This window comes from Pygocentrus nattereri, chromosome 10 (assembly GCF_015220715.1).
Source record: "Pygocentrus nattereri isolate fPygNat1 chromosome 10, fPygNat1.pri, whole genome shotgun sequence".
Lineage (NCBI taxonomy): Eukaryota > Metazoa > Chordata > Actinopteri > Characiformes > Serrasalmidae > Pygocentrus > Pygocentrus nattereri.
Genome location: NC_051220.1, coordinates 17,753,467 through 17,825,555, shown reverse-complemented (window position 1 = coordinate 17,825,555; position 72,089 = coordinate 17,753,467). Strand labels below are relative to the sequence as shown.

The 72,089-nt window shown below is 38.1% G+C and overlaps 1 protein-coding gene across 1 annotated transcript; it reads right to left on the bottom strand.

Annotated features, from left to right (window-relative positions):
* Positions 1-54,410: 54,410 nt before the first annotated feature.
* Positions 54,411-71,871, bottom strand: LOC108430657 (adhesion G-protein coupled receptor G5). The gene is made up of 17 exons (XM_017703272.1): positions 71,854-71,871; positions 71,535-71,629; positions 70,868-70,942; positions 70,684-70,752; positions 69,172-69,324; positions 68,656-68,724; positions 68,050-68,173; positions 67,721-67,868; positions 64,661-64,795; positions 64,393-64,497; positions 64,264-64,303; positions 64,036-64,148; positions 63,157-63,278; positions 61,210-61,475; positions 58,249-58,318; positions 57,872-58,149; positions 54,411-56,642 (listed from the first exon to the last, which is right to left on the bottom strand). The coding sequence occupies exons 2-17, from the start codon at positions 71,614-71,616 to the stop codon at positions 56,491-56,493; spliced, it is 2,001 nt and encodes a 666-aa protein (XP_017558761.1). The 5' UTR covers positions 71,617-71,629; positions 71,854-71,871; the 3' UTR covers positions 54,411-56,490.
* Between the last annotated feature and the right edge of the window lie 218 nt (positions 71,872-72,089).

Genomic DNA, 72,089 nt, shown 5'->3' with positions numbered 1-72,089 from the left:
TTTCTTACTTTCCATAGTTGCAGTGTTGTTTGGTGCTGATTTCCTCTCAGTGAATGAAGCTCCTGGGTACTTCATTCATGATGGGGAATGTGAATTTAAGGGGGACCTGAATCTGATACAACAATGCTATTGTATTGATTTGCCTTCTTATGGACATATTGCACATAAATATACATTTGAATTGCTCTAACCTGTATTTTTAGAAGGAATAATCAAATGTTGTTTCTGGCCAATTTTCACATTCCCAATGCTCACTGGATAATTAGTAACATTAACTGCAAAATAGGAATCCATCAGTATGGAATTCCTCAACTGTCATATTGACATATTGAGTTTTCAATAGTTTTCAAACATAGTCTGTTTACTATAACAGCATAAGAGAATTCCTGAAATTCAGTCAAGGCTTTTGGTTTTGGTGTCCTACCCCAAGATTTTCAGTGGCCCCATCAGGCCACCCCCTTCAGATGTTTGCAATATGCAGCCTCACCTCTAGATGCCACTAAATCTTACAAACTGCTCCTTTAAGCCTGGTTTACACTAGCTGTCATAATGCTATCACAGGCATGAATCACAGATTGTGAAAAAATTCTTTAATTGTGAGATAAAATCAGGGGGTCTTTGAACGTTTAATCCACACTGACTGATTTACTGCCTCTGCGACCACACACAGTCTGCAGTGAAGTTCTGGCAGTGTGCCAAAATCTTGCAGTATGACTGCTGTTACCAAACACTTCTAAAAACAATGAATAGCATTAAATGAAGTATATGGTGTGCAAGAGGGAGAGAGATCATAAATTAGCGTGAAGACTTTATTACTCATAAGTAAGAATATTCTCTTACATAATTCACCTTGCCCAGCTCACGATTTATATATAGAGTGATGTGTGATCTGCAGGGAAATAGTAGAGTTGGTTACCACTTATTGGAGAATGAACATTCCATATAGCCCTTTTCCTCCATCCAAGATGTTTTTTCAGACAAAGCATCGTCTGTCTGAATGATTTGATAGCATGGCTCTCTTTGCATAGAGAATATCAGAAAATCCTTATCATATAACTGACAAGCAACATAATAGTCTTGACATGACTAAGATTTTGCAATATGACATGCTGTAATTGCACAGCGATCTTTAGGAAGCACCGAATGCTACTTGGGCACTTGTGGAAGGTCTTTGGCCTGCTAATTACGAGGGAGTTGGTCGACTGTGAGGTGCTTTGCATCTAAAAATGAAATGTTTTAACAAAAAAAAAAAAAAAAAAGGTTTCTTTGTTCAATAGTGTGTGGTGCCGTAGTGTATGTGATGCAATGACTAATGTGCTGGTCCTAACACGAAGATAAATTACCACAGTTATGGGCAGTTTTATTTTATGCTGTTATGAATTTGGTTATGTGGTTTATTGCAAACAATAAGTTAAAGTGTTCTTTCCTGTTCATTACAGTTTTGCTTTCCCTCAATTTATTTAAGAGGCTTCACTTTGATTTTTTTTCTTTTATGTCTCGCCAAGTTTATTTTTCTTCATCAGTGCATTTTCAGCATCATGTTATTTTTGTCCCTGCAGTCTTTCTTACCACATAGGCTACGTCTACATCTTGATTACAGTTGCTGCTGTTTGGGGGCCAAAGTACCTGCAGTTACTTCACCACAACTGAAATACCACTGATCCTATTTTAATGCCCTCCCTTGTGACTGTCTGATGTGTTGTGTAACCTCCTGAACTAGCCACACACCAATCTGATAGGACTTAAAGGAAATTCCCCAGATTTTTCACATTTTCTACATAATTCGATTATTCAGATGTAAACAAGGTCATTTAGTGTTTTAGATGCAATTCAGAGAAAATGATCAGCTCTTATTTTATTACAATTGGTGACAGGAACCAGGGGCTACGATGTAAAAATAGACATTCCATTTATAGTAGCAATTAATCAGTGAACCTAAAAGTGTTTTCTGAGTTTTATATGTAATGCTGATAATGGCAAATCCATAAACATATATTTTATAACATAGTAACACACATTTCAGCTGTGAACACATTATAAACAGTATGTTTTAGACAAAAACTTGCTTTCAAAACTACTATAAGACTATGTGTCTTTGGAGCCTATCCTAGCGCTCATCGGGCAGAAGGCAGGATACACCCTGGACAGGTCGCCAGTCCATCGCAGGGCAGACAGACAGACACAGTCACTCACACACTCACAGTCACAGTCTGGGGCATCTTTTCTGAACTGGTATGCAATCATGAAATGAGTACATTAAATGTATCATATCTAAAACATTGTATCTGACGTGATAAGCAGTCTGCCACATCTTTGCAAGACTTGCAAGACCGGTAAATTTCAGGTTATAATTCCTCTGCGGTCACTTAGAAGAGAACCTCCGTTTTAGTCTTGGCTTCGCTCAGTGTACAAATGCAAATACACACAGACAAATTCTCTTCCCTGATAATCCACTGTTATAAGATAGTGTTTATAACCAGTGATTAATTGTTAGTGGACAAACCTCAAACCATGGAGATTATCCATGAAAACAAGCACAATTTGTATAGACTTTACTAAATGAAAAAAACAGCCTAACATAACAGATATGAATTAATGTAATTTACTTACTTACACCACATACCATTATGCAGAGATTGAACAACACTCAACACAAAGTTGGTAGTTCACAGCTTTTAAGCTTTGTTTTTGTCATCAGGCAAACTACATAGGCAAACTGCCAACAAAGCCATTTTTGGGGCTGTAGCTTAAGGCTACACTCAACAGACACAACATGTTTTAAAAGAATCAGTTGTAGCCCACCTTAGCACTGTGTCACAGGGCTTTGTCGTAGTTCTCTTAGCTGCATTTAGGATGATCTCTGATTTATCAATGTTTCTGGTGCTACTGGTTCAAGTTAAGAGGCGTTGAGAGTGAGAGTCACCTCCATAAAAGTGCAGTCGAGCATCATTAAGTATGCAATTAAAAACATGGTTCTTTAAGTGTTCTTTAGTAAAGAGAATGGTCCTACTTAGAACTATGACTTCTATATAGAACCATTTTATGTTTAACTTAACTTAAATGTTTCTTTGTGTGGTGAAATGGTTCTTCAGATTGATGTGATGTGATGGTTCTATATAGAACATTTTTTATATTGCAAAAGAAGGGTTCTTCTACTGCCATAAACTTGTCACCATTTTTGGTGCAATATAGGACCATTTTCAAAAAGGTTGTACATAGAACCATATATGCAACACATTCTGACATTTCAACATGCAACGAACCCTTTAACCATGAAATGGTTCTATATCTGTAATGCTGCACAAGCACAAGAAGACACTCACGGATCTTGAAAACAAAAGTCTGTTGAATGAAAGAGGTGTCAGAAAGAAACACAGTCTCAGGGCAAATCCAAAATCCAAATCCAAAACCAAGAAAGAGTCAAAACACAAGTAAAGGAATCAGAGAAAGAATGCTCAGTAGTCCAGTGAAATGGCAATACCTCGCAATGAGGAGATCAAACCAAAGACTATTTAAAGTCTGAGACAAACACACACAGGTACTGTGTGTCTGGCACTAAAGGAAGGGGATAAGGATAGGCTTTAGTAATATTGTTCAACCCTTTATAGTCAATACATGGACAAAGTCCTCCATCCTTCTTTTGCACGAAGAAAAATCCTGCAGCTGCCGGGGATGTGGAGGGACGAATGAACCCTTGGCACAGGGCCTCCTGCACATACTACTCCTCCATGGCTACTTCCTCAGCCTGAGTGAGAGGATAAACACAAGGCTTGGGGGCGGGGGGACATGGATTATCAAGGAGTTTGATAGAACAATCATAGTCTCTATGAGGTGGCAATTTTGTGGCATTTACTTTGTCAAAGTCTTCAGCAAGATCAGTATACTCAGTTAATCTGAGTATTCACAGCAGGACTCCCCACAGATGTGGAATTTGCACAAATGCCAAGGACTTGCAAACAGTTCTCAAAACAATAAAAGGACCAAGACAGGATTTCTCTGTGGGACCAGGAGATATTGGGATCATGCGTTTTTAGCCAGGAGATACCTAAAATCACAGCATAGTCAGTGGTTTCAAGCACAAAAAAACAAATGTCCTCAGCATGTAGAGAACTAATGTTCATTTTAACAGGTCGTCGTCTGTGAGTCACACTCTGTTGTCAGAGGTTCCATCTCAATCCACAACTGGTTCAGCAGACCAGCTTGGATGAAACTGCCTTGGGCCCCGAGTTGATTATGGCTGAAATGACAATAGAAGAATTTCAACAGAACAACGTAACAGGAATCAGAAAGGATTTGCTAATCATGGTAGGTTTATAACCACTCACCACATTTCCTGGGAGTGGTGCCTGAGGTCTGTTCGGACAGAGGCAACAATCACACAGAACATGACCTGCTTCTCTGCAGTATAAGCACAGACCCCCATTTAGCCTGCATAAGCACTCTTCCTTGGAAAGACCACCTGCATAGGCTCAGCGACAGCGACATCAGGTTTCACAGGTTTGTGTGATGGACCGGTCAGTTGTATGTGATGAAGTGTGGCGAGAAAATGCACGTTGGGTTTGAAACTCTGCTTTAACTGATCCAAACAAATAGCGAGAGCAATGAAATCGTCCAATGACAGTCCATCATCCTTACAGACAAGTTCGGTCAAAATCTCTGAATTAAGGCCATTTTGGAAAGTCATGCTAAATGCAGGCTCATTCCATCCACTCCTGGCTGCTAGTCCTAAATTCTAAAGAATAATCTGCTACAGATTGTGAACCCTGGCAAATGTGTGATAATAGTTCCCCCTGGGCATATCCCTTAGGAGGGTGATCAAAAACAACACTAAAGCTCTGTAAAAATCTGCATATATTCCATACTGGCCATACTGCTGTAGCCCAATCTAAAGCTTTAACAGTAAGTCTGGAAATGAGAAATGCAATACGCCTGCTGTCAGAACTAGCTGGAGAACTAAAAAAAAGACAAATGAGCACTGTAACAAAAATCCCTTGCCCTAACTGGTGCAGTTACTGTGTTGTTTCTTATGGTAGTTAAGGAAGGGTTTAGTAACCAACTTGGAGAACAGAGATTTAATGTCAGAGGCAATTTGCAGAAGTTGATTGTGTTGTTTTAACTGTTTATGAGTAAGCTTCCCCGCAGTCCCAGACAGCATCTCAAAAAGCTGATTATGGTGAGCTAGCAACTGACCTTGGTTGTTGACAGTACTGTGGAGCTCTCTCAGATCTTGGTTGCAGCGAGGTATTCTGTAACGCTGCACAAGCGCAAGAAGATGCTCGAGGATCTTAAAAACGAAAGTCTGTTTGATGAGAGAGGTGTCAGAAGGAAACACAGTCTCAGGGCAAATCCAAAATTGAAATCCAAAACCAAGCAAGAGTCAAAAACTGGAATAGACAAAAACATATAGGCAATCAGTGCAGAAAGGCAGTTGTGTGTGTTTGGAGGCATCATCAGGACTGGAATTATAGGAAATGGAGTCCTGTAGCATGCTAGGCAAGGGAGGAGAATCCGGAAGCGTGACAATATCGAACTCATGGTTGCTGGAACAATTTCGTGCTTGCGTTCCCAATTCAGAAACGGTTCTCAAGTTGAAAGAAAGTGTTTATAAGGAGTTATATTAATTTTTTAATCACAAGTATTGGTCAGACTTAAGTTAACAGTTAATTGATTAGTAATTAACATTCCTAGCTGAGCGTTTTTTGCCATTGTTGCACTTGGCGGTTGTAAAAATGACTTTACAAATAAATTTGAATTGAATTAAAATGCTAACAACCTTCACAATAACGGTGCCAAATAGTGTTCTTTCAAGTGATGCCAGAGAAGAACCACTCTGACTCCCTAATGAATTTTCAATAGAGGATTCTTTACATAACCATGTTTTTAAATGAGCTGTGTGAATGTAAAGAACCTCTACCTAATGTAAATGAAAGTTTTCCCTAGAAGTGCACGTCCAAGCCAAGAGCCACTTATTTTTAAAAGTGCGTACAGTCTAATTTTGGATTTACATCAATACACAAATATTTAGTCTGTGACCAAATATAGCCAAGCCCACCAACACAGCCACTCAAATACCCAGAAGCTCATTTCCCACCCTGTGAAACTATTCAAACTAGGCTAAAGTTTCTTTGGGGGGTAGTTTCATAATTTCTTGACATGCCCCCTCCTTCTACAAATCTGCGTGCCACTTTTGCTGAGGCGCCGCTATGCAGCGTCATGTATTATGCACAATTATTTGTTCCTTTTTCCTGTGAGTTTAGTGCGTGCTGGGATGAGCTCGCGTGCCATGTGGGCCTAGCGTGCGCACATCTCGGCCACTGGGCCCCGACCTCCCTGGGGGAGCAGGGGGTGGAGATTCTGCCAAGAGATTAAAATGAGACGGAGAGATGGTTGGGGGGGAGTGGAGTACCGCGAGAAATGGCTTCCAGATGAACCCGATTTCATTTGAGTTTAGCTCATCTGTAGCTGGCTGATGGACCGGCCAGGGCACGCATAATTAAGTGCTCAGCACCGTGGACCATGTTCCACATAACGTGACAGAATGACCTTCACCAGGACTGATCAAACATTGCAGCCTATGGTGTGATTGCACACTTCTTACACAGTGTAACCTAAACCTATACCTATACTCTTACAAAGAAAACTTTATTAATGATTCTTTCCTTAAATGTGCATTCTAGGAAAACTTTTAAAAATTTGTTATAACTTTAAAAAGTTTCTTTACACTCACATTTTAACATTTAAAGAATTATCCCCTGAAAAATCCTTCAGGGAACCAAAAGCGTTTTTTCTCTGGTATCACTACAAAAAGACCCTTTTTGGTGTCTTTATTTGTGTAGGCACTCCTTTTGGTGTATACACATCTGGAGTCATGTGTCATTTGTGTGTTGGTGATGTTATAATATTAAGAACTCTGGGTGTAAGTGTCTTTTCTCTATGGAGAAAAAATTCTAAAATGGCCAGCAGTAAACAAATAGCGTTCCAGAGCTAATACATATTCTATGTACATTTTCCTCCAAACTGACATCATATGACTGGTAACCTCTCCAAAATACATGCATACCAGCAAACATTGCCAAGTGTGGTAGTTAAGTTGCTTTCAGCCCACAGTTTAAGTACTTGGTGTTGGTGTATAATAGTGTTAAACTTTAATGGTAGACTTATTTTGTGGATTATTTCAATGGACAAGATAGTTAGCTTGTTTGTAACATGGGTGCAGCATCATTGGTATTTCAGCAGTTAAAAAATTTAATTCAGAGGGTACAATGACATATTGGGATTGGGACGTACACAGGGTATAATAATTAAGCTTTGGAACATTATCGTTTATCACAGGTAATTCTGATAGTTTTCAAAAATGTTGTTCATTTTTACCCACTGGGGAATCTGCTCAGACCCTGAGTTCCCAATCCACCCGTGAAGCAAACTACAGAACAACACACAACTTCAGAAGTCTATTATTTAAAAGTTTATTATTTAGAAGTTATTTTTTAGCCAGTTATTTGCATTTTGTGTGATGGTTGTGACAGTTTTGTGTTTTCCACATGTGAACTGAAATAGGTTCCTGCTGAAAAAGTCTTTATATTTCAAGAGGATCCCATATTTCCCACACTGGTTTACACATCCACTCACATATGTTAACTTGGATGTGGTCTCTTTGTCAACCAAACCAGTACACAGAATTCAGGTCTTGAAGAATACCATTTTCAATTTTTGAGAATGTTGATGATGTTTGTGTGTGGTCCACTGAAGTTCAGAAAACAAAGTAGTTCAATCAGAATAGTATGTATAGTCATGGTAAATTATAGCAGTCCACAAATTAAAGTCAGCATGCACACGCTTCCTGAGAAGGTTAACTCACTCGCAACTGCTGTAGAATTTTTATACAGTTCACATTGCCCACAATACACTCTGATTTTTGTAATTAGCTGCATTACATTCCAGGAAACTGGAAAACAAATGTGTTTTATGCCTTTGTAACATATTGTATCTGGTATGATTAAGGAGCTATTTGGCTGCAGCACAAGAGGAAGCAAAGTTCTGTAACATGGGAAAACCATCTTTTCCCTTTATGCCTCCCATATCCCTCCGTCTCATCCTTCATAATAGCAAACATATGGAAATGGTTATTATGACTGACATTCGTGCAAAACGACAGTTTGCACAGTATACAACATGAAGAAAGTACCAATATGACATTTTGGCTAATAAGAAACTGTTTTTATTTCTTAAACGAAGGTGTCAAACTTGTTTCCTTCTGTTCCACAGCTGTGATTTGGGGCAGTCGTGGGCTGGAGGTTAGGGAGCTGGCCCTGTGACTGGAAGGTCGCCGGTTTGATCCCTAGCACTGACAGTCCTTGAGCAAGACACCTAACCCCCAACTGCTCCCCAGGCGCTGTGGATAGGGCTGCCCACCGCTCCGGGCAAGTGTGCTCACTGCCCCCTAGTGTGTGTGTGTTCACTAGTGTGTATGTGGTGTTTCACTTCACGGATGGGTTAAATGCGGAGGTGGAATTTCCCCGGTTGTGGGATCAAAAAAGTATCACTTAAGACATTAGCATCTCCCTTCATGCTCTCAATTCAACTCACACAGGTACTCAAATACTTGGTTAATCTTTGCCAGGTGCAAGTGCTGAATACTGAAATTACTATTCAAGTACCCATTCCATTTCAGGAAAAGGGAGGAAATGTACTCACAATTCAATGAAATACCACTTTTATGTTGTAATACTGCTAATTCTCTGAGTGTGTATATTACACTGGGCCATTCCGAGACACAAAGGCCTTAACAGGAGTGTGCTGTTAAAGATTTGACTGAGAAGACAGTTGTAGTGCAGCTTTATTGCTAACTAGGCTAACTACTTTAGAAATATATTTCTCTGACAAACTAACATGTTGGAAGGTCATGAGTCCTCATCAGCATCCAGTGTTGTACCAGTTAGCTGCAGTTTTAGCCTCCACCACTCTATATTCCTGGGTCTCTCCATATTTACACTAAATAGCATGCCTCCCTGAGGACTTTTAGTTTGGCAGCCATGCCTTTCCCTTACAATGGATAGCAGGAAATATTTCAGTCTAATACTTCTACAGTCATAGTTTGCTGTTCAAAGTTAATGTGCTGCAATCTTATTTGTTTATCCCATCATATGCATCATTTGTAAGTGTTTAAGATATCATACAGGCTCTAGATGAATGTTTTATGTGTTTATGTTTAAGTATTTGTGGTTCATGTTCACTTTGGCACGTTGAGCTTAAGTGTGGAGCTAACCAAAACTGCGCCTTATCCACTATATAGTGCATTATTTTGGGGTTCTGTTATTTTGCAGTGGTATCTGAAAATGTAGTGCAGAAGATCCACGGCACTCAAACAATCCCACAGTGCACCATAAATAGTGTACAACCAATTTACCCTAGATTATAGGTGGGAGACTCATAATGCACTGTGCTGTTTGTAAGTAATGAGCAAACTACTTTATACAGTGAGTGTCCTGAATCATTTTCTACCATCATAAATTCTGCTGCATGTCATATTTTTCGAGGGTACAGTGATTCAGAGACCATTTCAGATCACTTGGTTGTGTCGTAAGACTAGTCTTGTTTCTATATCCTCCTATTTCCACTGTTATGCAGATGACACCCAGTTATATATATCAAGTAAACCGGATGATAAAATTAAACTTGGCAAGATTGAGGACTGTATAAAAGACATAAAAGATTGGATGTCAAATAATTTTCTGTTACTTAACTCAGATAAAACAGAGGTCCTGCTTCTTGGTCCAAAATTAGCCAGAGACAGACTGTCTAACTCAACACTAAAACTTAACAATCTCTCAGTTTCATCAAGCCTATCTGTTAAAATTCTTGGTGTCATGATAGACGCTGATCTCTCCTTCGACACACATATATCTAATATCACTAGAACAGCCTTCCTGCATCTCCGCAATATCGCTAAATTAAGAAATTCATTATCTCTACAGGATGCAGAAAAGCTAGTTCATGCATTTATCACTTCAAGGCTAGATTATTGTAATGCCCTGCTGTCTGGATGTCACAGCAAAAGCCTTAACAAGCTTCAGCTAGTCCAGAACGCTGCAGCCAGAATCCTCACAAGAACCAGAAAGTTTGACCATATTAGTCCAGTTTTATCAGCCCTGCACTGGTTACCAGTTAAATTTCGCATTGATTATAAAATTCTATTACTGACTTATAAAGCTCTAAACGGGCTCGCCCCTCAGTACCTGAGTGAGCTCCTCTCCCACTATGAACCATCACGCCTACTTAGATCACAAGGTGCTGGCTTACTACTGGTACCTAGAATAAATAAAGCTACATCAGGGGGGAGAGCTTTCTCATACAAAGCCCCCCAGCTCTGGAATAATCTTCCTGCCAATGTTCGGGAATCAGACACAGCCCCAATCTTTAAGTCTAGGCTAAAAACTTATTTGTACAGTCAAGCATTTGGTGACTAGTCTTCCCTGTCAGGTCTAGACCTGCTGGAGTCTACACTGCTCTGTTTTACTGTAATCTGTGGTCAGCCACTCTTTACAGTACTAACTCTGTTTTTTTCTTCTCCTTTCTCTGCCGAGCTGATCAGCTGCCCATCCTGTGTGCCTGATGCTGTTGCCTCTACTGCCTTGATTGGTGCCGCTGCTCACCAGCCTTCTGGACCGTTTTGACCACCACTGAGCTTCTTGCTGTACAGCGCTGTGCAGTCCTCACCCTCAGATCTCTCTCTTTCTTTTCCCACTTTACTATAATACTTCATACTAATAATGTTTGCTGTCCGGTGTCGACCATAGGAGGATGGGTTCCCCTTCTGAGTCTTGGTTCCTCTCAAGGTTTCTTCCTCTTTTAGGGAGTTTTTCCTTGCCACCGTCGCCGCTGGCTTGCTCATGGGGGCTCGGACCCGGATTTTCTTTCTTCTTTTCTCTTCTCTCTGTAATACTGATTGTTCTGTAAAGCTGCTTTGTGACAACACCTGTTGTAAAAAGCGCTATATAAATAAATTTTGCTTGCTTGCTTGCTATTGTTAGCTTGGCAGAGGGGCCATGCAACCCAAATGTTAAGAAGAGTCATTTTATCCTTTCAATAAAAATCAAACCACCTGAGACATTTTGTGTCCATTTTACCATCTTGGCTGTAAATATGACTCAGTATGTGCTAATGTACTAGTATATGCTAAAACAATATAATACAAATAAAAACGCAGACTGACTTTGCTCTCCTTTAAGCTTCAGCTCAGCTATAACTGCTTTTCCTACATCTTCAGCAGGATTTTTTTTAAAAAAAGTAAAACAATTCCTTGTAAAATGTCTTTCACTGTTCACTTGTTACGAAGATAAAGTCAGTTTCTCATTCACCAGCTTCTTGTTTGATTTTCCCTTTCCACCTTAAATGGTGCCTTAAGTGAAAATGTAAATGATGCACCTTTTAAGGTGAAATGGGAGAAATCGAACAAGAAGCTGGCGAATGAAAAATTGATTTCAGCTTTGACAATTTCTCATTGCAGATTAACTGTATGAGGAAACCAGCCGAGTGCTTATAAACACAAATACACTATATTGCCAAAAGTATTCACTCGTCTGCCTTCACACGCATATGAAATTGAGTGACATCCCATTCTTAATTCATAGGGTTTCATATGAAGTCGGCCGACCCTTTGCAGCTATAACAGCTTCAACTCTCCTGGGAAAACTCTCCACAAGGGTTGTGTTTATGGGAATTTTGACCATTCCTCCAGAAGAGCATTTGTGAGGTCAGACACTGATGTTGGACGAGAAAACCTCCCTTCCCTCCTTCCCTTCTCTACCCCGCTTTTACCCCTTGGCCTCCTTTAAGGCCTGACTATGTTTGTTCTATGTACCACATTATTTGTAAGTCGCTTTGGATAAAAGCGTCTGCTAAATTGTAATGTAATGTAATGTAATGTAAAAACCTGGCTTGTAGTCTCCGCTCTTATTCATCCCAAAGGTGTTCTGTTGGGTTGAGATCAGGACTCTGTGCAGGCCAGTCAAGTTCTTCCACACCAAACTTGCTCATCCATCTCTTTATGGACCTTGCTTTGTGCACTGGTGTGCAGTCATGTTGGAACAGGAAGGGACCATCTCCAAACTGTTCCCACAAAGTTGGGAGCATGAAATTGTTCAAAATCTCTTGGTCTGCTGAAGCATTAAGAGTTCCTTTCACTGGAACTAAGGGGCTGAGCCCAACTCCACACCATAATCCCCCCTCCACCAAACTTTACACTTGGCACAATGCAGTCAGACAAGTACCGTTCTCCTGGCAACCACCAAACCCAGACTCGTTCATCAGATGCCAGATGGATAAGTGATTTGTCACTCCAGAGAACACATCTCCGCTGCTCTAGAGTCCAGTGGCGGCACTTTACACCACTGCATTCGAACCTTTGTGATGCTTGGTGATGTAAGGCTTGGATACAGCTGCTCAGCCATGGAAACCAATTCCATAAAGCTCTCTATGTGCTGTTCTTGAACTAATCTGAAGGCCACATGAAGTTTGAATGTCTGTTTTGATTGACTCTGCAGAAATTTAGCGACCTCTGCGCGCTATGCGCCTCAGCATCTTCAGACCCTGTGCTGTCATTTTATGTGGCCGTCGTTCCCAATCGCTTCCACTTTATTATAATACCACTGACAGTTGACTGTGGAATATTTAGTAGCGAGGAAATTTCATGACTGGACTTGCACAGGTGGCATCCTATCATGGTACCACACTTGAATTCACTGAGCTCCTGAGAACGACTCATTCTTTCACTAATGTTTGTACAAGCAGTCTGCATGCCTTGGTGCTTGGTTTTATACACCTGTGGCCATGGAAGTGATTGGAACACCTAAATTCAATGATTGGTGAGTGAGTGAATACTTTTGGAAATATAATGTAAGTCCATATGTGTCCAATTTATTAAGGTCGATCTTATTTTCTTTTCTTTGCCTTTTTGTTAGCTACTGTCTGTTATCAGCATTGCTATGGTGCACCTTCTACAGAGGTACCATCAAGTGCATTCTGACCAGCTGCATCACCGCGTGGTATGGCGCCTGTACCATGTCCTGCCACAAGTCCAGCGCATCATGAGAGCTGCTGAGAAGATCATTGGCACCTTCCTCCCCTCTCTCCAAGAGATATACAGCTTCCGTCTCACCCGGAAAGTCCTCATGGCAGGTGATCACACTCACCCGCTACACAGCTTCTTCAGTCTGCCTGCCATCAGGGATGCCTTCTGCCCCCCCCAATAAAAACTTTAGACTAAAACACAGGTTCCTCACCCCCACTCCCCAATACTGAACTCTGACATTCTCAGGGACTGTTACACACCCATAACTTTCTGTTACGCACTCATCACTTTAACTGCTCCATAAGCTCATTCTAACTGCACTACTGTTTATATTTGCACTATTTATACCCACAGACCTTAATCTGTATGTCACTTTAGTGTTCATTTCAGGACCTCTTATATTTATATTATTTTTTTATTATTCTATTTTTCTACAATTAATGTTTATTTTTACGATTAGTGTTTAGTGTTTTTATTTAGTGTCACACTTCCTGTTTACCGTCTATTTAATGTTATTGCTACACTATGGGGTCTGAGAGTAACGCAATTTCAGTACACTGTATGTTCTGTACAAAACATACTGTATTGTAGTACAATAAAGCTGACTTGACTTGACTTGACTTGACTATGGTGAGCAGCAGACTGCATGCCAGTCTTCAGAGTTAAAAACTGAATTTGCATTTATACATAAACTTCAGTGTTTAAGACCATTTACTGTTAAAACTTTGTTAGAACAATCAACACAAAAGAGCTTTATTTTACAGCAAAGGAGAGTTATTTTATTACCTAGAAATCTAATTCTGCTATGGAGCCACAACAGGGCAGTAAAAGAGACACATGTTGCTGACTAAATCCTGACTTCCATGTATTTGTTTGAATTAATTGTCCCCCTGACTCAAATTGTGTACATATGGACACAAGAAGAACAGTATATCCCTTGTGTTTTTTGCATAACACTTTTTCAAATGTATTTCTCTGCTTGATCATTTCTTTTGATACTAATTTGTTTTTGTATCCTAACAGCAGTGCTATCACCTAAAAGAGTGAAACTCCAGCCATAAATTAATTTCAAACTACTAAAGCCCATAATCCACTGTATACTAGTTGATTAACTTTTGCAGATGCCTACTTCTTCCACCAAGCAAAGCAAAAACTACAAAATTCCTCAGAACCAGTGTATGTGAGTGGAGCAGCAGACAGTTACGCTCCTCACTCAAAGTGTTCTGTAATCACTTCACTCTGGATTTCAGATCAATGACACATCAGAGAACGTTTGCTCCATGTCCGCTGCATATCAATACTTTTTAAGATATTTATTTTATGTCTTATGGACAAGTCACTACACACTTCATTTTATGAATTATATTATTCATGGCTGTTAAATTAAATAAAAAAATACACAGGCTGCTACACCTGTGCTACACAGGCTGAAATGATGGCCTATAATCACAAGCTAGAAATCTGCCAAAAGTAAACAAAAGTGGATGCAGTGGCTGCTGAACCTAATATAAATCAATGGAACATAATACAATAGTTCTCAGTCCTGGTCCTGGTCCACTGCACTTCTCTTGTACACTTGTACAGTTCACTTCAGGAAGGACTTGTTAATTAGTTCATTACTTGCATTAGGTGTGATGGGAGAATTGTGCAGGGCAGAGATTCTCCACGACCACAAAATCACTGTCTTAATGGATAAAGCCAAAGAGAATGAAGTGTAGTAAACAGAGAGCAATCAATCTACTCAAAATAGATTTCCCAGGAACTTTACACTTGTGCTGGTCTGTTATGCACTACTGGACCAAATGTTATCTGTTTTTCTATACTAGTATTAGTGTAACAACAATGTTGATTTTCAGTTTTAACAGTATCACTGATAACAATGACTTAAAGGACCTTTAAGACTTCTATGTGGAAATGATCTCTGTTCTGGATATGATTGACTGCCCTGTACTGTGCTTGATTAAAAAAAAACGCCATTGCTGAGCCATTCCCAACAACTTCAGTGTGAATGGGTGGGGGTAAACAGCTGTAAGCTGAATAGGTGGATATACAGTCATGTGAAAAAATTAGGACACCCTATGAAATCCTGTATAGTTTTTGAACATATTTGGACATGTAGATATTTAATATCAATAAAAACTGTGGGAACCAAATAATATGACTAAACAATTAAAGATTAAGAAAGACCTTTTTACAATTTTCTGTAAAATGTAATTTAAAAAGAATGCATTTTCTGGTGAGGCATAAATTAGGACACCCCTACATATTGTCCCACTTAAAATAGTTAAGATCACACACAGGTGTATCACATTAGGTGCACATGATCAGAACGTTGTTACCCAGCCTTTTGAATGAGGCTTGCTCTATTTAAACCTCAGAAAATTAGTTTGGTGTGTCCCTGACAACTGAAGCGAGAGTAAGCACCATGGTGAGATCCAGAGAGCTGTCTGAGGCCCTCAGAAAGAAGATTGTGGCTGCTTATGAGTCTCAAAAGAATTTGACATCAGCCATTCCACCATCCAGAAAATTGTTTACAAGTGGAGGACATTCAAAACAACTGTGACCATGCCCAGGACTGGCCGTCCAAGCAAGTTCACCCCCAGAGCAGACTGTAAGACACTAAAAGAAGTCATGAAAAATCCTACAATTTCATCACAGGACCTACAGGAGGCTCTTACTACTGTTGATGTAAAAGTGCATGACTCAACTATCAGAAAGAGACTACACGGGTTTAATTTTCATGGGAGGAACACATTGTCTTATGCAATCAAAATAGGCTGTTTTAATAAATAGATTTGTTTTAATAAATTAACTGTATTGACTGGAAAGTGAATAGTATGTTTTAAACTTTAAGGTTGACATACCACATCAAACTATTTGATAACTACATACCACAACTATTTCCTTGATGATGCATGATATAAAAAGGGCTCTATAAAGGGTTTCTATTGTTACGCTATTAAAAAAGATGGTTTCTTTAGTAAAGAAAATGCTACTATATAGAGCCATGAGCAATCCAAGAACCCTTTGCATGATTAAAGGATTCTTTGCGCCATGAAAGTGTTCTTTGGATGGATGGTTGTAGATGCATTGTGTTGTAGATGGTTCTACATAGAACCTTTTGAAAGGGTTTTTTCTGTTACAAGCTTGACATGATAACAATATAAGAACCCTTTTTTGTGCTATATAGAACTATTTTCAAAAAGGTTGTATAAAGAATCATCTACAGCACATTCTCTATCAATCTGAAGAACACTTTCATGATGCAAGGAACCCTATTGTCATGCAAATGGTTTTTTTGAGTGTTCATGGTTCTACATATAGCCATTTTTTTAACTAAACCTGAGCCCTACTGAACCCTTGAAGAACCGTCTTATTTAAGAGTGTAGACTTGCTTGTGCTTGTTATAGACTATGCAAACTGAAAGTAATGCAAAGTTTTTGTAAAATCAAACTACCTCCAGTGTTCATCTGCTATGTAAAATTTGTTCATGCATTGTTCCTTTCTTATTTGTACAATTTTCACACTGGTAGTATTTTTGAGGGCTAGTTTTTAAGATCTGTATTTATGCCCTTGATAAAAGCTTTTGTAGCAGCATTGTTACTGGATTTGATCAATTCCGCCTAACATTACTGTCATGTTACGCAAGTGGGATGTTTCGTGTTTATCACTTTGTCACTTGACACATTTTTCTCATGAGAGTTCTCAGCTGTGAGGGGAACTGATGGGCCTGTCGTGTTTTTGTCTTCTAACCATCCCTCAGATGCACTGCCAAGAAATTCATTACTCACTGATTTGTCATGTTTTTACACATGAATGAGTGAAAAAATACTTGCACCACTGAATCAAGAACTACATAATTTGGCTTGTTTATCACTGTGTGAATTCTACTTTTTCCACTCTGGATTGATATGCAGAGTTCGCACAGTGGGAGCATTCTGGGCAGTTTGGGTGCTGGCATTGAGTGGCTCTTCTGATTGTGTAATTGGGCGGGTAATGTTCCGTGATTCCCTCTCTTTTGCACCTATATGTTCCACTTGAGTGCCTCACTACCTTTTAGGATCCTGAAACGGAAGCTGGGTCAGTATGCGGGGTTAGTTTGACCACTAAGTGTCTCCAAATGGCCTCCTAACCATCCAGGCCCACTGTTTTGATGAGCCCACTTGTTTCCATTGCTTCCAGTACCAATAATGTTCATTGACAATGTTTGCAGGGCAAATGTTGTGATAATAAATGTACCATTCATTTCTAAGTCCATATGAACCAGGCAAAGACACTTGGTTGCAAAAACAGCAGTTGTTATGTCACAGAAAACTATGTATTTACCTGTATCTGCCAATTCTACTTTCACCAATTGTAAGTTGTCTGTTTACACTGAGGTTATTTAAGTTGACAAAGTTTTTTAGCCTATATTGCTTTTCCTGTAAGAATGACCATTCAATATCTTTAAATGTTCTGGTACTTCAGAGACAATCTAAAGAAACACTAATGTCAATTATGGACCATGCTGGCCACTGAACACTCCAGGTACATTCTACTGGAGATGTGAAAAAGTGAAAAATGTGGGTGGCCTTTTGTGGTAGTGCAGTTGTGTAAGTACTCATTGCTGCACATCTTGATGGCACACCACAGGCATCTGCAGGCAGCTGTGTAAATGGAGAAAGGCAATCAGAATGGTCTAGACCTTGGCTCACACTGAAGCGAATACTCCACTATTATCACGGAGGTGTGAAACATCCTCATGGAATCAAAAGATAAAGCCTGAACTCTGTCCTCATAAATCATTCTCAACTGTCTCCATAAAGCACCTCAAAACATGGGTTCACAGTGGATCCTCCCCATTTTCTTCACAGCCTGCTGTGAACTGTTCTCTGTTATACAGAAGCTGCATGTATTCTTTAAAGCATTTACAAATCTGTCCCTTGGGGATTATGCTGAGATGTTGCAAGTTCTCAGACCTGTTAGTTAGAATCCTTAACACTTTTAACAAAGAAAGTAACAAAAGAACAGTTTCATGGAACTAGTTTGAGGTTTGTGACAAGGTGTGTTATCATGCTGGAACTCTTAAGAAATGGGTAAATTGTGGCCACAATGGGATGCACATAGTTAATCCTTTTCAACCTATTCAATTGAATACACTACAAAGGCAAGATATTTAATGTTCAAATGCATAAACTTTATTGTTTTTTGCAAATATTCACTCATTTTGAATTTGCCTGCAACATGTTCCAAAGAAGTTGGGACAGGGCCATGTTTACCACTGTGTTACATCACCTTTCCTTTTAACAACACTCAATAAGCGTTTGGGAACTGAGGACACCAATTGTTGAAGCTTTGTAGGTGGAATTCTTTCCCATTCTTGCTTTATGTACAACTTCAGTTGCTCAACAGTCCGGGATCTCTGTTGTCGTATTTTGCGCTTCATAATGCGCCACACATTTTCAATGGGAGACAGGTCTGGACTGCAGGCAGGCCAGTCTAGTACCCGCACTCTTTTACTATGAAGCCACGCTGTTGTAACACGTGCAGAATGTGGCTTGGCATTGTCTTGCTGAAATAAGCAGGACATCCCTGAAAAAGACGTTGGTTTGATGGCAGCATATGTTGCTCCAAAACCTGTATGTACCTTTCAGCATTAATGGTGCCTTCACAGATGTCCAAGTTACCATTGGCCTGGGCACTAACACACCCCCACACCATCAGAGATGCTGGCTTTTGAACTTTGCACTGAAAACAATCTGGACAGTCCTTTTCCTCTTTGGCCCGGAGGACACGATGTCCATGATTTCCAAAAACAATTTGAAATGTGGACTCGTCAGACCACAGGACACTTTTGCGTCAGTCCATCTCAGATGAGCTCGGGCCCAGAGAAGCCGGCGGCGTTTCTGGGTGTTGTTGATATATGGCTTTTGCTTTGCATGGCAGAGTTTTAACTTGCACTTGTAGATGGAGCGACGAACTGTGTTCACTGACAATGGTTTTCTGAAGTGTTCCTGAGCCCATGTGGTAATATCCGTTACAGAATGATGTCGGGTTTTAATGCAGTGCCGCCTGAGGGATCGAAGGTCACGGGCATTCAATGTTGGTTTTCTGCCTTGCCGCTTACTTGCAGAGATTTCTCCAGATTCTCTGAATCTTTTGATGATATTATGGACTGTAGATGATGAAATCCCTAAATTCCTTGCAATTGCATGTTGAGAAACGTTGTTCTTAAGCTGTTGGACTATTTGCTCACACAGTTGTTCACAAAGTGGTGAACCTCGCCCATCCTTGCTTGTGAACGACTGAGCCTTTCAGGGATGCTCTTTTTATACTCAATCATTACACTCACCTGTTTCCAATTAACCTGTTCTCCTGTGGAATGTTCCAAACAGGTGTTTTTTGAGCATTCCCAGTCTTTTGTTGCCCCTGTCCCAACTTCTTTGGAACATGTTGCAGGCAACAAATTCAAAATGAGTGAATATTTGCAAAAAACAATAAATCTGTTTGAACTTTAAATATCTTGTCTGTGTAGTGTATTAAGTTGAATATAGGTTGAAAAGGATTTGCAAATCATCATATTGTGTTTTTATATATATATATATATATTGTGTTTTACACAACGTCCCAACTTCATTGGAATTGGGGTTGTAGTTACACATTCAATAAATCAAATCAAATCTAATTTATTTGTATGGCGCTTTTTACTGATGTTGTCACAAAGCAGCTTCACAGAATTCCAGAAAAGGCAAAGTTTTAACAAGAATATAAAAACCCCTAGGTGAGCAAGCCAGGGGCAACAGTGGCAAGGAAAAACTCCCTAAGAGCTGAGGAAGAAACCTTGGGAGGAACCAGGCTCACTAGGGGGGGCCCATCCTCCTCTGGTCAGACTACCTACAAGTTATTGTACTACTAATGTTAATAGCAGTAGTATTAGTAGTAGTAATAGCTAGGAGTCAATGAAAACATCAATGTAGTTTTCTGGGCAGCTAGTCCAAGGAAGGTGGCGGTTGCTGGGGTGTAGGCAGCTGGTCTGAAGTGGGTAGCAGGAGAGCTCGACAGTCAGTCGTCCTTCAGTGTCCGGCTGGAAAAGTGGAAAAATGCAGGGAGATTGAATTAGTATTATTCTGTCTGTTTGTACATAAAACAGGGAATGTGAACTTTTCCAGAGTGTGGCTAATGACTCCGGCAGATCTGACTGACAGCTTAACTAAAAGGAGAGAACCAGAAGGACACAAGAGCACTCTGAAACAGTTTGGCATTCCTCCGCTCCACAGTCCACAAACCTGAGTGAACGCGTGCGAGCAGCAATAAAATAAAAACTTTAATTTACTATAAAATGAAAGTGTTTGTATGAATTAAAACAAAGAAACCTGCCAGTCACGACTGCATATGTGTACATATTTCTATACTGTGGTCTATTTACACAATGTTAGATTAATTCCATCATTTAGGTGACGTATGTGCTCCCAAAATTTTACGCTGCTGTGCTGATGTGGAACCACGTGCTACAATGAGTTGGTATGACCAACAGGTCACAACAAGTTCAGAACAAAGTGACCGCTGTGCCCTGATTGGTGTTCTTGCTTTGCACTTCTTTCGTTTTAACATTTTATGTTTTTATACACCCAGAAACCAAAAGGAACGATAGATTTTTAGTTCAGTCTCTTGTCATCTCAAGGCTTGACTACTGCAACTCTTTCTTGGCTGGTCTTCCTATGCAGGCCATCAAGCCCCTGTAACTTATCCAGAATTCAGCAGCACGGCTCGTCTTCAATCTTCCTAAGTTCAGTCACGTCACTCCACTGCTGTGCTCCCTTCACTGGCTTTCTGTAGCTGAACACATCAGATTTAATACGTTGTAAAGCTATAAAGCCAAAGCCAGACTGAAGACACGCCTCTTTTGACAGCACTTAAGTGAGCACTGAGTTAAGTATTTATTGTAATGAATTATACTGCCCATATTATTATATAGTTTAATTGTGTTCCTTTGCTCTAGTTATCAACATGGGCTTTTGTTTCTAGCAATACCTGAGCTCAAGAGTAGCTTTCTCTGTATCCTATTTGTAACTAGCAAAGATGCCTTCTCTAGGTAGACAAAGCACTTTTTGTAAGTCGCTCCAGAAAAGAAATATAAATGTAAATTTGTAGTCTTCCTGTCAGCTCAAAAAATTCTGACCTTTCTCCTCTGACCACTCATTTCCACCCACAGAACTGCTTATGACTGGATGTGTTTTGGTTTTTGCACTGTGTAAACTTTAGATACTATTGTGTGTAAAAATCCCAGGAGATCAGCAGTTTCTTTTTTAATTCTTTTTTTAAATCATCCAATCTGACATGAACAACCTTGACAGATAGATGATATATTTTCACCATTTTGATATATGATGTGGATATGAACTGAAGCTCTTGAACAGTGTGTGCATGATTTTCTGCATTATCCTGCTGCTACAACACTGGACAGTTGATTTTATAATTGCTTGATTGACCAGCTGTGAGTATATTTCCTCGGTAGATATTCTGCTACTTCTGATTCTTTTCTAGCCTTGCATTGCCTGAATTAGTACATAATGTTATTTGCAGCAGTTAAATTGCAATACTTTTCAAGCACTGTAGGTTATGAAGTCAACTTGATTCAAGGCATCCAAGCCAACTTTGTGTGTAATTCTTAAATATGGAACAAATAAAAATATCTATAATAGACATCTAACAGAAAACACAACAAAATTATTCCAAAATGACTGGAAATAGGGGATGTTTGTTTTGTTTGACCAAGAGGATGTTCCTTGCATTTCCCTTCAAGTGGAGCCTTGATAATTCTTCAGACATTAAATCCTTTTAGTGACAAACGTTCTTAATGGACCATTTCCTTATGCTTAACTTTTGCTTCCTGCATGGACCAATGTGTGGTAAAAAAACAAATACCATTTCAACATCCCTATCCTCTCTCACCCTCCCTCTGTCCTTGTTTCTAACCACATTGGAAACCAAATTATTTTAGTAACTTGATTATTTCCATATATCTTTCATACCAGTTTCAGTTGCTGTAACATTAAGGAGTGAAGAAATAGCTGTACTTTGAAACAATGCCTGAAGGCTTTCTTGGAATGAAGATTTCTGGAGATAATTAATGCATTAATATTGATATCTAAGATTTCCATATGTTCTCTGAGCTTGCCTGAACGTACTGATTAAATCAAATGGAAAAATTGTCATTAAATTTATCAAATCATATGGCTAAAAAGAAAGCTTTTAATCACGTTTATTGACCATTTATGATAATTTATCCTTATTATTATATAACATTCAGTGTCTTGGTTAAATGAAACTACAGAATTTGAAACAGAAATTAGATAATTCTAATTGGGAATAAAAGGATGAAAATTACATATAGTAAAAAAATCATCTGGGTTCTATTAGTTGTTCATCCAAAGTATAACTTAAAAAAACAATCACTTTAAATCAGAGCTCCCAAGAGTTGGCCTGTGAGGCCATTTAGTTTGGCCCACCAGAATGTTCCCCTTACCCAAAAAGAGAATAAAAAGATTTTTATACCATTTATAAATTATTAAATTATTATATTCTTTTTAAAATTATATAGTTTTAGTTGAGCTTCTAACAATATAGTACACATAAAATACATTTTAAAAAAAAGACCTACCATCTTTTTTATTAGATCATTCACCCACTGACTCATCTGTCCAGGAATCCCCTTTGTTGTATAGTTTTTTGGTACCTGTCCAGAAAAAAAAAAGATTCCATTCCTGGAAACAACATGTCTGGGAACCCAATCATTTTCATATGTTTGCATTTCTCATTAAGTTTAAACTGCTTCTTTTTATCCCATCAAACCATTTGTATGTAAAGAACAGGTTTGATTAGATCAGATTTCCCTTAATGTGGAGACGGTTGTTTGGCACTGATGGAGACATGTCTAGGCATTACACAGCACTGCAACATGATAACTGGGAAGCGTCTGTAGTTGAACTCACATCTATCTAACTTAGACCGTATTGTGAGCATAGCTCCAGTGAATGTAGTAAAACATTAGGCCATAAACTGTGACAGAGTGAATTAGTCCATAACATCAAAGTAAAAACAGTTTTACCAGATTAAAGTAGTAGGTTGTTGCCCTGGTAACAAAAAGTGGTTCAAACGGCTGCTCGGCCTCTTTGGTTCCAGCAGCCATGAAAGCCAATGATCAAGCGTCAAGGAATTTTAGAGACCTTAGGTGGCAACCCTACACATGCACTTATCCATGTTTAGCATGCAGAAGTTCTCCACAAGGGGGCACCATTAGCAGTCAGACAGCTTTTGATGATTCATAAGAGAACCGTCCAATGTTCTAATAATAAGTAATGTTCTAACCAGCTGTCAGGGAGAATGCTCAGAGATATCCCCAGATCATATTTATTCTACTCATTCTACTTCTTTTTGTTGTTGTACTGTGGTACTTGACTGTTTTGAGAGTTGGCCTCTCACTTAAGCTGCACAATTTGCTTCTTGTATCTAGCCCTTTTCAAAAAGGCAGAGAACATTTTATCTTTAACAATGTCATGAAGAAAAGGGCCCAAAGAAACAGTTCTATTAACCCCTATGTTGTGACTGGCTTTAAATTTGATACTGACAAAAACAGAGGTTTGTTTATGTAGAATCTCTTTATGTAGAAGAATTGAGGATTAGCATTAGCAATTAGCATAAACAGGCAAAACAGTTTGAGATACGAGACAGTTCAACAATGAAATCTGTGTGCTAAAGTCATTTTTCAGCGCTGTGCAATCTGGGCAGTTATTTCACACAAATGGTGACCAATGATGGCATCCTGCTTGTCTGTCATATTTTTCTTGTGATTTCTCTTCTCTCATTCGCCACAGCCATGTTGTGGTGAAGGTTAATGTGGGAAACATGCCATTTGGGTGCTCTCTGTGGACAACAGCTGCCAGTAAACACGGAGACGCACACTGACTGCACGCATCCCCAAGTATGTAACAAAGCCTAGCCATCAGTCAAATCAAGTGCTCCCTTGTCAACGTTCATATTCCAGTCTCTCAGCAGCTAATGTGGTTATTTCAGTAGGAATATGAAGTATGTGCATATCTACTGCTTTGATCTTGCACTTTATCCAGGCTGCTGTCACTGCCATCATTCTCTTTCCACTTGGGTAAACCATGGCCAGCAAGCAAAAGCAGGACTATCATTCAGTTCCAATTGATGAAATCTGTTAGTTTTTTGGTCTTGCAGTTTATTACCATCAAGTGGCATTACATAGGCACTTAAACAATGTTATATCTTTTCATTCCCTGGTGCTCGACAGAGATATAAATAGTGAGCGAGGCCTCCTTTTGTAATTTCTCTTTTTGGCCATTTCAGTGTCATATGCCTCCTTGTGGGAATTGCAGGGCTCAACAAAAGGGCAAGCGAGGAATTTCCCTTTTTAAGGCATTGACTACACAGCGCTAAGGCAATGTAAACACATGAAGTGCCTCCCCTGTGCCAACAGACAGACAAACGGTTAGTGATATTTACTGTACGTCTAGTGTCTGCAGTCTTTGGTGAAACTCAGACATGGCCTAATGTTTTTCATGCTGCTTTTTCACACAAGCAATGTCAGTTAAAAAGATAAGACACAGAGCAGATGACAAATCATGTCTGCTTTCCATTTTTATTTCTTTGTTTTCATGACAAGCACGATAATGTATCCCAGGACTGTATCTAAATGATTTGTAAATGGTTCTTGTCTGGGACGTATAGTTCACAGGACAACATTTAGTTGTGTAGTTCCTCATTCATCATGCTTGCACATCGCATTCAACACAATATTTCTTGTGTCAAACACAAGGCCCGTGGGCCAGATCAGGCCCGTGGGCCAGATCAGGCCCGTGGCACAATTGGCCCTAAAATTATTTTAGTTATTCTACAAAAAAATTATTCTACAATCCCCATCATACACTGCAACGTATTGAGCACTTCCGGCCCCTTTCTACCAACAATCTAGGAGTTTCTGGGTGGTTTATATATATATATGGCCATCTGATTTGTTGAGATTTTTTTATATGGCCATTTTTGTGTTTGAGTTTGACACCCTTACTTTACAAAATGATACACTTAGTAATTTCTCTATGGCAGAGGTCAATAGATGCTGTTCGGTGCAGACCTGGCCCTAAAACAGATAAACTATGAAGAATTCTTTAATTTTGACGGGGTTTTACCATTTTAATCAGCATAGCTTTTCTAGCGTATGGCTTTAGCACGTTTCAGGTTCATTGATCTTTCAGGATCAATTTCAAGTTCAGTTGCTTTTAATAGATATTTAGTAAAATACTACTCAAAGGTATACTGAACATCTGCAAAGCATCTAAAGTGGACCATCAAAGTAAAGTGTTACCAATTTAACAGCTGGATGCACATCTGGAGTAAACGAGTTTCCTGCAGCGAGGGGGTGTTTGCATTTAAAAGCAGATGAAGGCAATATCACATAAGTTTGTTCAAAATACCCTATAGCTGAACATCAGCCTATTTGGGCAACTGATTTTTAATGCTGCTGTTCCGAATTTATATTTTACTTGCCCCAGACAGTCGAGCAGTCATTAATGTTGAACCCTGCAGTCATGTAGATAAACAGACAAATACTAATGATCTGCCACCTTTGCTAGCATTACAAGCCTTGTGTTTTTCTTGGTTATGTTTTACTTGGTTAAATTTATATTAAAAAGTGTAGAAACGAACTTAAGCTTGATGTTTATCAGCACTCTCACTGTTGCTCATTTGAAGTGGAATAGCTGTACTTTAAGTTGTTTGGAGCAATGCCACAGAAGGACCTCTAAGAATCATTTCCCCAAGAAACATTCAAGTGAAAGGCCTCTAAAAACCCCTATATGGAACTTATTTTTAAGAGTGCATCTTGAACAATGATATGTTTTTATAACATTGCTCGATATGAATGCATTAAACTGATGTTGTTTCACAGTGTTGCCTCAAAAACTAATAGCATATACTAATAGTGATTTCTTTCAGTTTTCTGACAGCCTAACTTCATCTCAAAAACTCAGCCAATGCCCTAGTTTATTGGAGCAGAGGTTCACAGATGTAATGACGGAATACTTTGTCTGCAGTGTCCTAACATGTCCTGAGTTTCTTGTACGACACTTTATACCACAAATGAAATATAAATGAGCTGTCCCTCCCTTTGGTCGGTGGATGCTCTGTTTTTCTTATGTAACTTGTGGAGGAGTTGGACTGGTCTGGTCCAGTGATAGCAGGTCCCTGTCTCCTCTGTCTCTTTGGCTAACTGGTACATCTTTAAACAACTGGGTTATTCAAGGGTTCTTTAGGAAAGGGAATGTTTATATATAGAACCGTGGCAACTCATGGATCAATCAGAACCACTGGAATGCATGAATGGTTCTGTGCATGGTAAAACAGTTTGTATAAAGCACCAAAAAGGGTTCCACTATTGTTACATGACATTGTTTTTTTGACATGATTTAGAACGCATTTTTCAAGACTGTGGGGCTGGGCAGTACTGATAGAAAGCAAAATATAAATATAAATATAAATAAAAAGGCAAAATATATTCCAAATGTATCATTGCATAAGATAATGCTCAAGCTTGCATAAAAAATGAAGGAATCCATGCTTCCTGGGTGCCAGTATTCTGTGCTAAAACCAATATCTTTCACTTAAAATCTCTTCTCCAAATGTGACCCTAAAGAAAACCTTATATAATATTGTATATGTTAATCAGAAAGGAAACTTACTATTTAGACCTTTAAAAGACGGTTCTTTATCAAAGCCAATGGTTTTATATGTAATAGATGCTAAAGTCATTTCAATTAACTAAATATATGTCCACATTGCAAAAACTGAAAAAGTTAAATCTATCAATTGAGCCTGTGCATAGGTACTTGAGTACTTCAGTATTGCAAGCATGTTTCCAAAACAGTTGGTATGATGGGTAAATCATTTAACCCTATATCTAATATAAAATAATACAAAGACAGCATATTAAATGTTGAAACTGCTAACTGTATATACCTGATATACATTCAAGCCAGCAACATGTATCAAAAAAGTTGGGACAGGGAGACTTTCAGAAGTAAAGATAGGGTGGGGTTCACCACTCTGTGAAAGACTGCACAAGCAAATAGTGCAACAGTTCAAGAATAACGTTTCTCAACATAAAATAGCAAATAATTTGTGGATTTCATCATCCATAGTACATAATATCATTATCAAGATGTAAAGAATCTGGAGAAATCTATGTGTGCAAATGACAAGGCCTAAAACCAATATTAAAAACAGACACAATCCTGTAGTGGTAAATCACTGCATGGATTCAGAAACACTTCAAATTATTGTCTGTGAACACAGTTGATCTCTGCATCAACAAATGCAAGTTAAAACTCTACCAAACAAAGAGGAAATCATATTGAAACAGTATCCAGAAACGCTGCTGCCATCACTGGGCCTGAGCTCATTTAATATTGACTGAGGTGAAGTGAAAAAAAGTGTCCTGTAATTTCCTGAAATTCTATTTGGAAAGCATGGACGCCCCATCTTCCAGGCTAAAGAGTAAAAGGGACCATCTGGTATGGGGATGCATTATTGCAACATGACATGGGCGACTTGCACATCTGTAAAGCCATCATTAATATTGAATGATATATGCAGGTTTTGGAGCAACATGTGCTGCTATCCAGACAACATCTTTTTCAGAGAAGACATCATTTGTTTAAACAAGACTAAACTGACCTGTTTGCAGTCCAGACCTGTCACCCATTTGGCACATAATGAAACAAAAAATACAACAGACGTCGAACTGTTGACTGGCTGAAATCATATATCAAGCAAAAATGGGAAATTATTTCACTTTCAAAACAAAAGCCATTGGTCTGCTCAGGTCCCATCCATCCATTTTCTAAGCCACTTCTCTGTCAGGGTCATGGGGGATGCTGGAGCCTATCCCAGCAGTCATCAGGCAGAAGGCAGGATACACCCTGGACAGGTCACCAGTCCATCGCAGGGCAGACAGACACTCACACCTAGGGGCAATTTAGCATGTCCAATTGGCCTGACTGCATGTCTTTGGGAGGAAACCAGAGGAAACCCACGCAGACACAGGGAGAACATGCAAACTCCATACAGAGAGGACCCTGGTCACCCAGCCGGGGAATTGAACCCAGGCCCTCCTCGCTGTGAGGCGACAGCGCTACCCACCACACCACCGTGCTGCCCTGCTCAGGTCCCAAATTGTGTTGTTAAAAGAAGAGGTGATGCACAGTGATAAATATGACTGTGTTCCAGGAAACGTGTTGTTGGCATCAAATTCAAAATGGGCATATATTTTTCAAAAAACAATAAAAATTTCTCAGTTTCAACTTTTTATATGTTGTGTTTGTACCACTTATAATTAATTATAGAGTTTAAATGACTGCATGTCATTGCGTTCTGTTTTTATTTACATTTTTCACAGCATCCCAACATTTTGGGTTGTAAAATACTGAATGTATATTAGACTGTGCCACTCCAAAACATGAGTGTTTAAACATGAGCATTTTGCCAAGGATGCGTTGTTACTGAGATTTCAATGCTAACAAGGCTAACTACTTAGCCTAATTAGCTAATACTCTAGGTCCAGAAACAGTGGAAATTTATTTCTCTGACAAACTAGCATGTTAGCACCACATCCACTGAGGAGAAATTCCTCATTCTAAAGATGCAGCCTCCATTGCTCAGTTAGTAATAAACCATGTTTTCAAATGTGTTCCTCTCTGGAATACACTACCACTGCAAAAACTGAAAAAGTTAACTTATCAATATCACTAAAAACAAAAATCAACATTACTGGTATAGTTTACCCTTTTAAGTGGTGAATCACCCAACACTTCTCACTGGCCTTGATTTATCTTACCTCTGAAAACATTGATGCTGATTCGCGAGGTCTATTGGTATTCAATGTATATAAAGCATTTAATGAATAAATGTACAACAGTGCTCACTGTTATAACTGTGGTCCTGTTTAACCTTCTAGCATTATTTAACCCGTCTAACTGAATTTTTGTGTTGTTGTTGTTTTTTTTTTTTCAGGCTGGGCTGCATCCTTCACCCGGTTTGTTACCAAGAATAAACAGGGTGAAGGATGGCTGCTAACTGATGGAATGAGACCAAATCATAGAACAATAGACTGCTGTTTCTGGGCCATTCAGAGTTTGTCTCTGAGAAGAGAGAATCTCTGGTGTTATTTACCAGTCAGACAGTTCTGGTAACATAACCTGCTAAATGAAATCTTTTGAGACTACTTTCAGCAAAAATGACTGAATAACATGGCAGGACTCAGAGATCATATTCCCCATTAAGTTGATATTAATGCAGTAAAAACATATAAAGTATACAACATAGAGCAGAGGGGACATTTGAAATGCTGTTTTCATCAGAATGCTTTCACTAAAATCTTTTTCAAGCCATTTTAATTTCATTTTCCTTTAAATAACTGAAGATTAAAAATGTGTAACAGGTTTGTGAATTTAGCCTAAAATGAGCATTCAGGAGTGGTTGGCTTGACAGGGTGCATATGTTGCATGCTAATTACTAATAACCACATAGTTTGCACAAAACTATATAATATATAAGAATATTCCATATATTCTTCTTCCTTTCTTATATTATTTTATATATTGTTTCTAACTATAATTTTGGTAACAGGGTTTAGGTCTCACTCTTGCCACCAAATCAGTTTTTTGGCTGTAACTTGAGAAACTAGAATTTTGTTGTACATAAAATGTGGAACACATGTTAAAATGGCTTTTTTTGTAAAATGAAATAAATGAATAGGGAAAAATAATGCTTTATCATTAAATTGCTTGAAACTTAACCAAATAACATTATGTTGATGGTGATATTTAAAGATTTTATTGAATATATTTCATAGAGAACTTATCAGTGAGGTAGGACAGGCTCAAATCACCATATTAAAGGTGGCTACATACATTTTATGTGACATTTTACATTTTGTGATCATTTAAACACTAAATTTAATTGTTTCATTTTACGTGAGAGTACAGACCCCCTCACTTTTTGCTTTACTGCTTTTATAAGGTAATAGGACATTAAATGAAATCTGTTCATGGAAAGTGCCAGTGAAGATTAGTTCTCTTGAATCAGGGTATTGCTATGCTCACAACGCCACTCCAACCCATCCCACAGTTATTGGATGGAGAGCCATCACTCCAGAGAATGCAGTTCCACTTCTCCACAGCCCAATACTAGGGGGGGTTTATACCTCTCTAGCCAATATTTGGCATTGGGTATGGTAACCTTAGGCTCATGTGCAGCTGCCTCTGAGTGTCATATTCTACTGGCAATGCTTTTCTATGGAGATTATGCAAACTGTGCATTTGATACCAGAAATAGGTGCATCTTAACATAGCTCCATTTACTGAATAGAAGGAGTGACTATATATGTTTGGGAAGCTTTGTTCACTATTTTCCTGCTCTAACTCAGCTGAATTAGCTTTCAGATGATTATCAAGTCTTTCAATGTATTTAATCGAGAATGCTATATGGAGTATAGAGTCATTCTAGAATTTAATCTCACTAAAAATAAAATTCTAGTTTACATGCTGAATTTTTAAAATTTTATAGCAATAAAAACTTTGCCTTGATTTAATGTGTCCCTCCAAGACTGGATTGGGATGTCTTTACTCTACAGTCATGAGATGATTAGGATTCTGGTATAATGAACCGAACACTCCATGATAGAGAGAACAGACTGTAAGGAGATCAGCTACCTTCAACAATGTATTCCATATGTGTCTTTTGGAGGCTATAATGCTTGGTGCACCCACCATCTGGTGAAGACCACCTATACTCTCTAACTTCTCCTGAAGTCTCTTTCTTCTCTGTGTGGAAGAGTTGTTCCCCTCACATACAGCAATGAAAGAAGATATAATGTAAACTGTATATTCACCCCTTTTTTGAATGACTAGTTGGCTGGTAAAAGTTGAGTAGCCTCCAAAATAGCAATTTTAAGGGAGAGAGATTTGAAGGTTAATATAGAGATTTTATTCCAAGTTATTTTAGAACATTCCCATTGGCCTATTTATCCTGAAATGACCCAGCAGCTGGTGAATGTAATATATACATAACTAATATGTATTTTAGGTAGAAGAATGGAAGTATGGAACCATAAACCCTAGAAGAAGTTCAATTGTGTATATTTCTTATCTATAGATCTTGATCTCAGCAGAAACCCATGTTGATTTTCAAGAACATGAACACTGTCTGTTCAGCCTGGAACGAGGGAATAAAGCAGGCGTGCATAAGCAAATGTATGTAGGATTGTATTGGCCACCTTTCTCTGCCCTTATCGCCTAATCGTCAGTGCTAATGGGCTTTGATGGGACGGCTGTTGCATGACAAGACACCATGTCTGGGGCTCTGCGTGAGAAGGCCGGGGCCAGTTGTGACGGCTCCTGTTGTGTTTGCGTGACTGGGTCCCTCCACTCTGTCACCTCCTGCTCCCCCCTCCTGCTGAGCTCCCCTCTGACCCCTTTCACACCCTCGTTAGGCAGTGTGCTGCTGGTTTATTTGCTTTGGCTCCCTTCCGTGTGCGGCCTGCATTCGGACCAGGCACGAGAGGGGGGAAGCTCAGGGCAGGAGGGCATTTGGGAGGGGGGAGTGAAAGGAAAGCAGAGGGGGGTGGACATAGTAGCGCGATACAGTGTAGAACAGTAGTCTGCACAATCTCTTTAAAACATAAGAATAAGCTTACAGCCACTGTAGAGCAAAGATCATTTAATCAATAAATGATATTTATTGAGTATTTAAAAGCCTATAATTATGGGCATAACATAAAAAGTGATAGGAAGTAGATGAATGTTATGTATTACAAAAAGGGTTCCAAAAAGGAGTTATACAGTGTGAAATGAAAGGTACATGCTACATTATGAAGCTGTTTATGCTGCATTTTATACTACATCACTGTAGTTTTAAATTTTGGCTATAATACATAGCATTATGCAAAAGTCAATACATGACCCATTATTTATTCAATTTCCATTGAAAATGCCTACTAAATACAAGTTATTCATTTTCAGCAGGTAACGTATTCTAAAAAAAAATCAAGCAGAAGTCAAACAACTAAATATAATATAATGTAAAATATATAATAATATAATAAATATAAAAAAATAAAGAAGTTATTATGCCCACACTTTGCCTTTTTTACAGCATACTTTCTTTTCCAAAGACTTATTTTCATGTTTTCAAAGAAATCTGCAGTGATGTTTTTCCACACCTCCAAAGTTCAATCTTAGAAATTGGTTGCATTTTCTGGTTTTCCTGATCCCAGTCATCCCAAACACATTCAGTAATATTGAGTCCTGGACTGGACTGTTGCCAATCCATTGTTCTGTGAACACCGGCTTTCACGGGACTGGTCTATTTCCTAGTGTTGTAGCAATCCAGTGTCTCAAGACTGAAACCATAATTTGCTGGTCTTGTCTCAGTCTTGGACTAAGATTTCCTCAGAAAATGTGTTTTTGAGTGCAGTGCCTCCATTAGAGGCAATAGAAAGTGAACTTTGTTCTATCATTATTAAATATCAACAAAACCTTCATCTGTTCTCTGCTGGTTGAAGATCTTATTGATCTTTTCCACAATGGCTTAACTGGATATTACTTGTTTGTTGATATTCATTGGTCCCAAAATTCAAACATCCCCTGAGGGCAAATCGGAATGTTATTATTACTATGTTTTCATTTAATAAAAAAAGCGCTCATTCTGAGTAAGTTTTAGAGAAGGAGGGACAGAGAATGATCTAACCATCATTTCCTTCCTAAAGATACAATGCAAAGTTGGAATATGACTATAATATAATAATAACGAATATTTTTTAATGTTTAATGCTACATATTATATAATGTTATATTTTACAAAATGTATTATAAAATAGCATATATATATATATATATATATATATATATATATATATATATATATATATATATAATGAATGATTCTGAAGGAATTTACTTACAACATTTTTTCTCTTTCTTCTTTTAATTTTTAGATTCTCAATCTTAATCTGATTTTAGTCTTGACTTGGTTTAATCTCTAATGGTCTTGACTGCAACACTACTATTTCCTCTGACAGCTACACATCCTGTCACACCCATATATTTCTCCTTTCATAGTGGAAGGATGGCCAGAAACGTCTGTGGATGTTTTCAGATCTGAAGCAAGAGTGGAACTTGATTTTCTTCTCTCTCTCTCAAAGATGAAAGCTTTAATCGCTGTTTATTTACTGGTGACAGTTATGGTGGTCTACAAGGTCTTGCACAGTTGGTAGTGACTCACTCTTGCATGGTTGAATCAGTAGTGAATGTAATGAATCAGTGGTGCTCTTTCTGTATTTTGCTAAATTAACTTGCAAGACAAGACGTTGTTGCATGCAGAAAAAATGTCTCTTGAAGGATATTAATTATTTTGTATTTATTGTTGGTTTTTGAGCGTTGTTTTGCCCTATTGTGTTCATTCTGTGTTGTAATTTGGTGTATGATTCAGTATTTTATTTGATTTCACAATGTGTAGTCCATTTGGGCAGTGCTATTGCTTTGCTCTATCTTGTACTGTGCTGTCCTGCACACATATGGACAGGCCTTATCATGTAAAGTTACATCAAGACCCTGGAGAAATGTTATCTTGTTTCACTGTATGCTTATATGGAGAGATGACAGTAAAGTTCTACTTTTAATTTTAGAGTAACAAAGTGGCAGTGATTATGTGTAAAGCTATAGACACTCAACAGAACACTTTGCAAGATTGACTTTTGCATAATTAAAACCACATAAAACAACTGCCATTAAAGTGTTCTTCACATTGATGGGAAATGTGCTATAGGTGGTTCCATATACAACCTTTTTGAAAGGGGTTCCATATAGCACCAAAGAGGGTTCTCCTTTAAAATTGGGAATTTCTTTCACCAAAAGTTATAGCCTTTTGAATTTCAGGAAAAGCCATAAAACTACTGTAATGTCAGGTTCAGCTTGACTTTTGCAATACTTGCCAGACTAACAAGACTGTCATTTTGTTCAAGTCAGTCTGTGAAGCATTCTGTTTGTTTCTGGCCAGTTTCAGTTGTTCCACCATCATAGATGCTAACCAAAAATGTTGCGTAGGGTCTAGTTTGGTATTTGATCTAAGCCTGCTATGACACTCTATTCCAGAATCTGACCAAATGGGCTGCAGGTCAGATAATATCCTTTATTTTTAATTTAAATTATTTAATGTGTTTAATTTCTGTTTCGTATCATGTGAGGTAACTGTATGACTGCAGTGCCATTTATATGACAAGAAAAAAACAAAATATATGTTTCCTAATATATGACTAACCATCATGACAATTTTTAAGTACTTAAAAATTACTTCAAGAACTTATGTGAAGTACTTCACTGTGGCTTTTCCACACTGTTTACTATATAATCTATCCCTCCTCCACCAAACTTTATTGTTGCGACAATGCATTCTGTTAAGTAATGTTCTCCTGGCATCCACCAAACACAGATTCATCCATCAGACTCCCAGATAGTACAGTGTGATTCATCACTTCAGAGAACATATTTCCACTTCTCCAGTGGAGTCCAATGGTGGTATGTTTTATGTGGAGACCCATTTCATGAAGCTCCTCATGTGCTGATGCTTTCAGAGGTAGTGTGGAACTTTGTAAAGATCGATGCAACAGACAATAGGCATTTTTTACATACTACATGCGTTAGAAGTTGTTTGCTCACCTGGTGACTTTGTGTGGTCTGCTGCTTCATGTTGAGCTGTTGTTGCTGATAAATGCAATAATAGCACTTACAGGTGACTGGGGCAGGTTTAGCAGGGCTGAAGTTTCTCAAACTGAGTTGTGGCAAAGGTAACATTCTAGCACAGTACTCATTTTTGTCCATGGAGATTGCATGGCTGTGTGCTTGATTTTATACACTCATTAGCAATGGGTGTGGCTGAACCATCTGAACTCAATAAATAGGATGAGTCTCTTTTGTTTTTGAACATGTATTTTTCAGATCAGAGAGATTTGCTTTTAATTCTCTCATTGCTGTACCATTCAGAAACAGCAGGAGATAGAAATTAATATGACTGCTGCAAGAAAAAGGTCATGTGACTGAAACAGACAAATGTGTTAAAAACTTAGCTGTAATAGTGATTCATTACTGAAGACTTAGCTGTAATAGTGATTCATTACTGAAGACTTAGCTGTTGTAGTGATTCATTACTGAAGACTTAGCTGTTGTAGTGATTCATTACTGAAGACTTAGCTGTAATAGAGATTCATTACTGAAGAGTTAGCTGTTGTAGTGATTCATTACTGAAGACTTAGCTGTAATAGAGATTCATTACTGAAGACTTAGCTGTAATAGAGATTCATTAATGAAGACTTAGCTGTAATAGTGATTCATTACTGAAGACTTACCTGTAGTAGTGATTCATTACTGAAGACTTAGCTGTTGTAGTGATTCATTACTGAAGACTTAGCTGTAATAGTGATTCATTACTGAAGACTTAGCTGTAATAGTGATTCATTACTGAAGACTTACCTGTAGTAGTGATTCATTACTGAAGACTTAGCTGTTGTAGTGATTCATTACTGAAGACTTAGCTGTAATAGTGATTCATTACTGAAGACTTAGCTGTAATAGTGATTCATTACTGAAGACTTAGCTGTAATAGAGATTCATTAATGAAGACTTAGCTGTTGTAGTGATTCATTACTGAAGACTTAGCTGTAATAGTGATTCATTACTGAAGACTTAGCTGTAATAGTGATTCATTACTGAAGACTTAGCTGTAGTAGTGATTCATTACTGAAGACTTAGCTGTAATAGTGATTCATTACTGAAGACTTAGCTGTAATAGTGATTCATTACTGAAGACTTAGCTGTTGTAGTGATTAAATACTGAAGATTTAGCTGTAATAGTAATTCAATACTGAAGACTTAGCTGTAATAGGGATTCATTACTGAAGACTTAGCTGTAATAGTGATTCATTACTGAAGACTTAGCTGTTGTAGTGATTCATTACTGAAGACTTAGCTGTAATAGTGATTCATTACTGAAGACTTAGCTGTTGTAGTGATTCATTACTGAAGACTTAGCTGTAGTAGTGATTCATTGCTTAGCAACTGATTCTATGCAGAATTGTTTTGCAAGGGTTGCAAAGGGATAACAGTTTGTAAGACTTACACACTGTGTTTCTTCATGTCAAACAGACAAGTTATGATCAGGCCAGAGCATGTGCTGGTTGGTTATATTGTCAAGTGCATGTGCACTCATGTCAAGGTTGTCAAGTTGGTAATTTTCCTGCCAAATTGGGAGGTTAAAAAAATGCTGAATTTTCACTTTTAAGCAAACTTTGGACTGGAGATGTTTGCTGGACCTGGCAATCCAGCCCGCCTCAAGGAACGCTAAAATTTCTTTGATACCGTAACAATACATCACACCTTGTCGACTAAAAGCCGTCCACCACTCCACACATTCAGACACCTTAAACGAGTATAACAAACATGATACTGACATCACCATTTGACTCACTTAGCCTAAAAGTGGACTCGTCTCACTTTTTCTGTAACGAAATCTTCAATAAAGAAAGTTTGTGCTCTATTTCAACCTGTCTGTTCAGCAGCATGCAAGTCAACTTCTGACACAAGCATGCCTGATTCTTCACCATGCTAGTCACTAAACACTGTAGATTTGTCTGACAATTTGTTCTGCCTTCTGTTGCTGGATTACTAGCCTTCCTTTTCCTGTGGGAAAATGGCCTGTTCTCTGAAATCATAATGCTGCTCTCCATAGGTCGTAATAACTTGTTCAGCGCTGGTCTCTGTCTCAACTGTAATTCTCTTAGCTTGATTCTCAAATATACTGTTAGTTTGATAAATGATTCCAAGCATTTTTCTCTGTCTTGAGCACAACATCTACTTTGAGCGCTGCTTAATTTTTTTGCTTTATTTTAACAAGACTCCTTAAAAGGTTAGCAGTGATTACAGGAGGCTATATTTTACAACCAGTAAACTGGCAGCATAGTGGCATCCTTAGTGATCTGGCACTCTTAAACATGCCCACGTACCAGCCCTGATTACAGCATAGCTACTAAAATTCAAAAGGTTAAAACTTTTTGCATATATCCTCAAATACACATAAAACGAATTGTAAAAAAAAAAAAATATTAAAAATGTCAAATATAGGCTACAGTTTTTTATACAGAACATAGTTTGGTATATATCAGGGTTTGCCAACAAGGGGTTCACAAACCCCTAGAAGTTTAGGATGGCATTGCATGGGATTAATGAAACAGTGATGGCCATATCTCAGTCAACTTAAATAAAATAATAATAAAAAAAAAAACACACAAAAACTAATAATTTTAACAGAAAACAAAAACCTTTTATATTTACATTCAATAACAATACATTCAATAATTACTGAATGGATTATGATGTTGCAACCTCATGACAGATTAATGTAGACAGTTACCTAGATAAATAATTACTTAGACAATAAATAATCACCTAGCTAGCATCCTTCATGGCTAAAATGTCAGTCATCTTAAGTAATATTTTTGGAACAGATTTCTAATCAATCGAAGCCAGGTTTTAAAGGGGAACTCCACACCTTTCTAGAGAAATATACAGTCAGAATTGTTCACCATTACCAGGCGTCTGTATGTCTAAACTACAACTATCACCATTTTATCTGTTATTCAAAATGACCAGTGAACTTATTGAGTCTTATTAGGTTTTATATGTAATGCTGATAATGGTAAAATAGTGGTAAATTCGAAAAAAATATGGCACTACTATGGTTGGGTACTATTTTTGTCCTACCCCATAAACTGGTGAACAGAGCAGCAAGGAGTTTGTTGTTGACTGTTACGTGAAAACTTAATGGGATGTAACTTTTCGAGCCTGTGTAAATTTCTCTAGAATGGCACATTTCACACTGAACCACTCTGATAGATTTTTTTACATCTAAAGCATTGAATGATTAAATAATTTAAAGCTCCCCTTTAAAAAGACATTTGGAAACTAAACATGGAAATCTGCGTTCTTAAGGGTTGCACTTTTTTTTTTGCATGATGCCATAGAAAAAACATTTTTAGCCTTCTGAAGAACATTTCAGTGCATTTCCATTTTTGGGATATGTGAGTATAAAGAACCTTACCATTATGTACATTATCATTCATTATATTTAGAAACAAGTTTTTTTTAACAACTAACATGGTTCTTCTATGGTAATCCTGTCAAACTGGGGACCTTCTGGGCCAAAGTGCTGTAGAGATTAATGTTTAACCTCATCTAATGCTCTGGTCCTCACTGATTAACTGATAAACTGAATCAGGTGTGTTTAATGAGGCAGTGTGTTGAAGTCTGCACTGATTTGGCCCACAAGGACTGGAGCCTGACATGTGTTCTATGGTATTGCTCAAAGAACCTTTTATAGCACCTTTTTTCTTAAGGCAACAAACTATTTCATTTATTATATGTTGTACATTAATGTTAGCCTGCTTAAAATCTTATTCGATACTTAAGGCAAATAATTTATAATCATGTAGCTCAACACAGCTTGACATTAGTGTGTAAATGATTAAGCCATGTAATTTACCAATGTTACCAATGCTATTTAGTGGCAGCTACATTAGCCTTATAGCTCCAGTGTAAAGCTAACAAAACTTTAGACACCAAACATGTCTTGGCAGTCTTGGAGAAAACAGACAGGTAAAAAAGTTTGCACTCAGCCTTTTCAGTTGATTCAGGGTGTCCAAACTGGGAGAAAGAACGCACAGGTGGTTCACAGTAACCCTTTAAGCTCATCTGGGGGCAGCGGGGCAGTGGGGAGTGAAGAGCGATCAATCATAGTCGCACCACTGTGGTAAAAATGACCCACACGCTCAGTAGTGGTGTGCATTAACCTCTGACCCTGCCTGCTTGAACTCTACACCCCTGCTCTTCCTATGCTCTACAACCGCACGCGAACAGGAACCGTATACTATCAGTTAAGGGGGAATGTTCATGCACATATGTATGTGTTTTGACACTGTTTATAAGCATAGAGTCTTTTACAGAAATGTGTAAATAAAAGGGGTTTCGAAAGTTGTTGTCTACAAACAGCACTGTGTCAAAATGTCCATGCAAACTTGCAAAGCTTCAGGCAACGTATGGAAAAAGATTTATGTGTTCAGGATGATCTGTCAGCGACCGCAAATGGCATGGTTTGCCAAAGACCACGTTCAAACAGCACGATTGCATGCTTTGTGACAATGCCCCACAGCCGCTCTTAGCCACATCCGAATGACATCCATAAAAGATAAATGAGAGGCATTACAGAGCAGGGCCACTATTACTGAAAGAGCCCCCCCCCACCACCACCACCACTACAAATCCGTTAACTTTCTGGGGGTCTTCAGGATGAGAATTAGCATCCAACTCTAAATGCAGACAAACCGGTACAGACTGATCTTGATGAGAAGCGGCAGGAAGAACCAGAGCTCTTTGAGAAAGATGTGTGTTTTTTATGTATGATCTTGAGATACGTGCATGTGAATGCGTGAGAAGAGAGTCTTGACAGTGATTTAAAAAAAAAAAAAAAAAAAAAAAAGGAGAGGCAACGCGCTGGAGAGGCAGATGGGAAAAATGCAAAACAGATTCCTTGTGGGAAGAGATATATCTCATGTCAAACCATCCATGAAAATTTCAATGTTTCAGAAATTAAAGCAGGACTATCGAAAAGTGATGCATCTAGCTCTGAATCTTTTAAACCACAGAAAAACATTTGATGGGGCCAGGGGAGGAGAAAAAAAAGCTTCTGCAATCCAAAACAAGGTTTTTAAACGGTTAAGTGCTCTTGAGTGACCGAACAGTTAAATAAATAAATGAGTGTTTTTTGAAATTATGACAGTGTCATTTATTTTCCACATCTGCTTGTCTAATATGGTATGTATGACTATCCAGTAGCAGCTAGTGGTAGCTTAACGTTGTACAGCTTTATAAACCTTGATAGCAACAGAGGCTAACATTAGCTTAGTAAACAGGCCAAAAAAATAGCATCACAACAGTTTTAATTCTGACTCACTGAGATTTAATTAACACAACATTTGAGGATAAAGTCATTTTTGTGTGTTTGCTATGCTACTCTTGCTCCATTATACTGTAGTAGCATCAGTATGATGTAGTAGCATCAGAGGCTAGCATTAGCTGAGTGAGCAGACAAACACCGTTGCATACACCGCGACACAGGTTCGATATCTACAGGTTTAGTGGATAAAGAATCAAGTGGATAAAGAGTGAAGTCAAGTGACTGGTGTTGGAGTGACAAAAAGGCAGAATCTAACCTTTTCTGTGGCATGCTGGGCTAAGTCATTAGTATGCTAAGCTATCTTTAGCATTATTGGCTCTACTTTGCTGTGTTTTGTACTGTTCACCATTTACTTATAGTTATTCCACTCATGGTTAAACAATTAATAGGTAATGATTTGAGGGAATTACTAGTTTATTATCTGATTATTTATGTTATAGAGGAAACGTATTTGTTTCTGCTGTGCTTTGTCTCTTCTGCTCCATCTGTTTGAATAAGGTGTTGTAAATTATTGAGGGGCAGTCGTTGGCTGTAAGTTAGGGAACCAGCCTTGTGACTGGAAGGTCGCTGGTTTGATCCCCTGAGCCAACAGGACATGATTGAAGTGCCCTTGAGCAAGGCACCTAACCCCAAACTGCTCCCTAGACATGTGGTTAGGGCTGCCCACTGCTCCAGACAAGTGTGCTCACTGTCCCCTAGTGTGTGTTTACTAGAGTGCATGTATATTGGTGTTTCGCTGCATAGATGGGTAAAACACAGAGGTCTAATTCCTCTGTGTGCAAACACAGTTGACCAATGGTTCTGAATTCAATTCAGTTCAATTCAACAAAGGAGGAGACAGGTTAATGAATGGAAAATGAATGGAAAAAACTCAACTCAACACTCAACATGTCTGTTTACAGGGAAAGTCCCAGGGATTTTTTGTATGTTATTTGAGCCAAATGCTGCAAACTATTTTTGCTGTTTTATTAGTGATTTCAAATATGTGTCTTTTAGTTTTGGGTTCATTCAAAGAGAATGAAGCTTGGTGTGGTAAGGGTGAAAATAACTGCCTGGAGCCGTTCTTAGACCATTTTTAGTAATAATACATAGATTTATTAAATTTATGAAATGGGATAAGCTAAATATTTTTGGCATATTTGTACTTTATTTTAGTATTACTTTTACTCTTTACTTTTTGTTTTCAGGAGGAAAAACAATAATTTTTACATCTATTGTCATTTTGATCTTCACAGTACTCAAACCAAATCTCAAGGGCAGTAATACTATTTTTACAGTGTAAAGTGCTCAGGGACAACATTATTAAAAAACACATGAATGGAAAAAGCTACAGAGACATAGAAAAGACCTTAAACATCTAAGATCATGGACAGATCATGCAAGATTTGTCTTACTAATGATAAGCAGCCAGAAAGCAGCACAAATTAGAATTCTTTTGGAAGAATATTCTCTGGTCAGACCAAACAAAAATAGAACTCATAGGCAATAATTTTGCTTGACATGTTTGGAAAAAGAAGAGTTGCACATATGAGCCTGAGAACACCAAACCTACTGTGAAGTGTGAAGGTGGGAGCATCATAATGTGGGGATGCTCCCCTGCAAACAGTACTGGGCCATCACACGTCAATGAAGGAGACAATGAATGGAACAAAGTCCTGGAAGATATTTGAGGAGAGGGTAATCTCATTGGTCAAGAAAGAGGAGAAAACAAAACAATGACCCCAAACATACAGCCAAAATGAATCAAGACTGATTTCTGAAGAAGGTGAAGAAAAAGAGGTTCACATTAATTATGTGCAAGCGTTCATGACCAAAAATAAAAGAACATTTCATAGCTTGATGAAATCTATTATAAATAAACATACTTTTTCTAAGTAATCTGTAAGGACAAAGCGTCCAGGTTTTATATAAGCAAACAAGAATTAATAAACCCACATTTCTAAAATGTTCTAACGTCATCACACGGGCAGAATCCTGGGAGGATCCTGACTGCCTATGTAAATATGTAATCCGGAAACAAACGTAATAATGGAGAGGCACAATTTCAACTCTCACTGCCAAAAACCAGGGGAACACTGGAGTACACTGAAAAACCTTGCTAAACCATGCAACTTTGGGCCATTGCAAGATGAACTTATTAGAGACAGACTGGTCGTGGGAATAAGTAATGACAATGTCAGACGTTCCTTGCTTAAAGAGACTTACCTCACACTAGCCAAGGCTATATGTACCTGCCAAATAAGTGAGCTCACTAACCAACATACAAAAACTCTCTCTGCCCCTAAATATGTACCAACTGCCAGAGTGGATACAATGCAAATAAAACGCAGTAGCAAACCCAAAAGTCAGTCAAAATTCAAAGCCAAATCAGAAAGTGCATCGATCTCAAACTGGAGTAACTGCGGAGGCACACACCCTGCCCAACGGCATTAATGCCCAGGCTTTGGAAAACAGTGTCATGGCTGCGGGAAGTACAACCATTTCAAAAAGCTGTGCAGATCTGCAAGAGCTAGCAAATCAAGCAGACAAGTGAATCAAATGTTGACCGAGACAGATTCTGACAGCAACACTTTCACGGTTGAAGGCCTGTCAATACAAGAATACAGTGACATTAACCCAATACACACTGAGAACTGTTACAAAGGGGAAGGGAATTGCACTGTCATGTCATGTCACTGTCATTTCCCTTGATAATTACAAAGCAATTAGGCAACATGAAAATATACACAAATCAAGCAAAACAGTCAAACTTGTTGCTTTTAGTGGAACCACGATTGAACCAATTGGCACAGTGACTCTGCAATGTGAGCTCAATGGACAGAACCACATACTAAAATTCCAGGTTATATGTAAAAATGTGCAGTGCATACTAGGCTTGCAAGATAGCCTGAAGATGAAACTGGTCACCTTTAGCAAGGAAGTACACCACATAGATACTGTTCAGCATCAAACCATATCACAGAGGTTTTTCCAGGATTATGCAGATTTGTTCACAGATGAACTTGGTGAACTACCTGTCACTTATGCAATGAGAATAGCTCCAACTGTGATGCCAGTCATCAGCCCCCCACGCTGCAGCCCAGTGGCGATGCAGGAGAAGGTGAAACAGGAACTCCCGGATTTAGGAGTAATCAAACTGGTGGATGAGCCCACAGAGTGGGTTTCCAATATGGTTGCTACACACAACAGGGACACAGATGATGTTCATTTATGCATAGATCCGTGAAACTTAAACAAGGCACTAATGCTCCCCCATCACCCTATGTGCAGTAGAGGGGATGGCAGTGCAAATGTCGGATACTAAAAGATTGTTAGCACATTAAATTGGATGACATCTCATCTCTCCACACCACATTCACAACTCCCCCCCCCCTTTGGAGGGTTCAAATTCAATAGGATGCCCTTTGGCATCAATACCGCCTCTGAAGTATTTCAAAGAGCTATGGAACAAATATTCGCTGGATACCCATGTGCTATAATTGTAGACAACATTATTATAAGTGGCACAGATGCAAAAGAACATGAAATCAATCTGGAAAAGGTTCTGGACTGGGCCAGAAAAGTAAAGCTTAGACTCAACTAACAAAACTCAACTCAAAAATAAATGCAAATTTGGGCTCAGGGAGGTGAGCTATGTAGGACAGGTGTTCCCTAGGACAGGACTCAAAGCTGATCCCACAAAAATAGCAGCAACCATTAAAATGCCCCCTCTGGAGGACAAAGCAGCCTTACAGCGCTTTTTGGGAATGGTTACTTATCTGGGTAAGTTCATCCCAAGCTTGAGCGACAACACCATTACGACGAACTGCTACACAAAGATGTGGTTTGGAGCTGGACACAACACCAACAAAATGCATTAGATGGACTAAAACTGTGTGTCACGAGTCCACCTGTGCTCCATTACTATGATGTTGCAAAACCTGTGACGCTTCCCAACGTGTAGGGGCTGCTTGCCTCCAGGATGGCAGGCCAGTCGCTATGCATTGCGCACACTGACAAAGTCAGAAGAGAGGTACGCACAGATTGAAAAGGAGCTGCTGGCAGTAGTCTTCACCTGTCACAAGTTCTATGACTACATATATGGCAAACCCGTCATGATAGAAACTGACCACCAGCCCTTAATCACAATCCACAACAAGGCCTTTCATGCATTCCCTGCACGCCTGCAGCGCATGATGTTGACACTATAGAAATTCAACCTGACCCTGACATACAAAAAAAGGAAACACCTCTACCTGGCTGATACCCTCTCATGCGCACCTAGACGTGATGTTCATCCCTCAAAAGAGGAAAAGCATGAGTTTGAGGTGATGTCAGTGCAACTGATATCCCCATGGCAGCTTGATGAACGGCGTGAACACACATCCACGGACCCGGTCCTCCAGATAATTACTCATTTCATCAAAAACGGATGGCCTAGTCGCATAGGCAGAGTGCCCGCAGAGGCTAAACTATATTTCTACTTCCACGATGAACCCACTGTCAAAGACAACATCATCATTCGAGGAAACAAAGCTGTTATCCTCATTTCCCTGCAATCTGAGTATGTTGCTGCACTACACAGGGGTCATCCAGGCATGGAAGCTACAAAGAGGAGGGCAAGAGAATGCAGATTTTGGCCTCAGTTAATAAGGATGTGGAGACTGCTATACAGACATGCAGTGTCTGCAACAGCCTAAAACCACATCAACAAAGAGAACCCCAAAAACTACACACAGTTCACGACCTGCCCTGGTCTGTTGTTGCCACAGAAATATTTGAATCGGAGAATCACCATTCCCTTGTATTCTTGGACTGGTTCGAAGTTGACAAGCTCAGCAACATGTCCTCCCTATGTATAATTAACAAACTAAAATTTCTCTCATACCTCACCATACCTCAAGAGCTGTATTCAGACAACGGCACTCAGTTCATGAGTCAGTCAATTCTGTGACTTTACCAAATCTTGGAACTTCACACATGCAACATGCAGTCCTGAATACCCACAGTCCAACGGCCTCAGTGAAAGGGCTGTGTGAAGTGCAAAGAAATTGTTGGAGATAACGAAAAGGGATGGGACACACTTCTGCCTAAACCTACTAAGCTTGTGTAACACACAGCGAGACAAGATCCTGGGCTCACCTGCACAAAGACTGCTGTCCAGGTGGACTCGAACATCCATTCATTTTCTAATCCACTTCTCCATCAGGGTGCTGGAGCCAATCCCAGGAGTCTTCGGGCAGAAAGCAGGATACACCCTGGACAGGTCGCCAGTCCATCGCAGGGCAGACAGACAGACACAAACAGTCACTCACACCTAGGGGCAATTTAGCATGTCCAATTGGCATGTTTTTGGACTGTGGGAGGAACCCGGAGGAAACCCACGCAGACACGGGGAGATCATGCAAACTCCACACAGAGAGGACCCCGGCCATCGAACCCAGGCCCTATTTGCTGTGAGGCGACAGCGCTACCCACCACGCCACCGTGCCGCCCCCCTGGACTCAAACAACTGCAAACACCTGTTGAAGCCTGAAGTAAAATCAACAGCCTATGTCAAAGCCCATCTCACAAAGAAACCCAGCAAACCACTACTTCCCCTGCTACCAAATCAAGTGGTGAGACTTCAAACACAAAAGGGCCACGACAGGATGGGCATCGTGAGGAGAAGATGAAACAAGCCACGTTCATATGTAGTTGAGTCCGAAGTGAGAGAGTACTGACATAACAGAAAACACCTCCTGCCAGCCACAACAGCCGCAACCCTCAGAGCCTATTATACATGCAAGTGAATAAAAACAATTTCAATACACGTACCAAACTGAAAGGGCAAATCCTGACTTAGAACAAGTTCAAACACCAACTAACGCTGAAATGAATCACACTGGGGTACTACATGAGATTCAGGGAGAAAGTGTGGTTCAGCCTTTCACATCCACATGTGTCACCAGATTTGGCAGACTTTCTAAGCCAAACAAAAATACCTGGACTGAGAATGGAACTTTAATGAAGGCACTATTACATGGGTGATTTCAGTTGCACACGTGATGTAAATAACTGTTATATTGTTTTTATGAGGTTTATAGTTATTAGAACATGTGGCTGCCTTTGCACTAGACTGTAATGTTCATGCATCACTTAAACTTAAATATTTTTTGTTTGGTCTCAATAAGCTCAGCCTTAATTTTCAATTTAAGTTCTAGTAACAAGTTCTAAAGTGATCTACTGTCAGTTAATTCTGTTTACAGGGATGCAGACAGTTGTGTTAATGCATTGTTTTGGCTACATGGTGTTGCCATACAAGTCAGTCTCGCGAGGTCTGGAAGTGACTTGAGGTTAAAAGAAATGTGGTGCATGAAATATACACGGTTTGAGTTCCTTGGGGCAATCTGTTACTAATAAACACGAAACTCAGTGAAACTTATTATTGAGCGTAAGTAACCAATAAACATTAAACTATGTTAAATAAAGTTATAAACAAAAACCATATAGCCTGATGACTGTGTGTTGGATGAGTGGAATCGGGCAAGTTAAGAAGTTATGGAGTTACTGCTTGACTCCAGTCCTACTGGGACATGGAGCCCCCCTTTTCATGACAGACAGAACCCCCATTGCTCAGCCCCTGACGTGAGAAGAGCTGAGGGGATCCAGCAGGAAAGCACAGGCATGAAACCAGAGGTCATACACACCGTCTGAATGCTTTTACAGGTCCCAGAACCCCCACCCCAAAACACTCTCACAAACGTCTGCTCCTACGTTCTAGGAGTCTCCACAGTTCGAGCTGATGACAACAGTTAACAGACAGTCAAAGAGAAAGTAGAGCCTTGGGGAAGTTTGAGCTTGAACCCACCAGGACCCGACTGTTCATGTTGGCAATTGGTTGTGTTTGGACATCATTTCTCAAATTTTTGTCAAGCTCGGGTTGAATTTCATAATCAAGTTTCTCCAAGCCAGCATTCACCCCAGCTTTACTTTACTGCCTGCTTTTTTCATTTGTAATCTACCACACTCAAGTCAGTCAGGTTCACTGAAGTCCGTGAGGCCACCACGAGAACATATGGTTTAACAAATATCTGGAAACTGGAGTTTAGACCTATTTTATATGCTGCTCATTTTAGTATTCAGTGTCGTCACATTAAATCTGCAAAGCCACAGAGCTGTAAATATATAGAAAGTGTTCATAAGAGGGGACTTTAGCTGACTTAAAAAGTAATACTTAGGCTGTATGACATTTGACATGTTATAATTATGTACTCATTTCTAGAATTTGTATCCATTTAATATATGTCATCAAATTGATTAAAGGTAGAATTACACAGCCCTACAGCCCTGTAAACTTTCACAGTCAAGGCCCAGTCACAATAGTGCTTGTCACTGACATAAATACATTATGCCTTTAAAACTTCACGGTAGTACTTCAGCTGCATTGATCTCTGAAGTGGTGAGTATAACAATACTGAAAAGCCAAAATGGAGAAAATGCTCATTTAAAGGGGAATCCTTGATTTCCATGATTTTTCAAAATGTTTGTGTTATCCAATCAAGATATAAACAAAGTTTTTCAGAGTGGTTTGATGTGAAATTCCATTGTAGAGAAATTTGCTGTGTCTGAATTGTTCACAGTGCTGGTGGCAGGACCCAGACATCTGAAGAGTTTAATGCCTCTGAAAGCTCCCTCACAGAAAATTATTAAATAAAATGAATCAATGTGCTGCCTGATACCTGAAACATTGTTTTCCAGTAGTTTTGAGGGAAAGTTTTGGTTCAAAATATAATTTTTAACACACCCCTGGGGGAGAAGTACATGCATGGCATTGTGAGGCAAAAGAGTCTCCAAAGAAGTTATATTTTTTCAGATTTACCACCTTTGACCATTACCACTATTACATATAATAGCTCAGAAGGCATGTGTATGTTCACTAAAACTACTTTTATGTTGTGGACTTCACAACCTCTGGTACCTATCACCACCACTGTAAAATCAATGTTGGTAAGTTTCTCCACAATGAAGCATTTCACAACAAAACACTTAAAATGACTTTGTTTACATCTCAATGATTGAATCATACAGAATTTTTGAGAAAAATGGTGGAATTCTCCTTTAAACAGTATCTACACATGACCCTTTTAACATATCTTGCCCACTGACTGTAAAAAAAAAACACTTGAAAGAGGGACTGCACTCAATCAGGAGATTGTATTAATGTCTTTACTTTTGTCAAAATTCTTACAGCAAAGTCTGTCCACTCAACATCCATCCTTGGCAATGCCCCCCACAGTTATTTCCGGTCATACTAGAGCAGGATCTTTTATAATGTGGAGGGACTTATAAATCAAAAACCCCAAAATGAGTGCAAAAAGGCACATTAACGTTTTAAACACGTATTTGAAATGATTGGTAAAATCTGACAAGATAATATAAATACAATATTAATACAACAGAGCGGCACGGTGGCGTGGTGGGTAGCGCTGTCGCCTCACAGCGAGGAGGGCCTGGGTTCGATCCCCCAGCCGGGTGATTAGGGTCCTCTCTGTGTGGAGTTTTTGCATGTTCTCCCTGTGTCTGCGTGGGTTTCCTCCAGGTTCTCCGGTTTCCTCCCACAGTCCAAAGACATGCAGTCGGGCGAATTGGACATGCTAAATTGCTCCTAGGTGTGACTGTCTGCCCTGCGATGGACTGGCGACCTGTCCAGGGTGTATCCTGCCTTCTGCCCGAAGACTGCTGAGATAGGCTCCAGCACCCCCCCGTGACCCTGACGGAGAAGCGGCTTAGAAAATGGATGGATGGATGGCAGGCATTTTTTTTTAGTTGTTCTGGCTACTGTGCAAGCACATATACCCATCATGAAGGGGGCTTTTACTGCTTGCACCTTTAGCAGCAAACTGGCTCATTTCATTGACAGGCAGGTCTTTCCCTGTAAGTACACACCATGTTGAACCTTATGAACTTTCCCATTCATTTTCCAGCCAGTGACCAGGCTCCTTCTTTGTAACGTCTGTGCTTTTGTGGCAAGTTGCTATGTTTACTCCTTGGCTAACCATACCTCTGCCAACCACACCTGTTAGCTACACATTTGACACAACTCAATGTGTAGAACTAAATTCTCATACATATGTGATTATCTAGTATAATTATGTTCTCTTTTCTTTTGTGTTTACCATGTTTGTAGTTAATAGGTTTGTCCACTTGCTAACTCTTTTGGGATTTTCAATCTGAGCTTTAATATGACTTAAGTGTAATGGACATGTTATGTCCATGACTCTGCAATACCAGATAATAATGGACAGTTATACTGGGTAAAGGCTCTTATAAACTAAACACAATTTTTTTGTCAGAAAGCACTGGTTGATGAATAAGTTAGTTTGAGGTGTTTAGACTTTATTTTGATTTCTGACAGTTAAAATTTTTCTGACAGTTTTAATTTTTTTAAATTATTTATTTTTCTTTTTTATTTAGTTTATTGATGACCTGCTGAAGGTTGTCATTGTTACTAGGTAACTTAACTTTGGAGTTGTCATAAGCAATGAGCAATTTTATTCTGTGTCCAATTAAATTTTAGGTTGGAGCTAAATTTTGTGGAGCTTGTATCAGGTTCGGATTTAAAACCTAAAACTGCTGAGGGTGAGGGCAGTTTGGACCAGGGTAGAATGTTCTCAGGTTGTATTTAGGCGTGATTAAAGCTCTAGTTGAGGTGGACCATCCTGAGTTATTTGTCTCAGTTTGTCTCTGCTAAATGAAGGCCATTCTGTTCATTCTGTTTTTTATTAGCTCCTCACTAGCTCAGGCACTTTTTACTCACATTTTGACCTTTTCACCACAAAGCACCTCTTTTTTTTTTTTTTTTTTTTTACTCCTGCCTCTTTTCCTGTTTGGGTTGATGGGACTGATGATGGAAACAGGGTGTGAGTGTGTGTGTGTGCATGTGTGGGGAATTATTTAACACAGTTTTTATCCATACTTTAAGCCTATGGGCTGTTAAAACCAAATTCAGTCCTCTATAATTTAGCTGACCCTTTCTGCTGCGTTTGCACCGTAGCCATAATTTCCAAAGGAGGCCATGCTTTCCCAGATGCTCTATGCACCATTATGTAGAGCTACCCTAATCACCCCCCTTCCAAACACACACCATCCCCAGAACTCCCCCAAAACTCACAGTCACGCAACTGCCCTGTCTGCAGACCTCGGCTGGCTGTTTTACTGCAAACAGCGGGAACACCATATGCTACAAAGGGTCTGAGGGCCACATCAATTTCATGAGTGGAGTTACTGGGGAATAAATCATTTCAAGGACATAAGAGGGAGGGAGGGGTTAGGGATGGAGGCTTTGGGTTCTGGACAAAAAAAAGCTGGAGAAAATAAAGTCCACTCTACCTTGTTCGACTTATGATTATATTTCTGCTATTGATGCAAAACTATTTAAAAATCAGTGTCGATCTTGGTGTCTCCAAACAAATAATGAAATGAACACAGTTCTATTAAGCTAATCTTATTTTGGCCAGGCGAGCTCTTACTTTAAAAGTCTTTAGAGGTTTGCAAAGTGAGAATAAGATTTGGGGTTTTACTGCAGCCCAGTTTCTCTCAGTTCCTCTCTTGGGGACCCCATGCAATGCATACTTTTTCCTTGATCTGACACACCTGGTTCAACTCATCAGGTAATTATTAATTCCCCCGTGAGTTTGCGTCAGGTGTGTTGTAGCACGGAAAACAAAAATACATAAGGTCCCTTCTGAGAACCACTGGCGTAAGCCTATTCATATACTGTGAGAAACCTGCAGTAAAAACCAACACAATCATTATAAACAGTCATGTGTAAAATATTGAGATTTTATATCTCCCAGCAGCTCAGATTTATGTAAAAAGGTAAATAACTCTTTTATTATTTATATCTATGTATAACTGACTATGTATATACTGACCTTAAATAATATATAATGTAGTGTTCTACTGTCCTTTTGGTGGTCTGTGACTGCCTGTAGGTGACATAACATATTAGAACACACATTCATTTAAAGCTGTGCTACGTAAGTTTTGGGGGTTTGTAGACCTGGTGGAGGGGTGTAATTACACGCAACATGCAAAAAAAACATTTTGTGAAAATATGTTTGTAATGTCAGTTAACCCCTTACCCAAGAGGAAGATTCTGATGTTTTTGAGCGAGTTAAAAGAAGATTAGAAAATAACTCATTTAAAACCTGGTGAAGGATGTGTTTGAGCTGGAGATTCTTTTTGAGCCTTTGGAGCTGATGTTAACATGAAAAGACATATGGGCTGACAAATTCTCATGAAATTGACACCTATGATTTTTAAAATACTTTCAACAGCACGTGAAACACCATATTTTAGTCTGTTGTCTTTCAATTTTAACAAACTAAAAATTCATAGTGTAGCTCTAAAGTAATGCAAAACAGGTAACACATGGCAGCAAATTGTTGCTGAAAAAAAGAAAATGGAAAACATTTTTCCAAAATAACTATATGGAAAATCAAAAATATTCCTAACTTTGAATGCAAGTTAAATGAAAAAGATCTTATTCCAGTTAACTTTACAGAATGTCTATTGCTCCATTCATCGGTTGCTGCAGTATATTTCCAAAAGTATTTGCTCGTCTGGCTTTACATGCATATGAAATTGAGTGAGATCAAATTCTTAATTCATAGGGTTTAATATGATGTCAGCCCATCAGAAGGCCTGGCTTGCAGTCTCCGCTCCAATTCATACCAAAGGTGTTCTGTCAGGCTGACATCAGGACTCTGTGCAGGCCAGTCAAGTTCTTCCATACCAAACTAGCTCATCCAACTAGCTCTTTATGGACCTTGCTTTGTGCACTGGTGTGCAGTCATGTTGGAACAGGAAGGGGCCATCCCCAAAGTGTTCCCACAAAGTTGGGAGCATGAAATCATCCAAAATCTCTTGGTCTCCTGAAGCATTAAGAGTTCCTTTCACTGGAAGTAAGGGTCCAAGCCCAAATCCTGAAAAACAATCCACACCATAATCCCCCCTCCACCAAAACCTTACACTTGGCACAATGCAGTCAAACAGTTATTCTCCTGGCAACTGCCAAACCCAGAATCATCCATTGGATTGCCAGATGGAGAAGCAAAATTAGAAAATTTGAGACTTTTTTTTGACAGTGATGCAATGCTTTAATAACAATTGTGTACACTGAGTTCAGTCATGTAAAATGCATAACTAGACTGAATGTCCACTTTTTCCCACATGAAAATCCTTTGCATTTTTTAATCATTCCAGTGCTGAAAATTTTATGTTTATCATTGAAGCTATTATGTTATTATGATTATTGCTTTAGCAAAGATAGATGAATAGGGTTAGAGGTATAGAGGTGTCCATGCATGGTGAATCTGTGGCACTACCTCCACCATGCTTCACAGTGACTATGAAAAGATTCTTCTTTTCCCAACACACCTTAAAGGCAAGGAATCTGAAATAATCTCTACAAAATCTGAAAAATCTCATATCTTCAGCATTTATAAGTGAATTATCTACTACTGGCATCATATGATCAGTATAGTGTTGCTTTGGCATTTGAGAACTAAACATTGAATCAGAGACTGAACCAAACCTTTTTCACTTTGGTCTTATAATATTAATGCATAAAGACTTATGATGTGCTCTAAAAAAATATTGGAGACATAAAACTTATGACTTTTACATTATCATTTCAGACTTTACAAGGTTACTTGCAGCAGTGCAGGCACAGTATATTTTCTACATTCTCTATGTCTTGACTTGAGCAATGCTCAAAAACTCTTACACAGTGCCGCTTTAACTATGAGCATATTTCTCATGTTTTAAAAGGTTGCGTGAGCAGGCATTCTGCAAGCGAATGAATCTGTCAACTGAACCAGTCTGAGGTAAGCACCCCCTTACCAATCGTAGCATAAAATTGTATTTAGACACAGCATGTTCATAGCTGGAACAGAAACCACAATGTGTTTAGTCATAATGAAATCAGTGCCAAGGATTCTTCCCATGTCATTACTGAGCTCCGTTTCAGCTTTCTTAACCCCCGCCCCCCACCAAGTATATTTATATTTGTGTCAGTCACGAGTGTATCCATAACGTCCCTGAACTGAGACACTTACTAGCTTTTCCTAGCTCATATTAAAAGCCTGTCACTAAACATGACTGCCATCAGCCATGGACAATTTCCTTCCCCTAAGCATGCAACAATACACATTTTCAGGTTTTAACTATTTTACTCAGTCTTTGGCTGTTTTCACACCTAGTTTACTTGCTGAAGTCTGAACCACAGTATGGCTTTTTGTGACATTGTATATTTGTCATTTGGTTTGTTTGGTTTCACGCTACAACAACTAAAGTACACCAAGTTATATACGAGTTATATAAGTTTACTGGTCAGACATTTGTCACCATTTTAGCAAAAAACTCTTACTATGCATGAAAATAGTCACATATCACTGTCATATTACTTATCAATGATAATAAACCTTACTTTATGTCTGCTTCTTTGTTTGGCTTGTCAGTTTGAATGTAACCAATCAGGTCACTGATGCAATATGTTTTGTTATTAGTCGCAGTTCATGTGAGGAACAATGTAAGTGTCCGTCAGATGTTAAAACAAACAGATGTGTGGACAGTATAGTGCTGATGTGCTTCTAGAAGAAGTAGAGAATCATGGTCTGACGTCGAATTCCCTCGTTCTGTGCAGACAATCACAAAAATACGTTCCCACCAGCAGTAAACTAAAGCAGGGTTTAATTGGATTTTTGGAATATTTACACCTGTCAAAATTGATCAAACTAAAGAAAAAATGTGGTCCACACCAAACAAGATAGATCCATCTACCTTCCAGTATTTCTTAAAAATTTGCTAAAATAGCTTGTGTAAAAAATTACACATACAAAATTACAAATGGCAGCTTTCTTTGCTCAAACCATCATCCTCATTCGACTTGTAGAATAATTGCTATAGATACTACAAGGTAACCTGAACTGAAAGTTTGATGTACTTAAGACTTGAGGGACTTTTCAGAATTTTATATATCAGTCTTAAAGGCAACATAACAAAAACAGCTTTTTTAATTTTAAGGGAAAGGGGGTTTTAAAAAGGTCATAAATCTTATAAGTGGAGGAAGAAAGATATAGTTCATGAAAATTTTGGGAAAAAGGCCCTTCAGAATAAATGTTATTTTAAGGCAATGAGTCTGTGCATCTTAGAAATACTGTTATGCACAACATGGAATGGCAAAGCACGCTATAACACAATGCACTTATGTTCGAGTATTTTATTGTTACATATATTATAATCACAATAAATGTTTCTTCCACTAACCAATATAGTTTGCTATCAGTGTGCTATGGTTGCCAAGTAACATAACGGTCATTCTACACAATTACTTTCATATTGTGCATGTATTTTACATTACATATTTTACAACAGTATAAAACAAAAAATATTAGTTATGTATTTTGCATATTTAATTGCATAAATGCATAATATTAGAAAGTGTGGTCTAACATTTCAAATATACATAGTATTATCATTTCTAATCAGTCTGTCTCGACACTTAGAGTCTGTTATCTGCTGCTGGCCTTCTTTGGCTGGATGTTTGAGAAAGGAGCGCGATTTTGGAGGATTTCCCTCAGGCATCGCAGCACCACAGGTAGCCATGAGATCATCTTCTAAGGAGCCTGTTAAGACACAGTGCCTGTGGGCATGACCCTCAGCTGACTCTGGGGGCAATTACTTGTGGACACGCAAGCGCTCTGGCCCCTCCATCTCTGTGGAAAGTGTGGTATGTGTTAGAGAATGAGTGTATGTGAGAGAGATTAGGGCCGCATAGCGTATGTCTTTAATGAACATTGCAGGAAATGACAATAAAGCAGAGACTGCAGGTTGAAACCACATGGTAATATGTTGACAGTAATGTATTACTCATTCAGCACAGCTTGGATAGAAGGGGCTTATTTGTCACTATGAATCATGACTATATTGTGGATTGTAACTGGTTAGTCATGAGTGAGACTAGTTGCTTGAAATGTCTGAGACAGTAGTCATGAATGCTAAGTATTTACAGAAATGACACATGTACAGGACAAAGGGTCCATAGTGCACTCAAAGGGTCCATAGTAAACCCCCTGCTTACATTCTTAAACATGAAGGTGCCAAAGGGTTTTTTGGAGTGAAGGCTTGGAAGAACTGGTTTTGGTTCACTTAAGAATCTTTCAGTGTCTTATCATCCAGTTAAAAGGTGCTTTAAGGTGTTTCTTCTCTAGCTGCGCTCCAAAACCATTTCAGGAGTGTATATAGACTGTGGGTCTTTAGTCATCAGCACAGTTTATTACTTTTCCAGAAGGCTCACACTGCCCTCTTGTGCTGCTTTAAAACTTCCCTTACAGACAAAACACATGGATTTCACCTGTTAACAAACAAGTGGTTTTTGCATGCAAAAAAGAGTGTGATCACATGTGAAAACGTGTTCACGTGTAAAAGAAGCAGGTCATCATACAAACATGTTCACATGTGAAAAAAAAAAACATCATTATATGGAAAAATGTTATCCCATGTGAAAATGTGTTCACATGAAAAAAGCAGGATAACATGGGAGGCAATATGATTCCCATGAAAAAATGTGTTCACCTGCGACAACATGCTCACATGTGAAAAACATGTGATTATGTGAAACTGATTCAATGTGAAAAAAATATTCATGTGGAAACAAATGAATGAAATGAAAAAAATCACATGTATGTTTTTATGTCGCATGTCATCACACACCATTCATGTGTGTTTACTTGGTTTTTAGACATGCGTAATATGTGTGACGTTTTTGTAAGGCCTGAACAAACTAATATTACAAAGGTAGATAGTACATATATTGCATTCATAGATCATTCATGGGTCTCTGTTATCCTCAACAGCTGACGTGAAATCCTAAAAACTAAAATTAAAAATTAGAAACCAAGTTCTTATAAATCAGATTACCTTATATAATTACCTTATGATTACCTAATAATTACCTTCATGGAATAAACCCCATAACTTAACTTTACATACTACATAAATAATCCATGCAAAATCTTTATTCAGAATAAAGTCATTCTAAAGTGTGTAGTATTCTGCATGTAAGCTCAACCACAGTTGCAACTACAGAAACTAGTCTATTTCAGTAGTGAATATAATGACAGCATACTTTGTTAAACACATGCTGTCCCAGATTTTGCCACTTATAAAGTAAAATTTGTTGCAGAAAACACCGCTTATGCGTGTGTGCCTGTTTTATGTTTAGTTTTTGTTTTTGTCCATCATTTTTACACAGTCGGAGTCACCAGTCGGACTCTTAGTTAATCTTAGTCGTATTCCGTCTCAGTTTCAGGTCCTGATGTCATTGTGGAACTAACGTTGGTCGGTTTTTGCAATGACAGAGTCGTGCCTGATGCAGATTGATTGAGCTCCATGTCATCGTTTCGAAAGTAGTAGTAGTAGAGAAACAGGAAGAAACCTGAGAAAAGGAAGTTGTAATTAAATACATAATCCTTCATTGAACAATGTGATAAACACCAGTGAAGTATTGTCTTACAACTTTTTGTTATATATGTTCCTTTTTATGCAGGTCTGATTGCATTTGATGTATATCTAAACAAAAATCTTCCAATATCTTCCCAATATTAGCAAACATCCAATATGCTAGCTACAGAAGATGCTTACTGCAGCACAATTTACAATTTGCCCCGATCAGGTGTGAATGTTACAGGTTTAATCGATGCATAAACACTATGTAGATCAATTTGCCTTCGTATACCAGAGCCATTCTACATACAATGTTATCTGCATGCTACAGCACTAATCTTAGGCAGGCTGTCTAGAAGCATCTATATCAAAGCTCGACTAAGGGTCGAGAAGATTTTTAACTTAGGGGGCAATGCATGCTTTTGTTTATTTCTCCATTATTACTCCATGTAAAGGTCTGCTATTCTAAAAATAGGGATTCTGTCCAATAATAAAGCAAAAAAGCAACAAGACAGGCCTTGCATTACAGTGATTTTATGACAGGTGATTGTGTTACTAGGCACAACACAAAGTAGAGTACCTAAAACTGATTATAAATCACTCTAATCCGTGGCTTTAAGTGGCTTATTGCTTTTATTAATCATGCTAATAATAATATCTAGAGTTAAGAGTATGCTATTATTACCAAGCAACCATAGATTGCTGAAAAAGGACAATGAACATATCCTATTACAGCACTGTTTTATACAAAAATCACCCCCCTGATGACAATGATAATTTCCATTAGCATTTCCATTAGCATTCAATTTCCACTTTTATTTAGCCCTATGCTAACTGTGTTGTATGTCCGTTTGGCGAAATCTCAACTGGCTCCCTACTTCCTACGTAGTTTACTACCCACATGTATTACAGTCAAAGATTGCTCCAATAACAGCACAAAGATTTTTCATGACTTGTCACAGTAATACAGACTTCAGCTGTCTTTTGAGGCCATTATAGGTGTATGTATATTGAGTATTATACAAGGCACAGCATAGCCAATCAGATTTTAGGACTATCTACAGTCTATTTTATTGTAGAGATTTTAGTATGTTTTTGAGCACAGACTGCAAGTCAGAGCAGTTCTCGAATGGCATTAAGAGGAGATCATGTGATCAAAAGTCATGTTCTCTGTGCAGATTTATAATTGAGGCCTGTACAAATGGAGGAAGTGCCACCTACCTTGGAAAGAATTGAGAATGCTAAAGATGTAGTAAGATGCAATAGCCATAGCTCCATAGCTGAAGAAGGCCACACCCCAAGTCAGACCCAGCAGAACAGTAAGACTAAAGATTGCTGCAATTTTTTTTGATGCTTTTTTGACAGCGTTGTCTTTCATAAATCTTGCTTGAGTAATCTTTTGGATGACCATTATAAAGATTATTAATGTAAAGATGAAAACCAGCGCATAGTAGCCAACATTCACTATATAATGAATGTATATATTTTTGTTCCAGCACCTGGGAATTCAAATGAGAAACATTGGGATCATAGGAACTTGATATTTTGTTGCTGAGATATGTAACTGTAGCTTTGGATTGTTTCAGACAATAGCTTACATTTGTACATTAGTCAGATGTGTGTAGTTCCCAGAAGCTGCAATCACAATGACAACCAAAGCTGGAAATACTGAAAAGAAACAAATTCAGATATGTTCAGTTATTTTGAGTAATCCAATTCATTAAAGGCTGCAATGCAAAAGAACAGACTAAGATCAGGTATTCTGACTAGAAAAGGCTACTAATGGTATTGCTACACCTTTTTTCAATCAACTCAGGTGCTTCAGCCTCAACTGATATCACATGCCCCAAGATAATACATTACTTCTGCCTAAAATGCCTTGGAACTGCTCATGATCCAAAGCACACCACCTCATCTGTGAAGCATTGTGGAGAGAACAACCCCAATTCCAATGAAGTTGGAACATAAATAAAAACAGAATACAATGATTTGCAAATCTTTTTCAACCTATATTAAATTGAATACACTACAAAGACAAGATATTTAATGTTCAAACGGATAAACTTTATTGTTTTTTGCAAATATTCACTCATTTTGAATTTGATGCCTGCAACACGTTCCAAAGAAGTTGGGACAGGGGCAACAAAAGACTGGGAAAGTTGAGGAATGCGCAAAAAACACCTGTTTGGAACATTCCACAGGTGAACAGGTTAATTGGAAACAGGTGAGTGTCATGATTGGGTATAAAGGGAGCATCACTGAAAGGCTCAGTCGTTCACAAGCAAGGATGGAGCGACGTTCACCACTTTGTGAACAACTGCATGAGCAAATAGTCCAACAGCTTAAGAACAACGTTTCTCAACGTGCAATTGCAAGGAATTTAGGGATTTCATCATCTACAGTCCATAATATCATCAAAGGATTCAGAGAATCTGGAGAAATCTCTGCAAGTAAACGGCAAGGCAGAAAACCAACATTGAATGCCTGTGACCTTCGATCCCTCAGGCAGCACTGCATTAAAACCCGACATCATTCTGTAACGGATATTACCACATGGGCTCAGGAACACTTCAGAAAACCACTGTCAGTGAACACAGTTCGTCGCTCCATCTACAAGTGCAAGTTAAAACTGTGCCATGCAAAGCGAAAGCCATATATCAACAACACCCAGAAACACCGCTGGCTTCTCTGGGCCTGAGCTCATCTGAGATGGACTGACGCAAAATGGAAAAATGTCCTGTGGTCTGACGAGTCCACATTTCAAATTGTTTTTGGAAATCATGGACGTCATGTCCTCCGGGCCAAAGATATAAAGGAAAGTCCGGATTGTTATCAGCGCAAAGTTCAAAAGCCAGCATCTCTGATGGTATGGGGGTGTGTTAGTGCCCATGGCATGGGTAACTTGCACATCTGTGAAGACCCCATTAATGCAACATATGCTGCCATCCAAGCGACGTCTTTTTCAGGGACATCCCTGCTTATTTCAGCAAGACAATGCCAAACCACATTCTGCACGTGTTACAACAACATGGCTTCGTAGTGAGTGTGGGTACTAGACTGGCCTGCCTGCAGTCCAGACCTGTCTCCCATTAAAAATGTGTGCCGCATTATGAAGCGCAAAATATGACAACGGAGATCCCGGACTGTTGAACAACTGAAGTTGTACCTCATGCAAGAATGGGAAAGAATTCCACCTACAAAGCTTCAACAATTAGTGTCCTCAGTTCCCAAACGCTTACTGAGTGTTGTTAAAAGGAAAGGTGATGTAACACAGTGGTAAACATGCCCCTGTCCCAACTTCTTTGGAATGTGTTGCAGGCATCAAATTCAAAATGACTGAATATTTGCAAAAAACAAAGTTTATCTGTTTGAACATTAAATATCTTGTCTTTGTAGTGTATTCAATTGAATATAGATTGAAAAGGATTTGCAAATCATTGTATTCTGATTTTATTTATGTTTTACACAATGTCCCAACTTCATTGGAAAATGAGTTGTATTATGATGTGGGCATGTGTGGCATCCAATAAGTTGTTTGCAAATTATGACACTTCCCTGCGTTGCTGTGGCATGAACTGCAGATGGAGGGCAAAGTGATTTTCTACACAGGAAGTTCTGTCACAAGCTCTTAAAATGCCCATGGTTTGTGTCATTCAGAGTTGCTCAAGTCAATCTTTAATCTTCTCAAAGAAACCACAATGGGCTTTTATCATGTATCAAATGCTGATCATGACAGAAAGAAATGCAAGAAATTGACCATAAAAAGCCTGCAAAATGACTTGCAAATCTTCGTCTGCAGTTGCAAGGAGCAGAGTATTGTATTTTACACAGTTCATCTGTGGGTATACTTTGATAGATTTAAAACAATAACTATAAGCAACAACACTAACACTTGTGGGGTTAACAGTTACACAAAAATTTACACAAAAATTGTGACTCCTAACATCCATGCAAGACCTGGTAGACCACCAAAAGAAATCACCATCAGATAAACAGTACCTAAAGCTTTAAGTACTAAACTCATCTTTGATAGAGATCAAATTTGATAGAATCAAGTTCCACTTTTCCACAGACATCCAGACATCCACAGATATTCCAGTCTATTAATTCACTGTGAGAAAACAGTGCAATGCTACAGGTTTCCTTTTACGAAAGGAAGTAGCCAAAAAAGGGTTTATATTTTTTGCACAAAAAAACAAAACCTCAACATCACTGAATGTGGTTGGGATTACTTGTATAGTAGAAGCAGAAAATGCTACCAATTTCCAATGTCTGAACTTTGAAGGAGTGGAAAAATATCCCTGTATGTAATAAGTGTAAAGAGTGGAAATACTACATATAGAAATTGATATTATATTTAGTTGTTGAGGCTTCTGTGTAATTTTCTATTAAATATATGTTCTCTACTTCTAAACATTAATGGTTGTTTTGACTGGAAGTTTGCTCTCTGACTTTTGCACAGTACTGTATATAAATGCATTGTTACTATTTAAAATGTGTAATGAATGAATGAATGAAAGAATGAACGAAAAACAATATTTTGAACACTCAGCACTCACCCCATCCCAAGGCAATGAATGCTAGTTTGTACTTTCTGGTCCTCATGTTGATTGCATTGAGGTTCAGGTAGAAGTGAAGTCCTTGAATGAAAAACCAAGAGAACGTGGCCAGCATGGAGAAGTGCATCACTGCTGCTATGATGATGCACGCCGCATTGTTATTCGTGTTTGTTACTTGCTGGTTGGACAAGAAGGTTATGTTTAGGAGGCACAAAGCCACAAACAGATTCATCAATATTGTTGTGCCTAGCCTGGATTTGGAACGCCTAAAGAAATAAAAACATTTTATTCTGGTTATTATGAGAAAAACAGGGCATAAACTTACTCACTACACAGTATTTGCACTTGTATGTTTATCCAGTGATCATGTTTGACCCCAGCCAAATGACATATTTTGTTGATTGAAGTGAAAAGATGTTAGCATCTGCAGCAAAATATTTAAAAAAGTAAAAACTTTCAGCAATGAAATACATTTTAAAAAATAGCAATTACAGCATGTTCAAAAGCTAGAACACCCTTCCAGTTACAATGTCTCAAACCTATTTAAGTTGATTTTAATTAGTATTTTATTCATTTGGACAGGTTAGGTGGGTCAAGAAATGTCTTGAAATTGTAAACTGATGACAATTACAACCTTGCGCTTACTCCTCTAAGCATGTGGCTAAGAATCAAATAATTAAGCTAACTGATGTCTACAAAGCAAGAGACGGCTAGAAAAAGATATCAAAGTGCCTGCACTTCATAATATCGACTGTTCAAAATTTCATTTCATTAAGAAATGGCAAGTAAAGGGACTTGGAAGATGGAAGATGTGGAAGATGACAAAAACTCTCAGACTGAACTGCTTGTATTCTGGCCAGAAAGGCAAAGCAACACTCCCATATGACAGTAAAGAACCTACATGGTGCCCCATTCTACTGTGCAACGTTGCTTGCCCAAACATGATCTGCATGGAAAAGCCATGAGAAGGAAACTTCATCTGAGACCTGATCACAAAATCAATGTCTGAAGCATGCAAAGAAATATCAAGATGAGCCAGAGGCATTTTAAGAGCAATTGCTGTGAATTGATTTAGTAAAAATTGAACTTTCGGGCTACCAAAGGAATGTATGTAGAAAAAAGGAGCTGCTATGATGAAAAGAACACCATCCCAACTTTAAAGCATGGAAGTGGATCTATTATGATTTTGGGTTATGTGGCAGTTAGTAGCACAGGGTAAATGGAAGGGTGGCATAGGGTAAATGGCCACAGGTAAATGGAAAAATGTGTTGCATTAATATCAGCAAATTCTGGAAGCAAATGTGACCCAGTTTGTCAAGAAACCAAAGCTGAAAATAAGCTGGATCCTACAACATGATAATGACCCAAAACATACCTTAACATCCTCTATGAACACCTTTAAAAACATATGCTGAAGCTTTTGGAATGACCCTCACAGTCCCTTGACTTGAACAACAATCTGTAGATAAACTAAACATGCAGTGCATGATAGATGGCCCAAGAATATTGCTGAACTAGAAGCATTCAGGAAAAAAAGCATGGATGAAAATTCCTAAAACATGAATAACAAAAAGCACTCCAAAAAGCATTTACAAACTGTGATATCTGAAAGAAGAGGCTGTTACCAAGTTCTGACTTAGTAGGGTGTCCGAACATTTGCACTGGCCACAATCACTATTTAAAATTTGTAATTTTTAAGTTAATCAAATTTAATTTAACATTTGCAGAAAAAAAATAATTTTATTTTTTATTTTTGCTGCAGTTGTTGTGCTTACTTTTTTATTTTAAAAATCTGTAATATATAGTAACATATAGAAATAAATGTATAAATAAATGGCCAGTGGTGCCATACAACTTTACAACTTACAGCATATAACTATGTTCTTGACAAATTTTAAAGCAAATTGCTCTGAATAAGATAATTACGACTGTCTAAAATGACTTTACCACATCACAAAGTGAATGAACAGGCCTACGAGAAGGAAGAATGTGGACAAGCCACAACCAATGCTGGTGATATAGGTTAGTGATGTTACATCTCCCTCTGAAATGGCTTGGCCTGGTGGTGCCTAAGAGAGTACAGAACGCAGTGGATTTAGGCCAAACACATGAAAATTTGAAACATTAAGACTGGTATATATCGGTTTAAACCAGACCCCGATTATCAAGTTATCACCCCGAGCACAAATTTTGTTAGGCCCCTACCTCCTACATTTATTACTGAACTAAAAAATTGCACACACACATATATAGGAAAGACATGGAAAGCATCAGGATTGTGATCAGCCATAACACAATGATAAATTACTCCACTTTCTCACTGTGCAGCTAGTAAAGTTTCCACTATGAGTCAAAGTAGCTGTTTAAATTGTCTTGAATAGCTTGCAGGGGAGTCTAGTGGCTCGGGCACGCCAGACACATGCCCATAAAACAAATGGGAAGATCCAGGCCTGGTTTAAACAGAGGCTTGGCTCCAAATTCATTTGTTTTGATAAAAAGTCACATACAGATAAAAAACTAGAAAACTAAAGAATACTAGAGTAAATTGAAGCTTAAAGTGTTTTAGTACTATAATGCACATATTATATCACATTTGAAGTGAATCACTTTATTGTCAATTTATCTTTAAATAAACATTTATAATTAAACAGCATTTAGCATAATATTAATCTAAAAATATATTTTTGAAAGTAAACTGACAATTACAAAAATGTTGCTATTACAAAATAATGATGTATGTTTAAATGCAACTTTTAATGTAGGGATGACAATAAAAATGACTTGCTTTTGCATGTTCATGTAGAAATGGTATGAGGAGATTCTTACCATCAATATTGCAAAGAAGGTCAGGTGAGTGCAACTGCATTTTATTGTCTTGTCAGTAATGTTTGTGTCACAGCCAGATGTGGTCCATTTGGGTTTCATTTTTTCATCAAATTCTTTAGAGAAACATGAACACTTTTAATGTTTTTTATAAATTGTTTAATGTGTTTTTGATTTTTTAAAAATTATTTTTACAAGATTTTTTTATATTACTGTAATTTTAATAATTACCTGCACCATCCCAAGAATTACAGGTCATAATACTGTTATTCTGTGTAAATGATAATAGACATTGAAATACTTGGAAATAAATCAAATTGGCTATATTACTTTCTATACTCCAATGAAACCTTTTCTTACCTTTTGCTCAAGCCTGAAGCAGATGTCTATGGTGTTAATGAGATTTGTGATATTGACGCCCATTGATATTCCAAAAATCTCATTTTTCAAAACACTCACGCCACTCTTGTAATCAAACAATAATGACACAAATCGGGTTTTTAGTATCTGTGTTTTTGAATATTAAGCTAAATAGCAAGTATCCTACAGCACATCTCATACCAAAAATCACATCAAAAATAAGTGAACTATTAAAAATAAGTCAACTATTGATTTTTCTCAGTAATACCGTATCAAGGTCAGGAAACAGCACAACTCCTACAAACGGGGTGTCATTCAATTTAGAATGTGCCATATTAAATGCTTCTGCTGGAATTGTTACGGACCATAGCAGTTCTGTCTCCTGCAAAGTGGCATTCAAAGTCTGTGGAGGTAGGAATGTGATTATAGAAAAAAAAATCAGGTTAGATTTTTAAAAAGTTTTGTTTTGACATAAAAAGTACATTTGTATGTGTGTATTTGTGTTGATATGTATGTATTTAGAGTATCTGTGTATGTTAGGGGGCTGGTGAAGAACAAATCCCAAATAAGAAAACATCTTCATGAAAGCTGTGCACCGCCTTGGCTAGACCACATTAACAGATTATAAAAAGACTTGCCATCTCACACTACCTGGCTTGCAGATTTTTTCTGATGACTAAAATAAACAAACCTATTCACAGGACAAGTAATTGACTATGTAGCAGTCTGCTATCAGAGGCCTCTCCACATTTCTTCTATTTTGTGTCTCAAGTCTTGTCAAAGTCTGAATTATTGGTGTCTAAGTCTTTCTTCATTTTCTTGAGTTGAGGCATCAAAGTCATCAAATTTGTGACTGAAGTCAGACTCAAGTCCAAGTCATATGACTTGAGTCCACACCTCTGCTAAGCTGTTGCTTACATGAACAAAATGCACCAAACGTTTGTGTTCTCCTGATACTAGGAGATGCAAATAAACAATAGTAGGATGGCTTGCTGCTGCTGATGTTTTTGTCGCCATTTGCGCTGACTTGTTTTGCTGGTATTTTTTCGAGTTTGAAATGCACATACTCAATTGTGCTCATGCCTTAAATTAAGCTCATTTAAAAAACTTCCCTGTACGTGTGTGATTTTTAGCCATTTTTACTTGAGGTATTTTCTTTTTTCCTGCTTTCATTTTTCATTGCCTGTTGCAGGAGCCATTGACCAGAATACACTACTAGATTCTGCTCGAATACACTACTAGATTTAGCAGACGCTCTTATCCAGATTGACTTACAAGAAGTGCTTTGTCTATCTAGAGAAAGTATCTTTGTTAGTTACCAGTAGGTTAGAGAAAAAGACAGTCCTCAGCTCAGGTACTGCTAGATACAAAGGTCAGTGTAGATACCCAGAAAAAAGGAACAGAGTTGTGCTATGCAATGCAATACAATACAGTACAATAAACTACAATACACAGTGCAATCAACAATATAGTAAACTACAAAACACAGTGCAATACAATAAAATATGATAAACAAGTGGAGCACAATGTATTGCAAACAATACTTAATTCAATGCTTGAATACACTACTAGATTCTGCTCAAATACACTACTAGAGTCTGTTTGAATACACTGCTAGATTCCACTCGAATACACTACTAGATTCTGTTTGAATGCACTGCTAGATTCTGTTTGAATACACTACTAGATTCTGCTCAAATAAACTACTAGATTCCATTTGAAAACACTACTAGATTCTGCTCAAATACACTACTGGATTCTGCTCGAATACACTACTGGATTCTTTTTGAATGCAACGCTAGATTCTGCTCGAATACACTACTGGATTCCATTTGAATACACTTCTAGATTCTGTTTGAATGCACTGCTAGATTCCATTTAAATACACTACTAGATTCCACTCAAACGCACTACTAGATTCTGTTTGAATACACTACTGTATTCCACTTGAATACACAACTAGATTCTGCTAAAATACACTACTAGATTCTGTTTGAAAACACTACTAGATTCTGTTTGAATACACTAATAGATTCCATTTGAATACACTACTAGATTCTGTTTGAATACACTACTGTATTCCACTTGAATACACAACTAGATTCTGCTCAAATAAACTACTAGATTCCATTTGAAAACACTACTAGATTCTGCTCGAATACACTACTGGATTCTTTTTGAATGCAACGCTAGATTCTTTTGAATACACTACTGAATTCCATTTGAATGCACTACTAGATTGGGTTGAAAAAATCAAACATCTGGTATACTCTGGTCTGAAATGTAATCAGGATGCCAACAATATCTGTGCCCCCTATTCCCACTACTCGATTCTCTCTCCAAATGTCAACTCTGACTGCAGACTAGAGCCAACTAGCATAGACTCAGCCAAACGTTGGGTGGTTGATGGACCTGAAGTTTATTATAATTAAGCACCTAACCCAGTTTACAGAGGCTGATGTTAAATACTGACTGTATGTTATTTAAAGCCTGAGAAAAATCTTATTTTTAGCGCTAGCATGGATGCTACGGTGCTCTCAGAGAGAAGAGAGAATTTTTCACATTTATTTATCTTTGATCATAATAAACACCTGTCCTGTCACAGAAATAAAAAAACACAACAAACTAGTTTAAGAAAAGTAAGGTTTAAAAGTTATTAATACTTGAACAGATTTTATACATTATTGTCAAAGCACATATTAAAGCTCTTTGACTTTGCAATCCCTGCTTGCTACTTCATTATTCCTGTGCTGTGGGTTCTGTGCACTGTGGTTTATGTGTGCACATAGCAGAAATGTAATAACCATTCTGTGATGTACTACACATAGGTAAGAGTTTATGCACAAATCATGGAATTTCATGTTTCATGTGGAAATAATGTCATATGTTTTTGTCAAATTTATTTATATATATTTTATTGTGTTGACAGCTTTGACTTACTAAGAAAACAAGTCATTATTTTGAAGTAGTGAGTATCTGTTTAAACCTGAAACAGAATAAATATAAAACTCTATTTTCCTCTACTTAACAGAAATGGGCTTTCATACAAAAAACATGTGAGTCAAAAGTTGGTTATATTGCGCTGCTTAAATGTTATTTACAAAGTTGTGCCTGTGCTCATTTGCCTGGAAGTTCTTAGTAGAGAGCTCATTAATTGGTCCCCTCCACCAGCACATAGTGATGGTAGACTGTCAGTAATGCCTCTCTTAATAAATCTGACCCTAAAATTTAATTTCCCATTTTATGACTTACATTAAAAAATGTGTGTGTGTGTGTGTGTGTGTGTGTGTGCATGCATGCATGCCTGTGTGCGCTTCAGAGTCCTTACCTCCATTTTCTGATTTTGAGTACATCCTATCTTGACATTTGCATCTTTGTCTTGTTTTTGAATTAGGCCTGTAGCCTTTCCTTGTGTAATTGGTAAACTACTTGTACTCATTGATTTTGCAATTAATGAGAGTTTGCCCATGAACTGTCTGCAAATTTAAAATCAGCTTTAATTCTCTTTTCTTTAGATAAGCTTTGGAAGAAAATATTCAAATATTTAATCAATTTCTTGTTAATTCAGCTTCTGGGTCAAAGCCATTTGCTAAACTTAGGTTCTTAACTTCAAACTTCAAATCTAAGTAGTAGTGGCAACAACAGTAGCCTACTTACACTGCTTCCGAAATCTTTCTCTTGCTACTGTCAGGTGATGAACTGGATGGAGTTGGGGGAATGCACTTCCAGCAAACTATAGTTAGATTTTGTTGAACATGAACAATATAGTTGCTATTTCTTCCTTGAAATTAAAAACAGCAGAAAAGATAACATTCATTGACTTGTGAAATTACTGTTTTTCCTCTGAGATTACACAACTCTGCGATACAACTGCCACTCTCACAGTAAAATGGCTACTAAAAAAAATTTTGTCCACTTTCAAAAATAATGTAGTACATGATGTTTCACATTCATGGGTATAACGTAAAGTTTCTCATTCCTTTTGTAACACACCAGAATTGCGCCTCAAAGTATTCACTGTAACTGGCCGCATTGTCATTGGCACGTTTTGAACTTGCAAACAGAAACAAATGCTTACAGAAACGAATGAGCCTGCTTCCCTAATCCTTTTAAAATGATGAAATATAACTGACAAGACAAAAGTAAAAATTGTCAATAGCTGAAGAGGTGAGATTTAAACTTCTAATGACATCAGCAAGATTGCACCTAATTTTCTTTACACCACTTTCAATAGTTTGAGTAGCAGTAAGAAGTGAAGTTCACCTGCACATTGTTGCTGGTCATAAGAGGCTTCATTGCAGAGAAGTGTGAAATTTTTGAACTGCGGATAACCTAAAGAGAGCACGACAACATATATTGAATACTACAATATGACAATGAAATGTAGATATCCCGTTGTAATTATCAGTTAGCATTTTGGTTATGTATTTGGGGAGATACTTTGTGTTGTAGCACTTTGTGATGAGCCTGTGCTGAATGTGATCTGTGGTACATTTATGGAAGCCCATTTCCAACAAAAATATAGCCACATCAGAGTACGTTTTTAGTGCAAAGAGAAAAAAGGAGCTGTCGCTGCAGACTGCAGGCTGCATCATATGCTAACAGGCCAAGAATCTGCAGAGACAGGATTTTTAAAAATGCAATTGCACTCATTATCTCTAGATGGCACAGCACACTTGCCTAAACTTCTCATTCTGTTTCTATCCTGCACAATCCCTGTTACTTCTGAGTCAACAGTCAATAATAAAATGGGTGTAAAACACTGTGGGGATAACAAACCTGCATTAGTGAAGGTTTTTGATGGCAGTAGTGTAGAAGAATTTTGTATAAATCGCAGAGTAAGTCCAGAAACATCATCCAAACAGATTTTATATTCCTCTTTAGGTTTCATCACATTATAGCTGTAGTTGGATATTCCAATGAAGCAGATTCCTACAAAACAAAGCAAAATATTAAATTTCATTAAGAAATAATATACATTAGGAAATATTCAGCGCATTAATGTGTACTGTTCACTTTCTCACTCCAATATTCTAGTATCTACTGTTAGTGTTTTAACAAATCTTGTTATGTTTTTTTTTTTTTTATCAATAACTGTCCCTGTTAATGATTTAACCTTTATAACATTTACTTTCCTGTCAAATATCTTTAGTTTATGGGTTTTATTAACTTATACTTAACTTATACTTATTATCTTTAACTGATCAGTGGACACTTGCATAAAGCATTCTAAGTTAAATTCTTAAGACAGTGGTCACCAACAGATCTACTTTCCTGGAGAGATCAGAGAACCTGCATCTAACATGCCGCCCCCACCTTACTTAACACCAACAAATCTGATAGAGCCAATCAGAAACCTCTGAGGAAGCTAATTAGCTGGGCGGGTTGGCAGATTGTGGTTGGTGATAGAATCCACAGGAAGGTGCAGGGCTGGTGACCACTGCTTCATAGGATACATTTAAAGCTGTTCAACTGAAACTTCGCAAATGTAAAAATTTCAGCGCTGAAACATAAACTCAGAGTCTAAAACCCAAGTTATGGTTGATTTTATTTACTTTCCATTAAAATATTTCACTGAAGTGATGTTTAGCAGCTCACTTAAGGTAAAGGGGAAAACAAAAGGCCTATATACTGCTAACAGGCAAAGGTGAGGAGCAACTAGTTACATGAACTATAAGGAAAAAATCAATGTGTTTGTATTTTGCTAAGTATTTTCAACTGAGACTTTTAAGTATTTGTGAAGAAAAATTATCTGCTTTTTACTTTGTTATTAATTCTGAGCTGCTTTGTGTTTGGTTACACCTCTCACATTGGAGCTTTAGCCTATATCCTATAGGAACCCAAAAAGAGGAGAATAGAGGCTAACAATAATAATATATCAATAATAATATCAATAATAATAATAATGTTTTATTTATGTAGCACCTTTCCAAAGCTCAAAAGAACATAAGGAACAGGTCAACAATGAAGCCGACTATGAAACAAAAGAATATTCCAAAGAAAATTAAACAAAAGAAGTGATAAGAAGCTCCACTGCAGGCCTAGAGTCATTATATTGTTATTACATTAAAGTAACAATACTTTTACTGTGTGTTACTTAGTGTGGTTTTAACACATCTCCGCCAACAGGATGGTATTATACACAGCTTATACTTCACTCAAACTCAAATTTTTAATGTTATTATTATTATTATTAGCAGTAGTAGTAGTAGTAATAGTAGTAATGGTAGTAGTAGTAGTATATATATTTATCTATTTATTTTTATATAAGAGAGACATAACATGACTGACCCAGTTCTGACAAATTCCTGAAACACTGATTCATGATCTGGGGAAAAGCCAGACTCTGGTTGTCTGTGTCTACAAAAGCAACACAAACAACAATAAAACAGCATCGCTCAATCCAGATTTTCCACATTTACATCTATTTCAATATAAGACATAACAACGTTTTTATAATATATTCCAAACTTACAGGAGCTGAAGTTGCACGAAGTAGTTCTCACATAAGAAGAGTTGAAGTTGGCTATGAAAATATACCGTTTACAGGCTGAAATGATAAACAAATAAATGATAACACTTTATCTGAAGTGGTCCTTTGTAGATGATTAATTAAGTCTTAACAGCTCATCAATAACACATCAATAATATATCTATGAAGTAGCAGTAGTGAAGTATCAGAATAAATTGAATAAATTGAAGCAAATATCTTGTAGATGTGCTGTTGATACATTACTTACATTAAGTCGATGTTTTGTTAATTTGTTACCTCCATTACAACCCAAACCCTGGCCCTAATCCAAACCCTTACCTTTACCTCAACCCCAAACATAATCCTAACTCTAATATGTTTTTGATTTTCATCTAAAATGGACCACTCAAAAAAAGTGTCACCAAATAAATAGATAAAAAGGAATTTGTTAGATGAAAACGTTTCAGCAACTCATTATTCTGTAACTTATAAATGACACTGGCATGTTTTTCATGAACTGAATCTGACTTCAAAGTAGCACTAATAGCAAACTACATCAGCAGTGTTGTGATGTAATCTAGAGATGAATGATGTTATATTGACTGTAGAGACTAATAATGTGTTGATATATTTAATAACATTAACTCCATAAGCAGCAAACATGACATACATTGAGATGAGACCTGAGGCTGAAAGAACATCAGAGCTGCTGACAGCAAGAAACTCCACATGATCAAAGACATTATTCCCATCTTCTGGGGCCAGCTGGAGACAAGAATACCTGAACATTCATTCCTTAAACTACAGCCATAAATTATTTTGTAACTTCTTTGAGAATAATATGGATGTTATTTAGTAATGAGAGAAAAAAATTGAAGTGCCTTTGCAGGTTAAACTGAAATTAATTTGATGTACAAGACTGTTTATTAAGCATATATGAACATGACTGAATGCAGTAACTGTAAGCATGAATACGTAGCGGTTCTTACCTGAAGAGAGTCAGTTCATCTATGATCATAAACAGTGTTATGAGCATTCAGCAGCATCATCTGTTTATTTCACTTGCAAATCATGCTTGTTCACTGACAGAGGTGTAGGTTATTACTGGTATAGGTTTAGTTACTTATGAATAAACTCTGCTTATTTAAACTAAATACTATTCTAACAGAGTAGATCAGAAGTCCAGGTGTTTCTGATATGAAGGTTTTTTTTATTTTGTTTTTTT

Excerpts from the sequence above, each read along its gene's own strand:
- LOC108430657 (XM_017703272.1), bottom strand. The coding sequence starts at position 71,616 with ATGGGAATAATGTCTTTGATCATGTGGAGTTTCTTGCTGTCAGCAGCT. Across the intron at positions 67,869-68,049 it reads AGAAAGATTTCGGAAGCAGT|ACAGTTCATGGGCAAACTCT; the intron begins GTAAGTAGGCTA and ends TTAAATTTGCAG. Across the intron at positions 61,476-63,156 it reads TTCATTCACTTTGTGATGTG|GCGTTCCAAATCCAGGCTAG; the intron begins GTAAAGTCATTT and ends TTATTTCTTTAG.